Here is a 72089-nt window from a genome sequence, read left to right as displayed (position 1 = left end):
ATTTATCTCATTGGATTATGAGTTAAGTTAATTTGTCTTTGCTATCTCGATTTTGGCATATCGAGTGGTGATCTTAGACACGGTTTCTTAGCCGAAGTGGTGAATATGTATCTGCGGTTGGTTATCGTAGCCCTTCAGTTTGGTTCGGTGGTGTATTTATATCTGAAAACGAGCCGTTGATCTATCCGTTTTATATTCGAATCAAATTTCATATCCGGTACCGGTGATATTGCTATCAAAAATAGTATTGAATTCGACTTGACTATAGTATTTCTTTTTAAATGGTTACCAACCGTTGTATTATATTTTCATGGTCATTGTTACATCAAAAACCGACCCGAGAGTGTATTATGATTGCATAGGATATGTTGGATTAAGCGCTTGATCTGACATAACTTATTGATCGCTTGATAATTACAGGTTTGTTACTGTGAGTTCCTTCAATTCGCACGCTTAGCACCAATTGTTATTTATTAGTATTTGATCCCAACTCGTTTGTGTATATAATAATTTGTTATATCATTTCTAACTATATAGAATAGATTTTATTACGCAGTTGTATATTATAATTATAATGTATTAAGTGAAATTTATATTGATGGAAAATATATGGACCATATGGTGTCTGGTAAGAATAGATATTACTACGCAGTTGTATATTACAATGTATTAAGTGAAATTTATATCAATGGAAAAGATATAGACCATATATATGGTTTCTGGTAAGTGGTAGTGTAGCTGAACTTGGTCCATGGGCCTATTTAGGGATTACAGTAAACCTGAATCGGATTGAACAACGAATTCGAAACATTTGAATACTCATCCCTTTACTCTATAGTACTGGTTTGAGATTACTTTCAAAAATCTTTCATCGGGATTGGAAAATCCAATTATTCGATAGCCTAGCCCATTTACCAGATTATGTATCAGAGTAACCCGACATAATTTTTATTTATTTAAAATATAAAGTGCCCAATTATCTGTATATATGTGTACACTGTGATCTTTATAATAAGAGGAAATTATTAAAATATATCTTTTGAAGAGAGAAAGTCTCAATATGTTTTTACTTTTTTTAATATTCCCAAAAGATTCATTTAAAACCATTCACGAACACAAGTTTTGAACCAAATCCGTCTTTACAGATGAGCTTTGTTTGGACCAATATAAATGTGTTCCAAATTTGTATTCGCCGATAAAATTTGATCGAAATCTGTCTTGAACGACCAAACTTAGTTATTCTTTTTTCTTTAACATATAACTATTATAATTAATTTTATTTATATTTCGTTTTTTATAACCTTTAAAATATAAGGTTTTACAAAATTTCAAATATACTGTTGAGACATGCTTATTTTTATTTGTGTGCCAATATAAATTTTACTTAAACCGAGTCAGGTCAAAACTTGATCTCTCTCAACATCTTATAATTCAATATAAATTTGACATGACTCGATTTTAAGTAAAAAGTTTTATGCCGGTACTTTGATAAAAATAAGCATGTTTCAACGGTATACTCAAAATTTTGTAAAACCATATAATTTAAAAGTTATTAAAGAAAAACTAAATATAAGTGAAACTAAATATAATAATTGAATATTAAAGGAAAAACTCAAAAAGAATAACTAAGTTTGGTTGTCCAAGATAGATTAGGAACACTTTTGATTGTCTTAGAGCATTCTCATCTCATCCCCTGTAATTATGCGTGGGGAGTTTGCAAATAATAGGATGGGGTTGTGAGTGATTGTGAGTGTAAATTATAGGGTGGAGAGAGAAATGTAGTGATTTTTTGTAAATTTTGGGAAACATTTGGAAAACATTGTTTGCCCTTATTTATTTTTTAATATTTGTTGGATTGGTTGTGAGCAGAGGAGGGAGAAAACTGTAATGATAAAGGTATAAAAAATATTATTTAATTGAACAGGAGAGAGAAATATAGTGGTTTTTAGTGTAATTATAGAGATATGGATGAAAAATGAAATGAGAATGCTCTAAAAAATGTATAAAATGGACATTTTAAGATTTTAATTAAAAATTAGACATTTTTAAAATTTTCCATCATAATAAATTATATATTTTTAATGAACATGTAATTTATAATTCACACTTAAGGTAATTTAAATGTTTTAAGTTGACACTATGAATATCTATACTATATATAATATATCAAACAATGACAAATTAAGACACTTAATTTTAATAGTTTTACAAATGCTAATGCATAATGTACATGCAGTAGTAGGGGTAAACTTGTCTTTTAAACACAATTTATTCAACTTGCAAGTTTTGTTCCTTATTTTTAACCATAGTATGTTTTTAATTTAACTTTTAAACTAAGTAACTAACTTATCATCCATAATATTTAAACGACTATAACATTTTCATACGTTAATATTTTTATAAAACAATTATACCATAAAAACGAACATTTTATTCTCTTTAATTTGAATATGATATTGTTATAATTTTTTTCAAATTAAATAAATTAATATGTCAGGTAAGGTTGTTCAGTGTCGGTTTTGATGGTTTTTTAGTTAAGCTTGTGAGACCAACCGTTAATACTGATTTTTTGTTGCCCAAAACCAAAATGAACCATTGAAAGTTGAAACCGAATCGTTACCAACGACCTGATTCCAGTTTTGTTTCACATTTTAAACTTTAATAATAAATTAAGTTTAAAATAGTTATTAATTAAACTGTACCATCAATTTTAACTAAACACCAACATATTATGATATTTGAGAGGATCATAATAAAGAATTATAGTTTTAGCAACATAAATGGTAAACATTAATGGAAGACCTATGACGCGAAATAATAACAACAAGAATTACAAAAAGAATTATACTATAATTAAGTTAATTTAGAGTTGTAATAGCCAAGTTATGTGTATTAAAAAAATTGTGTTTACAGTTTGGTATGGTTTCATATGACCGGTTTCCAGTATAAACCGTGAACCAATCGTACACTATGTTTTGAAAATTATGAAACCGACCAACTAACCGAAAGTAAAAAACGAAATAGAAAAAAGAAGTCAAACCAATGTCTGATTTAAACGATTTCAAGATTTTAACCAAACCATAAACACTCATATTTATTACGTGATTAACAGTGTCTGTGTTTAACACACCCTCACTCAAATCAAACAAGTTCGCCGCTTAGTTTTGACTTTTCTCAGAATAATATTTATTACTACCGGTAAATCGGAATCCGCCTCCATTCCATCTCCTTATTTTCCGATTCCTGATTAATCCTTTGACTTGTAATTCGATTCAACAACTTACACATACATGACGACGACAATCCACCTACAACAACCACTATTACCATCAGGTAGGTTTTACCTTTCTAATTTCAACTCTACCATGTTCATGCTAATTTTCTCATATCATTCATTACAGAGTATGAACTATTTGCAGCTTACCTAAAATTAACCTTTGTTTATTTGCATATAACTTGTGTGATCATGTGCTTGTTTGTTAGAAAGAAATATAAATTAGTCATTAATAAATGAGTAAAAGAGAGTTTGATATTTTTATGTCACCGTGTTATAACCGCTTCATCATTTGTATACTATTAATTAATAAAGTTTCAGATCTGTTTTCATTCTATTTGTCAACTATCATATCATGCTTTGTGCCGGATTCTTCAAGGCACAATTTGTAGTATCACCACGTCTCTTTCTGTATCAGTCATCCTATTTCACACACAACATCTTCTTTACAAGTTTATATTATACATCTAATCTATCCAAGTAACTACTAATCCATGGGTTCTTTTTTCTGATCATTCTTCATGACAGAGGCTCCTTCGTTACCCGAAAACGAAAGCATCCGCCAACAAGATGCCGGTGCAGCTTTCGTCCTTGAATCCAAAGGTGAAATCTTTATGCTGAATTCAGTTATTGTAGTCTGTTAAATCACTGTTTCAAATTTCATATTTTGTTTTTATTTGTTGGTTGTTAGGGGAATGGTATCATGCTGGTTTTCATCTTACTACCGCTATAGTGGGCCCCACTATACTGACCCTACCGTATGCGTTTAGGGGGCTCGGGTGGGGCCTCGGTTTCTTTTCGCTTACGGTTATGGGGGTGGTTACGTTTTACTCTTATTATCTCATGTCGCTTGTTCTTGAACATTGTGAGAAAGCGGGTAGGCGCCATATCAGATTCAGAGAACTCGCCTCCGATGTATTGGGTATGTTTTATGCTTTGTGTCTGTGAACGAACAAACTGTTTGGTAGGAAGTTCGTTTATTTATTAACGAATGATTGTGAACACAAAATTTCGTGCATTTAGTTAAACGAACGAGCATGAACACAAACACGTGTCTTGTTCGTTTATTTATGTTGCTAACGTTTGTTTATTTAAACTCATTTATATTCGTGAACGAGTTTTGTAGGGTCTGGTTGGATGTACTATTTTGTAATATTTGTTCAAACCGCCATTAACACTGGCATAAGCATAGGAGCAATCTTGCTTGCTGGTGAATGCCTTCAGGTATGATCGATGTTACATCACATATGCATGTGCATTCAATATTACTTAAAAAACATTTTTATATTGGTTTGTTAAGATAAATTTCCTTTGAATTTAGATAATGTATTCGAGTATTTCTCCCGACGGGCCCCTTCATCTATGGGAATTCATAGCAATGGTGACAGTGGTGATGATGGTTCTATCTCAGTTACCAACTTTTCATTCTCTTCGACATGTTAACTTAGCTTCACTGTTCTTGAGTTTGGCCTACACATTTATTGTGGTTGGCGCGTGTCTCCATGCGGGTACCGTTATCACTTCTGTCTAAATTAGGCCTGTAAACGAATTGGATGAACAGGAACGAGGCATGTTTGTTTTCGTTTGTTAAAAAATGAATGTGCTCATGTTCATATTCGTTTGTTAAATGTGTAAACGAACGGTTCACGAATGCAGACTAATATAAACGAACACATTTTATGAACAAAGATGAATGAATGTAAATGAGCTTAGCTGAGCAAAATATCAGTTAAAAGTAAACGTGAAGATTAATCTGTTGGGCTAGTAAATTTAGTAACACTGGACTAATTGCTAACGGGGCTAAAGAACATTATAATGAACAAACGTAAACTAAAGAACATAAACGAACGTTCACGATCATTTACGAACGAGACATGTGTTCATATTCGTTTGTATTACTAAATGAACATTAAGATTTGTTCATGTTCGTTTGTTTATTAAATAAACGAACATAAGTGAACTTCCCACCAAACAGTTCACTAAACATTTGGTTCTTTTACAAGCCTTTTCTAAATGAGCGGGTTGGGTTGAGTTGACCAGGGTTGACCAGAACCATGTATTGTTTAAATCGCAGGGCTATCGAAGAACGCACCACCAAGAGATTACTCATTAGAATCTTCAAAGTTTTCAATGGTTATGAGCGCCTTCACTTCCATCTCTATAATTGCTGCAATATTTGGAAACGGGATTCTTCCTGAAATACAAGTAAGTTCATTAAACTCTGTAATTTCATCATTACTAAAAATTATATTTGTGTTTTAAAAAAAGGAATTATGCAGGCTACACTGAGCCCACCAGTAACCGGGAAGATGTTTAAAGGGCTTATTATGTGTTACTCTGTGATTTTTGCTACATTCTACTCGGCTGCAGTCTCTGGTTATTATGTGTTTGGCAATAAAGCTAGCTCAAACATTCTTAAAAGTCTCTTGCCAGATGAGGGGCCCGCCTTAGCCCCGACCTGGCTTCTCGGGCTAGGTGTTGTATTTGTTCTTCTTCAACTCTTTGCTATTGGCCTGGTATGATCTCAACTTTGTCACCATTATGAGAAATTTTAAAATATAAATAATTATTTAATAATTTGGCGGTGTTTGGAAGCATCTTTTGAAAGCGATTAACGCTAGATAGCGTCTTTGACAGTGTAGTTATTAATCTACTTTAAAACATAAATTCTTGGGTGTGCATAAAACCGAGAAAACCGATCCGTCAGGGAAAACCGAACCAAAATAACCAAACCCAAACAAACACCGACGGCTTGGTTTTATGTTTATGTAAAATCTGAACTTACGGTTTGGCTACGGTTCTACTTGTAACCAAAACCAAAAAAACCAAACCGAACCATGCCGGATATATGGATTTCATTTTTTACTTTGAATTTTAAGTAATTTATAAGAATTTAATAAATAGTGTTACCCATATATATTAGCCCAAATGTATAATAATATATTTATTTATTATTAATTAACAAAGTGATTTAGGCCCGAATTCATTATTTTGGAACAACTTTTTTTCAGCCCAAAAATTTCAATCCCAAATGGTAAGACCTAAACTGAATCGAAAAAACAGAAACTGAAAGGTTTTTAAAAACTCAAAAACTGAATTTTCGGTTTTTGGTTTGGTTTGGTTTATAGCTCTCCTTTTATACAGGAGGATTAAACCAAAGTACCAAACCTTTATGGGCCAAACATGAATGGGCTGAGCCAACTGGACCGGGCTCAAATAAGGGTAGTGTCTACAACCCGAGTTTCATTTTCATGACTGAATATTGGTTTAGCTCCCTTGTAAGATTGAACCATACTTTGATGGGCTGATTAGGAATGGGCCTGAGCCCACTGGACCGGGCTCAAATAGAGTCTACAATCCGAGGTCGCAAATCGCAATCATACTAGATAGCTAATAGTATTCGATTTGAAACAGGTTTATTCTCAAGTAGCTTATGAGATAATGGAAACGAAATCTGCGGATGTGAATCAAGGGATGTTCTCGAGACGCAATCTAATCCCGAGAATAATTTTGCGGTCACTTTACATGATATTTTGTGGGTTTTTCGCAGCAATGCTGCCATTTTTTGGGGATATCAATGGTGTGGTTGGAGCTTTGGGTTTTATTCCTCTGGATTTCATCCTTCCGATGCTTCTATACAACATGACTTACAAACCGTCGAGATCTTCGTTCACTTACTGGATCAATGTGATTATAATGGTGGTGTTTACGGGCGTTGGGTTGTTGGGTTCGTTTTCTTCGATAAGAAAGTTGGTTCTTGACGCAAGTAAGTTCAAACTGTTTAGTGATGACGTGGTTGATTGACGAGAAAATAGACTTGCAAGTACAAAGGTAGATGCACGTTGTACAACACTTGCTGCAGGAAGTCATTCAATGGTTACCTTGTTTCATTGTAACTGTTAAAATATACACATTGAAAACAAGGCATAAGGTAACAAACACCTCTTGCAACTCATTACACACCATGACCATCACTATCACCATAAATATATACATTTTAATGGACCTTGTTCCAATCTCGTGACCTCTAATTAATGTCCTTTCTTGTATTCAATCTACACTTCTAATTCTTCTCTATAATCAAACTCATACTAGTTTAAAAAAATTCAACTTTTGGATAATGATAATGTTGTTAGTGAAATATTAAACACTATATTGGTAAATACACAACATGCAATGCTATTTAAACAACCAGTAGATAATACCCGCCTTTCGCGCAAGGGCCTAAACTCTACACAATTGTATCAATGAAGAAAACCAGTAGGATCGACTAAAAGAAAGTAAAAATGGATTGGTCAAACTGTGCGAATTAAAAAATCGGTTTGTTAAGGGAGGGCGGATTGGTTCGGTTTTAACCGGTTTCAATCAATGACTTATCAAACCGGCGGATCATATTGGGTTGAGACCGGTTTTATCATCGGGGTTGGATCGGATACCTGTTTGGGATCCCAAACTGGTTTGAATGCGCCCTCTACTTATAAAAACTACTAGAAAACCGATGTTTCAGAACCAGACTGAACAATGAACTTGTCAGTTTATGAGTATAACAATCAGTGTCAGATTTAAAAACCGTCATGTCTTATCATAATATGTCATAGTAGGTATTGGTGCACAAAAGACCTGTTTCGTAAACATATTAGCGCCCTATCCAAATTCGATAACAGGTTAAACGTATTGGTTTCTACCCTACTGTTGGTTCTGCATACACGTCATAGGTGGCAAGACTTAATAAATTGTGTTAGGTCATAAATGGTCATATTGGGTTGTAGCGAGTCATACTTGGTTGTAATGAGCAATGTTGTAAAAGTAGGATTACAAGGCCGAGTATTCTTCGAGTACTCGCTACAAGGTATGTCGCCGATGCGAGTTTCTGTAAATACGTCTAGTTACTAAAATCGGTCAAATGTGGTCAATCTCAGCCAGAACCATATCTTATCGGTGAACTTGGAACGATTTTGACTCAAAAAAATAAAACATAATTCGTATTTTGATAATATTAAAGAACAAATATATAATTTTTTTAATTAATGATAGTAGTTTTTGAATATTTTATTATTTAAAAATGTATTTCTTTTATTTATATTGATATTCACCTATTTTGTTATAAACATTAGTAAACTTATAATATTTGACATATATATAATATCCAAAAAATAATTTTTTTTATAATTACCATGTCCGAGTACTCCCCGAATACACATAACTCCCTAGTCGACCGTCTAGAATCCGCCTAACGACTTTTGCAACCTTGGTAATGACTTATAATGGCTCATACACATACTAATGAGGCGCCTTTTGTCTTCAGGTTCCTTATTACTCCTTGATGGAGCATGATGGACCATACTTGACCAATGATGCCTATGTGTCGATCAATTAAACATGAATTAACAATAAACGGCTCTAATTGTTTGTCATAAACCAACATTGTCCCTCACTATTCACGCATTACCAACATTAGTCCTTATTGAACAATATTTAACCCTAGTGTGACATGATGGGACTTAATAGATAATTTACACTCAATTGTAACGGGTGTAATAAGTAATAATTCTTAACACAATACCCTGACCCGTATCAACTAAATATGTTTATTTTGTACCGACTATGGACATGTCCGTCGATGTGTTTGACTAACTATGACATGATTAATCGACGCCAATTAAAAAAAGTAGATATTTTTCCTTTTAGGATTTTGTGGGATCATCTAAGATTTTTACAGTTAATTTTCTCTTTTTCCTTTCAGGATTTGGTAGGATCACCACGATTTTTCTAAACTTGTATGGTAAAACCGTAACTGTTCTCTATGTTTTTCTAGAAAGAAATTTATTATATACAACAAAACCAGCTATTATATGTACACATGTAATCATATCAATATCATTATTAATGATCATTATGCCTAAATATTATTACACTAATATATATAATAAAACCGGCGTTATAAGTTTGAATAATTTCCACTTCCCCTCTATATATATATCATAACGTTACGAAGTTTCAAAGAAAACAAATGGAAAACCAAACACAAAAACACCAAAAAACAAAACACAAACATGAACAAGTATGGGATTGTGAAAGCTCTCTCTACGACTCCTACGAACTCAAATCTTTCCTAAAACAACTAGATTCCGCCCTAACCGTCCGAACAATGTCAATGCCCCGCCTCTCCTCTGCCTCCCTCCGTCATGTACCACCGCCTTTGGATAACACTCCCAACTCCAAAAAACACTCCAAACTCACCCGCTCTTTTAGCAAGCTCCTTCGGTCAGTTTTCCGGCTTAAACATAATAGCTCAACAAAAGTTGAAGCTTTTTATCCCTATGACACTTCTGGCCCTCTTTCCACTATACCGGAGATGCCGGAATTCGAGTTGATTTCGCCCGAGATGAAGCAGATGGTGACAAGAACACGGTCTCTTCGGTTTATGCCAACTTCTCTTGGTATATCATGTACTTGAAACTTTAGTTATGGACATGGTATCATTACTATTTTTTTTTGGTTGTTACATACTTTATGGATATAGGACCATGTGTTATAATTAAAATTTAAGTTTATTCTAATGTGTGTGATTAACCAAACTCTTGGTGAATACTATGGATGTTATTTACCATTGTTTTATTATTTATGTTGGACTGTTGGTATACAAGTGAAATGTGTAAATATGCATCAAAAGTTAGACTATATAATATAGGGGAAAGTTAACGTATAAATGAAATTAACGTGCTAAACGTGAGAATGTGATGTAATTACATAATAATTCTCCTTGTATATATAACTACTCTATTTAATTCTCACGTTTAGCATATTAATTTTATTTGTATTTGATCCAAACCCTACATATAGCATATACATTCAATGGAGATGTGCTATATCAAGTTATCAACCGCGTTGATATGGGCTATGTAGTAGAAGGATACTTGATCTTTTGGCATCAAATATGGCTAGCGTCAAGAATAAAGGTTGTTACTTAAGTGAAAGAAATACTAAGGAAATTAATTTTGAAGTACCAAATGAGCTCATTCATTTATATAAAGTTATTTATTACGAGCACCACAACACTTGATGATCAGTAGAGATGTTCATGAATTGAACTTTGAATATTTGTGTTATTTGAATCAAATTCTTAAAATTTTGATACTTCAGGTTGTATTCCATTTGGTTATGAATTCAGTAGATTAGAAAAATTCAATTCAAGTTTAAAGTGGATTCGGAAAAATCGATCCTAATTTAAAATTTCAATTCACAGCCAATTTAAAAGTTGAATTCAGTTAAAAAGAACTTATTTTGATTATAAGTTAAAAGTTACTAGAAAATTTTTAACAACAAAAAGTAAATGTATGGGCAGCATCCAATTAAAATTCATTGCAATCGACAACGTGTTATTGCTGCAAGTATGAAAGAGAGGTTCTTATCAAAATTTACTTTGAATTTGTGGGGACCTATAATGAGATTTATACTGTCTAGATTATTTTGAATTAACTAGTGACCAAATTTAAAGCTTCTCGACTATCAAATAGACGAGAAGAGTGTTAACTATTTGGGCTTAAGTGGATTAGTTATTTGGTTAGACTAGATTTATTGGTTATGACACTATTCAAAGAATAAACAAAAAGATTAAATTATTTTTACCTCATGACCTAGGTCACAACCCCAACCTAGGTCACAACCATTTTCAAATTAAATATTCTTTTCTTTCAAACAATTTGTTTTTATATAATTTGATTTTTATTTAATAATTTATATTATTTAACTTATTTTAAATATATAAAAACATAGTCTTGTTTAGTTTGTTTTTATGAACATTTTCATATAAATTTTATTAAAAGTAGTGCAATTTTAAAAATAGACAAAATGACAAAACTAGTCTTTTATGTTTACACGTTTTTCAATAGTTATCCTTTAGTAAACATAACGACAAAGAACATCTTTAAGTTTCAAATCTCTATCACGTTACGTCCTTTGTCACTAACAGAGTTAATTTTTCTTGTTAAATCTGGTCATACACCTTACACATGAGGATAATTAATAATTTAGTCATTTTATTCTATTTATTAAAAAACATTTTTATCTCTCACCCACCATCATCCTTCTCTCTCTCTTTTAACATTCACCATCTTCAACACCCCTCCCTCACTCTCTCTCTCTCTCTAACATTCAGAACTACCACCGTTACCACCATCAGCAACCAGCCACCACATGCCACCGCCACCGCCACCGCCACCACCATCATTTCCTGCCGCCATCACCACCCATCACATGTTGTTGCCACCACCAATTTCCACAGGGCAGTCGAAATATACAAATCATCCATCCTACAATACATAAATTATAATCAATTTCACAAACAAATCCAAATTAATCTCCAACTAGTATTACGACCCCCGCAACGGGGGAGGCGCCATAAAACCGTTAAAAGAGGCCAGATTTAAATACGAATGTTAAACCGAACATCTACTTGTCTCACTCTTAACACATCGTACACACACAAAGCCAAAATGATAATAAGTTTTTAATCACAAATAATATGTACAAAATAATAAACTGAATGGTTAAAAAGAAAACAGCTCACAAAGAACAGAAGCACGGTGCAAATACACCCCCAGACAATGATGAACCAGCCTCTAGAGCTGATTGCATGGGAGTTACTTGGTAACTTGATATTCTACTCTGCACCAAAACACAAAAGTAAATGGTCAAATATCTAAGCTATAATTTAAAAAAGACTCTCTATATATGTCAAGCAATGCACTTTTCTAAGAAATGTAGTGGACATTAGTTAGTCAAAATTGGAATTAAGTTTGCTATCAGTTACTTCACAACCCACAGATGTGTAAAAATTAAAGAAAAAACGCTCAAAATAAAACGGGTCGTCGGGTCATAGAAATCATCATCATCATCATCATCATCGTACTCAGTATATCCCACCAATAGCAAAGCTATAGTAGGGTCTGAGGAGGGTAAGATGTAGACAGCCTTACCTCTACCCCATAAGGATAGAGAGGCTGCTTCCGGTGAGACCCTCGGCTCGATAGTAGTTTTGCATCAAGCCTTGGACATAAGGCACATAGCACTCAATCATCGGGACACCGGCTGATCGGTGCATGTACCCTTGTCTTTCGGCTATCAACGCCACTACATGATGCCTGATTAACCGTCGGGTCATAGAAATAACTATCCAAAACATAACTATTTAAAAGTCAACCCGAGACAGTTTTATAAGTAGTAAATGTAAAATGACACAAAACACGTTTGGCCCGTTATCCACATGCTCAACTGCCAAATTTTGCTTTACTGATCACTCAAAAAATGAAAACAAAAAAACATGGGAAAAGTAAAGAAAAGAATATACCATTATTTGATCTTTTGTAAGTCTTCAAGGACGGGCTTTTGAGCCATGTTCTTTAGTTTCTGAAAAAAAGAAAGCTAAAAAGTCAATAATATGGAATATAATTTATGTAGTAACAACTTAATAAAAAGCTTAAAGTTAGTTAACATTTGACGGTATGTCCATCCATTCAACCACACTTCTCTTTGTAGAAAGTCACAATAGACCAGCACTAAAAGTGCAACCCATTTTTATGGTATCGTTTCGGCTTAAGGTGTAGAATCGGTAAACTACCTATATCGTACCAATCAGAAGCCTTAAAAAGTGGGTACCGACTTGGCACCGAAAGAAACCGGTACCACTTGCTTATCCCAAATTAAAATCGTCATAAATTCATCAATTTAATGAAAGCAAGCATCAAACAATATCCCACCAAAACATCATGGCAAAAGGAGTGATCTGAATCAGCCAACATCAATGTTCTGGTTCTAGGATGAATGAGAAAATCAATAGGCTATGAATATAATCCCCAAAATCAAATAGTGAAGCAATTTGGAGGAAATCACACAATATCAAACCAATACGCAAATGCAAGAAGTCACAATTATAAGACGAAGATTTGTAAATTCAAGTTACCAGAAACACGAATGTGAAACCAAAATCAAGAAACCTACAACAGACAGACAGTACAATCAACGAAACGAAACACGAAAACCCTATGTTATAAATTACCATCGCAATCGTCTAGCGACGTCGCCTAGGGTTCGTAGATGAACCCGGCAACAACACGATCGACAATCGTGAAACAATGATATATAGAGTGAGAGCTAATACAAAATCATTGTGTTGAGTTTTTGTTGTGATGATGTAAACTTTGGTTTTTGCTATTTTTGGTTTCTAAATTCAAATATTTGGTACTTTTGGAATCTGACTACACTTTATAATTTTATAAACTCTAAATCTCTAATTGTTGGCTGTAACTTGAAATGCAAAATGAGATGTTAAATAAACACGCCCAAATCAAAGAGCCTACCAAAAACAACTTGTAAAATCTTAATTCGAGTTATGTTATATGAAATTCAAATATGCAATCATAAAAGATTCTTTTACGTCATAGACATTCTTTTTTCTAAATTAGTATGTGCGATGATTCAAGTTCTTTTACGTTATACACATTATTATATTAATAGCATAACTTTATTTAATTTTAATTTCAATTTACCACTGTGATAGTCTTATGACAGAGGGTGTTTAATTTTGTTTCACTAAAAGGTTAAAGAAACAGTAAAGTTCTGATAAACTTACATGAACTTTGGTGTGTTCTTGTCATGGTCTTTAGACGCGAACTTCATGTGAGCACTCTTTTGGAAGTACAATTTCTTGGGGCAGCTTGAGCAAGCGGTCCTGCATTAGCATTGGATTTGTTAATGCGAGTTATCATGAGCATTTGTAGCAAGCAGTTAGTTCATTGCAATTCAAATGTTGCAGAATTAAACAAAATGTCAGCTTATTTTGTTTAAGGATTATGTTCTTTTGTTAAATTACACACCTACCCCTATTTTACCTTCTAAGAAACATTGTCTTAACGCTTCAGAGAGTTGCAATGACAATTCTACACCAACTCTCTCATGCATAATCAATTTTAAACTTTTATAAAAATTCTCCATAATCAATAGATGAAAATTATCACACAATGTGACAGTTATGAAAATCTCAAACATTTGAAATAGCAAATGATGAATATAAATAGGCAAACTACATAAACAAAAGAGTGATTACCTAGCTGCAAATGACTCCACCACCACCTCCTAAAAGTCGCCGGTGTCCGCCACCGCCGTTGCCAAAATGAGACCCGACAGCCTAGCTGTTACCCAGCAACAGAAGAATCAGAGCCATAACAACTTCTACAGCAACATGTACAACCCATGATGCATAAGAAAGTTCTTATTTAGTAATTTGTCACACATCAAAGTCAAACGACCCTAAAAACCCAAAAGTCAACCAACATAATACCAAAAATCAACCCATCAAAACCCAGATCTGAAAAAATCAAACAGTTCGTAAGACGACTAAACGATCTTCTTCAACCTCCAATAAACGTCCTGCTGAGTCATCGCCGATATTGAAGCCGGAATCATCATCGATTTTAGATTTCAACAATAAGAATAATAATAATAATCACAGTAGAACAAGATTGAAAAAGATGGATTGAAGATATCATTCGTGGTGACAGATGGTGAATCGAGCGGTGCCGGAGGAAATGAGTGGCCTCATCTGTCAATTTCACCTCTGGTTCCACTTTTCAGTAGTGGTGGTGGTGACGACGACCGGTGAAAAAACGGAGTTGCGGTGGGGTAGGGGTGTGTTGTCAGAGGTTAATAGAGAAAGGGATATGAATATGGCGGACGTTGGTCGTCTGTGATGGAAGTCGATGGTGAGAGAGAAGAAGAAGAAGAAAAAAGACGTGGAGAGAGAGAGAGAGAGAGAGAGAGAGGGAGGAGAGAGTGATATTTTAATACGTTTCTATTATTATACAAAAATGTAAAGTTACAAAACTGCTTTGGACATGACCAGATTTAACAAACAAAATTAACCGGGTTAGTGCCAAAGAACGTAATGTGATAGTGTTTTGAAACATAAAGTGCGATTTCTGGCATTTAGTTCGCAAAATGACAACCATTGAAAAAGCACGAAAACATAAATGACATGTTTTGTCATTTTGTCTTAAAAATATGTACAATTTTGTTTTGTTAATACTTGTAAAAATTCAAAGTCTTATTTATGGAATTATGGAATTATCTTTTTTTAATAATTTGTTATACTTAAAATAATAGTTTAAAAAAATAAACATTTTTTTAGTTTTAATAAATTTTATAGAATAAATTAAAACCTAATACGATATATATATATATATATATATATATATATATATTAAATTGATTTGGTTGAGTTGTGAATAAAAATGAAAAGTTGGGTTAAGTTGGGTTGTGTATGTGAAAGAAAGAAAAATTATTTTTTTATTAAACAGTTGGATTGGATATATTATGACACGCCCAAAAACATAATTAGTTTGTCTTTCGAAGTCTCACACACGTATATAAGTGAGTTAACGTATAAATCATTTTATTCTACTAAGTCTGCAAATTGATGAATATAGAAGAAAAGGGCGTAGTGTCATAACTGTAATACTAATGACCTCTTGGTTTTTTTTCCGAACTATGAAAATTTTAAAAACACATCGCCCAGTAACACGAACACAACCCCTCTCCCAACCAGAGAGTAGTCACCTAACCAAAATTATATCAAGTCAGACGACCACCATTTAGACTCACAAAATATTTCTATATTTAGACCTATGTTTATACCATAAAAATCCCAAACCTTAAATGCTACCAATGATGCCTTCAATCTTCACCTCTATATCTTTGAAAATCTTCTCGTTTCTTGCTTTTAACATACGCCAACAATCAATAATCACGATGCATTTTCTCTTTCTCCCCAGCTAACTTTGTCATGAAAGTTTAAAAGATATCTCATCAAAGAAACATCAAACCATGGCTCCTTATACCATTGACTCACCCCATTCCAAACCACCAAAGCCACTAAACGATTAATAAGAATGTGTTCTGTAGTTTTGAGAGCCGAGTTACACAAAACACACCTATTAGCATGGGTTTGTATATTCCTCCTCTTCAACGCTTCTATTCTAGGAATTTTGTTCATATCTGCTCGTCATACGTGAATATTGTATTTGGAAGGTATCCACTTACACCAATTAAAGCAAAATCATTATTACCAACATGGTTGGTCAGTTTTTTAACCGATTTCACCGAAAAATCTCCCTAATTAGTAAAGTGATTTATTAGAAATAGAGTAATTATTAATTGTAGTGCATTACTTGATCAGTAGAATGATTTCATGCATAACTAGACTATTTATTGTTTAAAGTGTATAATTACTTGAGCATTAAATTAATTTCATATTTAAGTAATTACACTAGTTATAAAAATTATTACGCTAGTTAGAAAAATAATTACACAAGTTATAAAATGTCATTACTGTATAATTACTTGACCAGTAAAGTAATTTTATGTTTAAGTAGAGTGATTATTGCTTGTAGTGTAATTACTCTTCAACCATTGATAACATCGACCGCTAAAATTGTGCACTACGTACGCTATATATATATCGATGGCAATTAGTTTGCTTCGCACGTATGTCGACTTTGTTTACACATCTATCAACCCTACATCAAAGCATCAAGAAACCATGGTACATTAATCCTTTCCATCCTATATGAAAATCTAACTTAGAGCACTAAAGCAAAGGCTTTCGGTGAGTGTGTGAAGTCAGTTAACAATAAGGGGGTGTTTGGGATTGCTTATTTTCACCAACTTATAACTTATAAACTTTTTGAAAAGTGATAAGGTGTTTGGGATTGCTTATATTGTGAGAGGAAAAGTTTCATAAGTTACAATGTTGTAACTTATTAACTTAATGAAAAGTTATAAGGATATAAAATAAGGAATCCCAAACACCCCTAACTATAAGTGAATGGTAAGTTAATCAGATTCATCTAATCATAAACCGAACGGATTTATTGGCCATGGTTAGTTTCCGTTTAACGAATAACGATTCAGTTTTCGGTCATTATTTGGTTTCCACTCACCCTATTTTATATTTCATATCACATAAATATTATTATTTTCTTCTTAAACCAATCAAACATCTTTCTATTTTCCTAATGTTATAAAAAACAGCATTTTACTTGTATCGGATTGAACTAAAAAATGGTACAACCGGTTGAACTGGGTTATACCGGAAGGTTCAACCAGTTGAATAGTTTATCTTATAATTTCTTATATATGTAACTTCAATCCAAAAATAACCCAAAAGTAAATGATTTCATAACAAAAAAGAATCCTAAAGTTAATCCATATTAAGAAAATAATACAAAAACACTCATTTTTTAAAAAAATAGTCCCAAATTTACACGTTTGAATGTTGATTGTTGGGTTAAAAATAATTTTGAAAAAAATATGGGCCGCAAATAGCAAAAATTTCTCGGTCATAAAACCGGTTTGCCATTAAAAACCGGTATTTTAGACAAAAACCGCCAGTACGATATTCTAGCAAACCGACCAAAGGTACCGGACTCAAAATATCGACCTGCTGTGTGAAATCCGGTTCATCCGACCTATTTGATCAGGTTTTTAAAACACTGTATTTTCCTTAAATCAACCACAGGTGTAAAAGATCACACGACAAAGAACCAAACACGATAAGGAACTGAAGTGGATGTTGTTCATATATCATAAATCTCGTTAAACTCACAATGATACTACTGTCTTCTTGTTCTTCTTCTTCGTGTTCGTTATTTCATACCCGTGTCACAATCGATACTCGTTACTCCAATCGAACCAACCAATTCAACTTGAAAACCCCCAAACTTGACACTCGAAATGGACTTAATTTGATAGCAAACGCATTACCATTTCCAGTAGACCCATGGTCACCCACCATTGATTCACAGAGCATTGCTTCACAACTCTTTGCTGTCTCTTTGTTCCCATACATTGGCTTCTTGTACTTCCTCACCAGATCCAATTCTGCTCCCCAGCTTACCCTTTTTGGCTTCTACTTCTTGCTTGCTTTTGTCGGTGCCACCAGTTAAGTTTTCTTCTTTATTATTTGTTTTATGCCCGCCAAGTGTTTGTTAAAATGCCTAACTGAATTATGATAGTTTTTTTTTCTTACTAATCATGATTAAACTGTGGCTTGTTATAATGATTACCTAATTGTGAACCCCATGTTATTTTATTTTCACGATAGATATTAGAAACATGTAATTTGCTTGTGTTATGGTTTAAATCATCTTTCTTTACCCTCATTGGAGAGTAGGGGTGCAAATTAGCCGAGCTCGAGCCTCAAATAAAGCTCATTTTGTTATTCAGCCCGAGCTCGAGCCTTGTATGGGAAGAGTGTTTAGGATCGTGTATTTTTAAGTTTCAGTTCTTTTGTAGTTCTATGTATTAATTTTACACCGCAAAGCTGAGCTCGAGCTCGAGCTGAGCTTTGGATCGTTTAATGTTCAACACACGAGCTCGAGTCGAGCTTAGGCTTATTCGACTTTTTTTCTCAAAGTATATAAAAATAATTAAAATGTAAATAAATTAATTAATAAGTTATAAACAATCTGAGCCTTAGCTAAGCTCGGAATTTAGAAAAGAGCTTGAAACAAGCTGAGATTGAGCCTAGTTGGGTTCGGCTTGGCCTGACTTGTTTGCACCCCTATTGAAGAGTTTTTTCAAATGTCATTTGACATATTAAATTTGAAGTACATTTATTGATGGATCAAAGACATTATTCTTATTATGTTTCTTGTGGTTGTGTTTTTTGGTTTTTTTTCATCACATCCAGTCCCACCAGGAATATACGGTAATCCACTCTTTCCAAACTTCAATTACATTTACAAAATGAAAATTGTTTCAGTTGTGAATATGTAAAATCAAATATTTATGTGTATTTTGGAGCAGCTAAGGTGCATTATGGAACTTCATTATCAAATGTGGATTGGTTGCATGGTGGTGCGGAATCACTTCTCACATTGACCAATTTGTTATTGTTATCGGGCTAAGACAAGCTCTTAGGAAAGTCAACCGTGCAAAGGAAGCGGATGATAACAGTCCATCTGCTTAACTCCCAAGCTATCAATTTCTCATGGAATTTGTTTTCTGAATTAGGTGATACAGATATTAATGTATAATGTGTAATTTGTATCATGTTATATTATGTTTGACATGAGTTTCTGTTTCGGTATATACTTTGTAAAATGTAATTTGTATGAGGAATGACACAACTATATCTTGCAAACGTGCATTGAGTTAACGATTTGGCAACTTCTCTTATTATTACATCCGCAATGAATTCAGCCTTGCGAGATTTGCTGAGGTGCATATTTGATTTTTGCATCAACTTTTTTAAACCATTTTTTTTTTTGCTTATCAACTAATGGCATGTTCGGGCTGGCATTAATCGCTACATATGGATTATAGGAATGTTGTATGCTTACTGCCATCCAATAGTAATTGTGTGTTTGGGTCATTGAGTGTATGATGCTGCTAAACTGCTACATTTGGATAATGCATATAGTTGTTTTTTTCTTTTAAGATTAATAACCCATCTTCTAAATGTTGTGAGTCAATCCAGACTTGCAACTGTCGAGTACCGATAGTACCCATGCTAGCAGTACCAACAACGCAGAGTTTAAATTGTGTTGCACTTTTTCGCCAATGAAATCGCATCACATAGAAACCCCTTGAAAAAGATACTTAGAGAAGTGATGTTGTCTTGATACACTATTGATGCCATCTAAGAGCATATCTCACTTGAAGCTTTCTTGAGTTTCATTGATGCGAAAGAAGTGCTCGCATCGCTAAATCCATTTGTCTTTCTTCTTAGGCCCACATCGTAGGCCAATTGATTCTAGTAGTGTGCCGTGTCAGGTATTAGTGAAGTTAAGGTGCTGAATATATTACATGATACGAAAACACGACAACGGCCTTACATGAAATACATGGTTCAGGCTTAGTCTAAATGGGCCTAGCTTAGTTTATGGTCAAACCCATGACGCGTTTAGCTAAGCAAGTTGGGTTTGGGTTGACGTCCCATCTAACTCGTTTATTTTTTAAATATACTTTAAAAATGTGTTTCAAAATTTTAAAAGGGAATAGTAGAAGTTAAAATTAAAAGAGAAATCTACGTACACATCTATACTTTAAAAGTAATCGTTTTATGTACCTTTTGTCGTTTTTTGTTGTAATTTTAAAGTATCAATAAATAAATAAAAATGGGTTAGACGACTCATGCTCTTTTCCACCTGCAAATATCAATGCTATGTCGGGGTACGATTGACACACTATTTTTGGGTTCGTGTCGGGGTCAATCTATCAACTCACAAACAAAACACAATCATTCATTGGATATAGAAAATTTATAATCAACCATAAGTTTTATTTTTACATCAAAAGATAGAAGAGAATAACTATAAGGGCGCGTTCGTTTCACGGAATTTTTTAAAAGGAATTGGAATTGGAATTGGAATGGAATGGAATGGAATGGAATGTTTGAAAATCTCTATCATGTGTTTGGTTGGTTAATATGTTATTGGAATTGGAATCTTCTCCATTCTATTCATCTTCCTTCAATCTACTAACATATAAATAATAAAATAACAAAAAAATGATCATTTAAAAAAATCTAAATATATAAATATCAGAAAATTAACTAAAAAAATCAAAAAAACAGTTGTAATAAGTTGGTTCCACCATGCCAAAATCAATGTCGTGTTCCTTTGGTTACGTTTGCGAGTTTGTAAACTAAGTCGAGCCATTTCCTATTTACATGTTACCAACACACAACGAGTTAAAATTTGTTGAAACAACTATATTATGATAATTTATATTTAACAAATTATATCAACGTATATAATCAAGCACAAATCTGGTTGAAGCATTTCATCAAACAGTTGGTGTGCAATGGACATTTGTTAAAAATAGTTTAAAATTTAAAAACTTTTGATAACCCTTTGACAAATATCCAAGATTAAACAAGAACTCAAACAAAAATAATAATCAAAGTATAATAATAATAACAGCAATAATAATATAATAACAACAATGGAACAAATGTTAATGACAAACACAAACAAGTAATAATAATACGTATTAATAATAAATAATATGTAATAATAGTATTAACCTTTCAATAAGTTGACAGCAAAAAAGGAATAATTTTTACAATAATTATTCACTGTAACTAAAACACACACAAAAGCCTAACCTGTTAAGAGGAGAACGATGATGGAGAAGATCGATGGTGGAGGTAGACGAGCAAGACGGTGGTTCACGGTGGTAGAGAACGGCGGTGGAGGATGGTGGTGGAGAGAGGCGGTGGAGCAGGAGCAAAGTCTGAAGATGATAATATGAAGGAGCAGGGTTGGGTTTATAAAAATTTCTTGACATTCCTTACAGTTTTGCTGAGATTTTAAAATCCCATGAAAATGAGAATTGATGGGATTCTTTTTCCATTTCGGATTCAGTTAATAGTGAAACGAACATAGGAATCTATGAGATTTAAAATCTCATTCCGCCTAATTCCATTGAATTCCGTGAAACGAACACGCCCTAAATCCTATTTACATAGGATTATTGAAAAAAGTAACTATAAATGCTATTTAGTATTTACTACAAAATTCAGAAGAAAATAACCATAAATCTATCTAAGAACATTCTCAGGTCTCAGCAGCTTCTTTAAATTATTTGTGAGAGAGATCTTTAAAAAAAATTAGAGGATTATAAGTGGATGTGAGTGGATGAGATATAATCTTTAAAGAGAATAGTAAATTTTGTGTAAATTTGGAGAAACACTATTCATGCTCTATTTATTTTTTAATATATTTGAAAGTAGTTGTGAGTGGATGAGAGAAAAAAATTAATGATAAAGTGATAAAAATATTATTTAATTGTATATGAGAGAGAAAATGTAGTGTTTTTATTGTAATTATAGAAATAGAGATAGATTAGCTGTTGGGAATGCTCTAATACCAAAGAAATAGGAGAAAACTACAAAAAAATTCTATTTATCAAACTCAAGTATTCAACATCCATAAAATTGAAATTCTATATACAAAAAACTATTTAGAAAAAAGATGGTGGATAATTGAGATATGAAGGAATGTCAATATGCAAGATGGTAAGATATGGTCGCCACTCAAAACTAGCATCAAGGAAGATAATGGATTCTACGAATGTCAAATATGCACCAGTCCTTAAATATGGTAATTTATATTCTAGTAATCATGTCAAATACAGTGGTGATCACTTGATTGTGTCGGAATTGGCGAATTAGAACGTTTTATACATCTTCTGCTACGTCATGACACAATTTATTCACATAAACGTCAATACAAGAAAACGCATATGTTTGATATCCTTATCAGTGTAACGCTTTTATTGGTCGAACGATTTATGGACCTGATCGAACCTGCTTCTGGTTTCTCCCATGGTTCATGATCAAAAGTTCTGGTGACTTGTCATGTATCCCAAGGGTCGTGCACTTATTGGTAGTGGAGCATCTACAAGTTTCCAATTTTTCCCTTTAATTTGCTTTTCATTTTTCTTTCTGTTATTTAAAAGAAATGATACGTGGTCCATGGAAAGAGTATGGAAAAATGACATGTCTTGAAAGAGACTAGGGGGGTGTTTGGTACAGAGAAAAAGAATGAGAAGAAATGGAAATAGAAATAGGAGAGAAATGGAATTGGAGAGAAATAGAAATGGGTGGAGAATTGACAATCATTTCCTTTGTTTGGTACAATAGAGAAATGGGTGGAGAAACGGGAGCAGAGACGTGATTAGGGTTCCGCCTCGGCATCATCATGGTGGAGAAATGGTGGCTCAGAGACGCAACACCGCCTCGCGATTTAGGGTTCCGCCTCGCAACACCGCCTCGCGATTTAGGGTTTCGTTTTGGCTCAGAGACGCGAACGGACGTGGCTGCGGCGTCGGCCGCCGTGCCGGACGTCGGCATCATCATCACCATCGCCGGTCGAAGCATCATCATCATCATACGCGAACGGAGTAGAGCAGAGACGCGATTTAGAAGCAGAGAGAATTCCATTTCTCTTCCAAATGGAGAGAATTGGATTTCTCCACTTTTTGCCTGCACCCAATTCTCAGAGAAAACCAATTCTCCGCCCAATTCTCCGCCTAATTCTCCCAAACAAGAGAAACCTAATTCTCCACCCTCAAATCTCTCTACCAAACACCCCCTAGTTGTTTTTAGTACCATCTAGGAAATAACAAGACAGATTAGACTTTTGAGTACATTAAGCAATCGCCACGATCACGAAAGCCGGCCATGTGTCCCTCTTAACTTTGGTCGTGTTATGATCGTTCGTGATCAGGTCGATCATATCTTTAATCACAACATCAATGCTATCTTTAAACTTGGTGTACACCTAGTTTAAAGGTTAAGTTTATGTAAATAAAACATGGATATATAACTATATATTCTCATAATTTTTTTCTTTATCCTTACTTTTGATAAGACGTACTCTTCATGAATCATGCAATGTATGTTGTTCATATGAAACATAAATAATTGATTAAAGTATGCTACTCATGCTTATTTGTGGATTGATGATTTGTAGATAGATATGCTTTCACTTGAATAATTCTTCTTTTTGAGAGTTCCAATCCTACCAAAGATTCATTGGTTCCACTAGATGACAAATCCCAAAGATATGTATGACCCCACCAAAATATACTATTTATTTTTTCTTGGCAATAAATCCATATTTTGTTGGCTTATAAAAGGGGTACTCGACCAATAAGGCTTATCAAGCTCGAGGAAAAAAAATAAAAAGACTTCTCTCGAGGCCTTGATTGCTCGTTCTCCCTCAAGGGCTTCTGGCTGCTCTTAATAATAAGAGAGTGTAGCTTAAAGCCCTTCAGGTAGAATGAAAATTCAATGTCATGTCTTGATATTACACAATCTTGGCAAATCAAAATCGATAAGTCAGTCTTCAAGATATTGAAATGGTGTCATCTCTTTCTTCTCTCAAAGACTTCCAGCAGCTTTTATGTAAGTTGAAAGTAGATTATTTGTCATTCTCTTATTTCCAAAAGGTTTTTTTAACACTATAAAATGAAATGGTAAATATACTAGAAGATGTTTTGAACTGAATTCGTCTACAAACACAAACATGCAAGATCTTACTCACCTACAATGGAGATTATTTATAAACATCGAAAACACATTAATAATTATACAATACTTGTTATTACTTTATAAAATGGCTTATATCAACATACCTTTTAGCAAACAATATATTTAGTATATGGTCCTATATAACTTTTATTTCTGTCACTTTTATTATATAAATTTACATTGAAAATGATGTATGTGCCGTCTTGATAATAATCGCTTATACCTATCGATATCTATGTAATGTGTAAAGTGTAAATGGTTTTTAATGACCTTTTTTCTCTCTCCCTACATGATATCTTTTATGCGTTATGTACAATTGTTTATGCGGTTTTCAATATTTAAACATGGTAAAAGACTAAAAGGAAACATTTTTACTCCTATGTAATAACATTTGTGGTAGCATAAACTTCGGACAATAATCAAGAAACAATTGTCCTAGCACATGTATGATAATCCATACAACCCGCTGCCCGTACTGACCCTTAGACCTGCCCGTAATGACCAACTTGTATTTTAACCACACCCATGCACACCTAAACAACAACACCATCCATATTAACCATGGAAACCAAAACCACCACCTTCACCTTCACCTTCTTTGCCTTATTGTTATTATACACCGTCTCCGCCGCCCGCCCCACCGTCAAAACCAACCCAACCACCGTCAGGACCGATGATGCCTCCAAACTACCCAAATACACCGGCCGTTTCAAGATTCTTCTCCCCGGTGAGAAGATTCTTCACCCTGAACCCGAAAAACCAACAAACGATCTAGCACCACGTACGAACTTCTCGAGATTCCATCCGATCAACCGTCACTTCCACGTCAGACCTAACCGGGGTCCACAACAAACTGGGACACACCGAAGGCCTTGCATGAAGCACAAGCAATATACAATCCCATACCCGCAACCCCATGCCTCAGGCAGGAAAGATGAGGTGTCAGCTGAAAATGCTGACACCTCGAAAACAAAACCTTTTCGTGGGGAAGTACCCGCGAATTGGTTAAAGGCAAAACACCTTTATGGTACCCCATGGCAACAAAACAATAATAATAAATATAACAACCAGAATGATAATTATAAGAAGGAAAATATTCATGTAACGTCGAAGGCAAAGAATGTGTTTGATAGAGAGAAGTTGACGAGTTTGAATCATCAGCTTAAACAGAAGAAGATTGAGAATCATAAGGCTGGAGTGATGAAGAACATTCGCAAGTTTCTCAAACATACTTTTGATTGAGGATCAATCAAGTTAATGGTATTCTTAATTAATTCCACCTTAATTAATTAATTAATTAATTTCATGCATGTGTTAAATAAAGATGTGTATATATATGATTAGTATGTTTATGATTTATATTAATTTATTTCATTTTTTATTTGTATTTGTATTTGTAATATCTGTACATAAGTAATTGCATCCATTGGAGATGTATGTAGAAGCATATTTAGCTGAATAATTTTAAAAATTTTCTTGTGTTTAGTAGATTGAATGATGATATATATGCCCTTGAAGGTTCATCTCTCTTTTTCTAACAAGCGTACTAACTTTTTATTCATCGACACAACATTAGCTAAATGGTAGCTTGTACCGACTCCTATACCGGCAAATGATCATTTGTTGTAATTTTATTTATAATTAATAACACGGGAACCATGATAAATTTATTTTTTAAGATGTAATTTCCAAAAGCGCTAGCAATTTCACTTTTATTAAGCGTGGACGGAGTGGGTTCGGGTTGGGAAAGGAGCGAGTTCGCTACGACGGGAAACACCACTCTGCCAGTCTCTGGACCGAGAAAATTCCATCCCGGTTCGCATGGCCATGCTGAACATCCCAAACATTTTATATGTAGGTTGAGTTACTCTTTTCGGCCAACCCCAATATAAAACTCTCTTTTTTTTTTTTCACAAACCCTTTCATTATTTATATGGGCTAGTCTAGTTTTTGAGGCCCAGAAAATAAATGGGGCCTGCATTTTCTATGTATCAATATGATTTTTTGTTATGTTTATGTTATTATTGTTTGAAAATCATTTATTTAAGAAAACTAAAAATATAAAACGGGTGAAAGAAGAACGGGGATGAGATGGTGAAAATATGACGTGACCCCAATACATTAATTTAAATAATTATTTCAAAATTAAATTGAGGGGGGGGGGGGGGGTAAGTAGGGTTAAATTATTTCCTTTAGATGTGATAGAGTAAAAAAAAATAAGTGGGTGATGTGACGCATATGTATAATTAAGGGGATATAAATGTATACCACATGACCTAATATAAACATAAACATTGACAAAATACTTTTAAACAAACATGACTTAACATTTATTTTCAAAACCATTATTTTAGAGCAAAGTTTAGCTCTCTTAGAGACCATTCACATCATAGCATGTGGTCAAACTCTCCAATATACCCAACAGGCATATGTATTTAGGAGTGTTCATTTATCGGTTTTGAATTTCAACCGAACCAAAGATTGAAATTACGGTTTTGTAAGTTTCTAAAAAGAGAGTTTTTTTTTTCGATTTTCACAATACTCTTTGGTTTAGGACATTTAGGTCTTGTCATGTGAGCTTAAAATTGGACCCAGATTTGTCATCTAAACCAAGTTTCAAGCTTATAATGTGAATTAGGTGTTTTCCTTTTATGGAAGGAAAATCATTTGGCTTTTCTTTCAAACTTCATTGTGGGATCAACACAAAACTAGCCTTTCTTTTATAGGGTCTTTCTATATTTTCCATCAGGGTTTTACTATTAAGAGTGTAATGGCATAGAGAAAACTTCTGAATTATAGATGTGTTTTCATTTTTTAAAGTTGTATTGTGATCATTTGATGAAGAACTTGGTTCAAGATTATCCAAGCACGATTGCCAGCTAAGCATAGTCAGTGACCACATTAACACCATTGGATGCACATGCATCATGACAACTTGATAGTGCAACTGGCTCCACATAAATGCATAATCCAACCATGAAGAAAATTAAAATGAATCCACTGTAGGATTGCTATTACTATTCAACAATGTTTGGCTCCATATGATTCACTATGTTCTCTAAATATGGTTCATATGCTATTCAAGTATGCTCGCATTCTAAATAACAAACACAGCCAGAAGTTTCTCCCCTAAACATGGTACCTAGAAATGTAGGACTATGTTTTGGAATACAATCTTGTAGACCACATTTTTGAAACACATTGACTGATTAGTTTAAACAAATATCATAATACACAGACTAACTAATCTCCCATGGTTTGATACAAGGATTAAAAAAGAATCGATTCAGGTTTGGTTTGGTTATATCAAGTTTGCGAATATTTATAACCGAAACCGAAGCAAAACTTGGTTACTCTTTATCTTTGGATTTTTTCCGGTTCTAGTTCAATTATCGGTTTTCAGTTTTCACGCTCATACTATCTTTCTCCATTATGTACTATTTCAGCATCACATCACAACCCTCGTCCATCTTTCAAACTATGTTATACTCAGTTACTCACTTTTCATCTTTCACCATTTTGAAAAACTTTTAATACAAAAAATAGTTATTAAAAAATTAAAATGTTTTCTGCCGTTTCGTACTTTTGTTGGCTTGTAACTCAAGGGTTCTTTTTCAAGTTAGTTAGCTTGGTGCTTGGCCATTAAAACTTCAATCCAAAACACCAAATTATCAGAAACTGTGAGTTCAGATTTATTTAGACATTCAGACCATATCACAAACCTATTTGTGTGTTAATATTTGGGGTCAAGCTCGAATCAAACTTGTTATATTTTCAAGTTATTCAAGATAATTAATTGAACTTGAATCTTCCTTCAAGGGTTCAACTCTAGCCTATATAAGTAAAACTGTTGAGCTAATTATAGTTTAGCTTAACTTAACACCCAATGGCAGAACCAGAACTTTTCATATAAAACTATAAAAGTCACAAAACTTAACTACTTTACCCAACAGCAATACATAGTCAAACTGCAAAAAAACTCTTCCGTTAAATACTCTTATTAATACAAAACTTGGTCAGACAGAGGGTAAACAGACACCCAGACCCTCTATGTCAGCACCAAAAAGATCTATCAGAAACGCGAATTACATATATGAAGTCTATCAAATTAAATATATATTATACAACATTAAGGTAAAACATAGGAAACATTTGCAAATAAATATTGCTGTTTTGGACTTGACTAAAGCACAAAATCAAGACAAGGTAGCAAACAGACGTGATGGAGATGCGGACAATATGCTTCACACATGAAGTGGTTATAGACAAATGAAATCTAAGAAGTTGTCACTAATGTTATTATATATACAATGAATCATGCAAAAAAGGAATTACAGTATCACACCTGGACAATGGAATCAGTACGGTCTTGCACAGTCAAACGCTCTGACACATCAGCAAGTGACTTAAGGTTGCATTTTATAAGTGCCTCAACAAAGTAACATGTTTCTTCTATAGTGTTGCCATCTGGCACATCCACTATGAATGATTCAATCACCAAAGTTCCTGGTCTTCCTTCAATAACCTCTGGATGCAGTGTTATCACAGATGAGTAATTCTGCATAAAACGCCAATTATGTAAGTATTGACATGATTAAGATGAAGGAGGATTTAAAAGGGTACTTACCTGGAGTCTGTGATCACCACCAACGATCCGCATGCCTAATATGTGTTCTTCTTCATTTAAAAGTTCCAATCTTTCTATACTTGTGGTAGCGGGAAGTCCAGAACAAACATTTACTCGTCTAACACTTCCAATTTCAAGATTACCTTGTGCATTGCATTCACTCACAAAGGGTTTGTACTTTTGTGGTTCATCAAACCTTCTAACAAGAGACCATACCTGAAACAAACACGCATAAACCCTCAATATATGATCTTGTATTGGTGCTTGAAGTTCATGTATTCAATATTAACTCCTTTTATAATAAGATATTTTCGACATTGCATCACACTTATTTATCATGTTCTGTTTCTGCTTCTTTCTAGAACTAAAATTTAACACTTATTGGGCTCCCTATAACATTTAATAGGGCTGTAACCAAACCGAACAAGGCCTTGTTCATGTTCGTCCGTTAAGCTTTTATAGGACAAACGTATAATTAACGTTCAGCTAACCGGACGGAATTTCTTGTTTATGCTCGTTCATAAAGAAAATGAGCTTGTTCATGAACGGTTCACAAACACAAATGAACACCAACACTGTTTTATTTGATTTGGCTATCCAAAAATGGTCAGTGACAATGCTTTGTTACGGCTACCAAGTTTGTGTTGGTGCTTTTTTTAACATTCGTATTCATACGTTAACTTTACATATAAATTAATCACATAACACTCATATTTTTGTTTTATAGTTAATAAGTTTGCTTAATCTATATGATAAGTTTTAAAAACTCATCAAAAAGTATTAAAAAACCTTAAAAGAAAAGATTAAAAAAGTCATCACAAAGTATTAAAAACCTTTAACGAACAAACATTAACGGACATAAGCGAACACTTATCCAATATTCACAGACACAAATGAAGAACATAGCATCTGTTAATGTTCATTCATTTAGTTAATCGACGAAATTCCTTGCACAGAATGAACATAAACGAGCTTCTCACCAAACAGTTCACGGATCGTTCGGTTCATTTACAGCCCTAACTAAAGGCTACATTTGCTTCTAGCTGACATATATCAAATTCACTTTCATTTTAGGTCAAATTAGCTTCAATCAATTAAGTTATATAACAAGCTAACATCTACGGATCTGATATTAAAATACACGCCCATATCATACGTTTAACCACAGATCCACTGTTAATTACGATTGCGCAATTAATCAATCATAGATTTAATTAATTACCAGATGAACAGGCGCCTTGATGCGTTTAACAACAGCCGATGTACACTGGCAAGCTCTAACCTCATGCTTATGATGCCTCTTGATGTAATCACTCTCCGTTAAATTGGTACCGTCACCGGTGATAGCCATCTAACGGAAACTGTTAAGTGTTGCCGGTAAAGTAACAGAAATCGGTTGGATCGTTCGTTGACGTTTTTTTTAGAGGAAGATAAAGACGACGCACGCCAATTGGTTATTTGTGTATTTCTCTCATTCTTTTCATGTGATATTATTATTATTTACAACGACATCATTTCACTTTTAAATTTGGAGAGTCTTTACTCTAGACATCATGCCGTTGGCTAACACTTAACAATCGTTGTGCCCCTACAGTAGCAGAACACTCAGCATAACATACAATGAGACGAAATCTCGAGTGGGCTCGGGATCCGACATGACAATCTCACAAGACCTATTTCAAATCATTTAATGTCAATATTAACCCAATGTGACACAATGAGAATCAAACTTGAATCTCTATTAGAAAACCCAAGCCTCTTACCATTAGGCTACAAGTAAGTGGGTGGGTGGGTGGGTGTGTGGGGTGGGGGGGGGGGGGTTATGTGATATTATTATTATTTAAAAGTAATGACAAATAAATAAATATTATTGGGCCTTGGAAAACTATTTTGTGGTCCTCGGTTTTAAATTATTTGACTCTTTAGGCCGACATATGATTTGTCAACAAGATGTGCCAAAGATTATGTTTAGGAGATGGTGTGTTGTCTATTCAAACAAGGTTTATTAAAAGATGCTCACTTTAGAGAGTAAGAATCTTCACCTTTCTTAATAAAACTTTGAGGTAAAGGAAGATGGTTCATAGTGGTGTTTATTGGATTCATGTTTCATTGTTGGAGATAAGACTTGGGTAGAATATACAGGTTCTTATTTAGAGAGAGAAGAATCAATCATGAAGAGAGTTTCAACAAGGTTTTCAAAGTCGTGAGGCTATCCGAGATAAGAGATTTGTATATTTTATAACTTGTAGAGTCTGGATATCTTTTTAAATCGTGTACGACAGTTTGAAACATAATATATTTGATGATATTTCATAAGTTCAATCGAAGAAACACACAAAGATATGCAAAAGTTGTTTTGGAAATCGTGTGAACCATAATCAGACCAAAGACGTTCCTTATCTAAGGGATATACCATGACAACATTTTCCTGTAACGGATATATTTGTCACAAGTTGGACATGTATATCAATGAGAAATCATCAATTGTAACTCAATACTGATAAATAGTTCCCACATAAGGTTGTTTATGTACAACTTTTCAGTAAATCCCGATTAAAGACGACTTGATAACACTGCAAATACAGTTACCAACAAAGTCACATTTCTTGAATTTGTTTATATTCATTTTTAATAAATTGAAGTGATCCAAAGGCTTAGTTTGTATCAAAAAGAACATTTTCTCATAAACATGTTTGCAAGTAATATCGGTAAAGGTTAGCAGTAAGTTAGGTCAGCAACTTTATAAACCGATATTTGAGTCTATAGATTTACATATGTTTGACTTTTGATTCTATAGGACTAAACAAATTACTATTCTTGTATATTTCTTTTATCTTAATAATTGATGAAATGTTTAAAGGGTTTCATTAAAAAATTATAAGATTCGTTTCATGAAATGACACTCTAGTCTCTACCCTCCTCTCTTCTCAAAATAGATGTCACATCATTCACATACGGTTAACAACGGCTCATTACAATCCAATAGGAAATGGGTAACGAAATTCGTACAACCTTTATGCTCATATGACCCAAGAAATAAAAGTCATGACAGTAATGTTGCATCATATACAAATACATAGACATTCATCCATGAAACGATTGATGAGCGTATGTGAACTTCTTTTTACGTAAGTCATGATTATATGTGAAATTGTTGTGATGCGATCGTAATTGTATAACACATTCAGAAAATGATTTTCTCACAAAATAAACTTATATATGTCTCTAATTATAATATAAATTAAATAGTTAAAAAAGAATAAAAGTAGCACATACAAATTCTCGTGAACTTTTGTTTTGTTTGTTAAATTATATGTATTGTGAAAATGCTAACTCAATGGCCTCGTGCATTACAAGCCCATCACACACTTGGATCATGTTTTGAAAACTGGAACGGTAAACCTCCGAACTGGTCCCTTCACTGGGCTTGGTGTGTCAATTGAACAGGATGATGATATTATTGGCGTTACATTATAATACTATAATTGTAAATTTTTATTATGCGTGTTTTTTTAATTTTTAATACTATTTGATTTCAGATATTTTATTTATACTTGTTTATGAATTCCTCCTGAACTGGAGTTTGCACATAAAAATCGGTTTGAGAAACCAAAACCAGAAACTGACCCGACCGAAACAAGTTTGGAATTGAGAGTGAGGAGAATCAGTCTGGAACCAGTTTGGAACCAGTTTTGAGATTTGAATGCAGGAAACGGTTTGTGTGGAACTGATCTTAGTTGAAGTCGGTTTTTACCGTTTAAACATTCTAGAAGACAGAAAACTGCTGTATGACTATTTTATGACTGTTTAATGTCGTCTTTGGAACATTTTGTCCACATATGTTTGTATAAATAGGTATTGGATTGTTGATTTAATCACAACACTCTAAACCGCTAAAAACGCTCTCATTTATATACGCTCTCAACCTCTCTATAGTCAAAGGCTATAGCATCAGTCCATCCAAAGTAACTTGCAGAATATCATATTTACCCCAAATATATATATATATATATATTATATATATATATATATATATATATATATATATAGCAAATGCACTCATCCAAAGCATTTAAAATTTCACTAAGGTTGTGTTTGTTTTTGCTTATATGGTCTGCAAGAAGCCTATGTCTGCGGGCGCGTAGACATAAGCTCTTGAAGACTGTTTGTTTAAAAAAAAAAAAGATCTGAAAATTGCTTTTATTGTCTTAAAAAATAAGCTTTTTTCACCATCTTCACACATCTTCACACTTCTTAACATCATACCAAGTACCAACACCCAATGTCCAACACCACCACCACTCACCATCCGCCACCACCACCCACCACCACCGTCTACCACCACCACCATCCACCGTCCGCCGCCACCACCACCCACCATTAGCCACCACCACCGTCAACCACCCACCACCACCACCGTCCATCACCACCACCACCCCCGTCGGCCACAACCACCACCACCACCCACCGTCCGTCGCCGCCAACACCATCCACCACCACCCGCCACCGCCACCACCCACCGTCCGCCGCCATCACCATCCACCACCACCAACCCGCCACCACCACCACCATCCGCCACCACCATCCCCCACCACCACCACCTGCCACAAGCATCCACCACCCACCGTTCATCACCACCACCACGGCACCACCCATTGTCGGCCACCATCACGGTCCACCACCCACCACCACCACGACCACCCACCATTCACCGCCTACCACAATCGTCTACCACCACTCACTTCCATAGTTCATACACCACTACCAATTATTTTAGCAGTCTACAAACGTTAAATGACTTTTGTTTATATTAATATATATGATAGGTAACTAATTTTCAGCTTATGCAGACGATATCCAGTTTATAAAACAAACAGTATTATATTTTTAGATTGCAGACATTCAGACCACATCTTCAGTTACAGACATTAAATCAGATGAAATCAAATTACAGACAATTTTTATATTCAAAAACAAACAGCAACTAACTCTCATAACCCAAATACTTGCATAAAGGAACGGTATAGGGGTCATAAAGAAAGAGTATTTTGCCTTTATTTTATTTTAACTTTTTTTATAAATATATTTTTATTGTGGATAGGTGCCAGTATGGATACCTCAATGGGAAAGCCCATTAAATATCAAATGTCTGTGTGCTTTTCATGTACTACGTTGCTCAAAATCACCATGACAACTGTCTAATTCCACTTCGGTGCTTGGTACACGTGGCAAAATGATGGGTTGGATTTACCCAAAGACAGGTCGAAATTTTCGGATTTGAAAATTTTAGAACCCCATTCAAAGTATGATGGAATCCAAATTAGTGATGTTCCTTTCCAATATGAATCTTTTCAAAATCAAAACATAATAAACAATTTGTGTCTTGCTTGTTAATTTGTTATTAGGCAAAATGGGTAGTCAAAATTGGGTTTGGCCCGAAATATTTTTTTTCTTTTTCAAAATCAAAACTGGCTGTTTGTGCCTTGCTTTGCATTATGAAAATATGTTATTGCTATAAAAGAACTAGTTTGCGTGCATCATAGGTACCCGTTAATCTCATCCAGCTAGATTTATATTTTTATTATTATTATTTTTCAATAATACTACTTACTAGTTCCAAGTGTAATAATCCACTGAATCACTGTTCTTAAACTCCTTGGGCTGGCAACGCTACAATTTATAATGTCTCCTTTGAATTATTTTGAGTGAACACATTTGGATTGGCATACTACATATAAACATTTGTTTCTCACTCATTTATCTTGAATCTTGAATTTAAAATAAAGTGATCAAATGATTTTGATTGTGACTTATGTATATTACTCACACATGTCTAGAAACTAGTAATTTAATGCATTTAAATAATTTAATTTCCCTACTTTCTTTCATCACTATTCCTTGTAACAACTAGAAGTTTGGTGTTCGTGCCTAGATAAGAGAATTATAGTCCGTCTACACGTTAGTATGTTTATAATATGTAAATACGCATAGATATGTCTATTTTATTAATAACGTTTGAAACTACCTCTAATGTCTGAGTAAGCATTTTTGAAATGAGATGTCAATCGTCTATACGAATTTTGACGCTTCAGGTTTGACACACCCAACAACCAGTGACGGACCTAAACATCAATCTTATGGAGGAGCTTCAAATATTTTTTTTATCATATTTCATAAAATGTAAACGAAACAAAAAATAAAAAATAAAAACACCATAATAAATAATTTTAAACACATTTTTTTGAAAGGCTAAATTTATATATAAATAAAAGGAGACAACTTATAAAGACGCAAGTGGCCTACAAAAGGAAAAATAAGGAACAAATAAGTTACAACCCAAACATACACCAACCTAAATAAAAAAATTGACGAAATTGAACAAGGGCCATTTCTCCCACTCCAAACTCGATCTTTTGCTTTACTCATAAGTTTGAGACTAATTTGATGCCGTTCACCATTTTGGACATCACGAAGGGGACTTTATTAAAAACTATGTTATTTCTAGCTAACCAAATCACCCAACGCGTAGCCGCCGAGATAGATTGAATCGCATGACATTTGTGGTTGCACTAAATAATTTTACATGGATAATCTAAAATTTCCTGCACCGAATCTAAAATTTTAACACGTGAGGTGTAGATTTCCCCTCTTTGGTTTTTGAAAGGTTGAAATCAAGTCATTACATCTTCTTTTACTTCATCAAATATTTATCTTCTTTTCATTTTCGTTTAAAAAGATTGTTAATAAGACCTTGTTTTTCATCTTCAAAGCTACGTAATTTTAGATGAAACGAATTAAACCATAAATTCATAATCAATTCCAATTTACACATAAACCCTAAATCGCTAATCAATTCCAATTTACATTATCCAAATATCCAATAAACCATAATAGATCTTTCAATTGCCCATAAACAATTCCAAATTAACAATCTATATAAGAAATAAACAATTACTTTTTAAATAATAGTAGAATAATACCTAAATTTAACAAGTATAAGTCGAACTGTGGAAGAGGAAGCACCGACTGGAATCCGAAGTTGCGGCTAAAGGGGGTGTAGGTTGCAGTGTGGAGGTCGTCGGTGATCGAAGGAGGGCGGCATGGGGGGTCAGGGGTATTGGTGGTGTAGCGTGGAAACAACCGCAATGGCTATTTGTTGTCTGTTGAGGTCCGACCTAAACCAAACAAGAGGTTACGAGTTTTAATTTGTTTAGGTTTTAAACTTTGGTTGGGATTTAACTGGTTTGAACTTTTAATTTGGTTTGACTTTAAACAAATAAGAGTAACATCATATTCAGGGGTAGCGAAATTCGAAAACCGACCAAAAGATAAATTTTGCACTACCGACGAAAAGTTGTGGGTGGCGGAGGCTACCCCTGGTTCTACTCTAGGTCCGTACCTGCCAAGAACACCATCGACGAGGAAACTTATTGCAATAGGAAAACCCCATTGGGTCAAGTTTCGAACCTGAAACCATAAGAGCATAAACTTCTAAGCCTTAATTATCACCCTCATGTCATGAAACCAGAATGTCAATTGAACACTATGCATGCGTATATCAATTCAAGTACGTCATATAACCACAATATATTTTAATAGTCGTGTTAGAATTTTAAATTCATGCACAAATTAATAAATCAATGTTTTTAGATTGGTTCAAGTAGTTGTCATATAATTTAGGTTTCTGATCGAGCTCTCCTATGCATACGTATATGCAGTGTGTATATAGATTGATTGTTTTCTTATAACAGTTGCAAGAAGAAGCCGACATTTAACTTATAATGTTACGAAGATTATGAAGTGTGAAACAGCTTAAATGATTGACGAAGTCAAAAACAGAATTTAATTAGGAGGTGTGGTTTATGGTTGAAGTTTTGCTTTTTATATCAGTACTAATAATAATAATAATAATTTTTATAATACTAATAATAGTAAACACTAGTATAAACAGGACACCCGTCCTTGAGCATTTATTGTTAACTCTATCTATAGGATATAGAACTTTACAAAATAGTTGAACCGTTTACGAGCCGAGACAAGTCAGAGTCAACTCATACAGGGCCGGCTACAAGGGAGGGCCGGGTGGTCGACGGACTCCGGCCCGACACCCCGATAGACCCGGATTTAAAAAAAAAATTATATATATATATTTTTATGAAAAACAATATGTATATATAGGGTTGAGTTATAATAAGAAGATTAGTTTTCCTAGGAATGATATAAAATAATATTGTCCATTCATTTGAGAATTGAATGGTTGAGATTAGATTAGAGAGATAATCAAGTGTAAAACAAGGGTAAGAGCATAATAGGGATAACACATTTGTTGACTTCCTCTCTCCACATGCAAGGCACATGTCAAATTCCCCCATCATTTTAAAACGTCCATAACTTTTATATACGACTTTTTTTTCAAAACAAGTTCACCATAAAAATGAGTGTTTTTTTTATCTTTTATATGAGTACCACATTGCTTTATAAAAATAAAAAAAAATTCATGGGTTTTTACAAGGTGTGGTTTACAAAATTGTGTTATACAATTGTGTTTTATTTTTTCATAGTGTTTTTTGTATTGTGTTTTTTACATTATGTTATTTAATTGTGTTTTCATTGTGTTTTTGTCATTGTGTTTTTATTTTCATAGTGTTTTTTCCATTGTGTTTTTTACATTATGTCTTTTTCATTGTGTTTTTCATAGTGTTTTATTTTCCGGCGAAATTTCCGAAGACTTTTCCGGCAAGGTGGTGGCGGTGGGCGGTGGTAGTTGTAGGAGATGAGTGAAAATTTAAGTGGGTTTTAATTAAGTAGGTTTTTGAAATTAAATTAAGTGGGTTTCAATATTAAGGTAGTAGACTAAAATACCCTCCTTCCTAGCCTTCTTAGGAAAACCAAACTTCTTATTTGATCATTTCTCTGTATATATATAATGTTTAAACTTAATTATACAACTAGTAGCTTTGTTTAGTGGCAAAGGTATTTGACTTTCAACCATGAGGTTGTGAGTTCTAACCTCACTTGAGGCATTTTAATTATATTTTTATATAAACATTTTTTTTACACAACCAAATCATAAGGCCCAAAAATATTAAGGCTTATTTAAAAATTAAATTGATTACAACCAACAAAATTAAATTAAAAATTAATTTTTTTTATTAAAGCCCAAAAAAAATTTCGCCTTCGGCCGAAAAAGTTTTAACCGTTCTCGGAGCCGGGCCAGAGCTCATACTCGAATTAGTTTGTAAAAGAGCTAAGCCAGGCTCAATTTGGGTTATAAAAGGTCCGGGATAAGCTGGCTAAAATAAAGGAGTTGACTTCAGACGAAAGATTATATTGAACCATAAGCTGTCTATACGTCAAGTCGTGTACACCTCATTTGACTCGTTTACTTTTTTTTACAACCAACACTTCCTATAATCCTACTTATAAGACTAACCATCAACTTCATGAGTGAGACGTCAGTTTTAAACATAGATCTCTCTAGATGATAGGACATTAGTTTGACTCTTTGTTATATTGATAAACGGCTTGTGATACTATATAATTTGAAGTGTGTGATTAATGTTTTTAAAAATATAAATGTGTTAATTTTAATATATATACATACAGATAGGGTTGTAAAAAAGCCGAGTCGGGTCGAGCCAGAGTGTGCTCGAGCTCGAACTTAACCGAGCTGGCTCGAGCTCGGCTCGTTTTTCTTATCGAGCTCGAGCTCGGATCATTTAAAGCTCGAGCTCGTCGAGCCGGATTCCTTTAATTTTTTTAAAATTTTATACATTTTATTATTATTATTTTATATTTTATATTTTATATTTTAGTGTTGATATTTAAAAGACAAAAACTAATTTTAACATATTTATTATATAAAAATTGATAAACTACATAATTTATAACTTTCTATGTTTTATTGATTTTAACATACTTATTTTTTTATAAGGTTTTAGGTATCGAGTGACATAATATATGTATAATTTTTATTTATTTATTTCTTGGTAAGATATTGTTATATATTGATATTAAAATTTGGGTTTAATATAAACGAGCCGAGCTAACGAGTCGAGCCACGAGCCGAGCTGACCCTGGCTCGAGCTCGACACGTTTAGAAACCGAGCCGAGATGAGCCGAGCTCATTTAGAATCGAGCTTTTTCGAGTCGGGTTTTCTTTAACTATTTTCGAACAAATTTCGAGCAAGCCGTTAGCCACAACCTTTGGATATCACATGCGTATTTTGGTGTCACTTGTTCAAAAAACGACTTAAACGTTCTCGAACAATCACCAATATTCAACGACATTGAAGGAGTAACATATAAAAATGTTTATTATCTTGTTGATGGTATTTTACCATGATTGTGTTGTGTTTATAAACTCATAATCAACTCCAATCGGTGAAAAACGTATAATATTTGCAAAAGCTTATGAGGCAACCAGGAAGAATATCGAACAAGCATTTGATGTGCTTAAAAAACGGCATATAGTAATTAATCCGACACATGTTTGGGAACCAAAAAGTTTAAAAAAAAGGTTATGTATGCTTGTTTCATATTGCACAATATGATAATTGAGGATAAAGGTAGAACAATTTGTACATGTGTTGAAACCAATGTTCAACAACAAGAAGTTAGCGATGAACAAAGTGCAATAAACTATCAACGAATTCGTTACGCGCAATTCGTAAACACGTCATAATCTTAAGTCGGATTTCTAGATCATAATAGTTATGGTTTTTTATTTGGTAATTTAAATGTAATGTTTTTATATATATATATATATATCAAATATTAAGTTTTTTTTTTAAGTTTACGTATATTAAAAACTTTAATATATTAAAATAATTATTATTTGAAAACTATCGAAAACAATTTCGGGAGTATTTCTTTAATATTGTGAAAAAGAAAGTAGAGTGAGGTAATGAATTGATGACCGAATGCACCCTGTAGTCTAATTGATTAGTTGGTTTACATGTATATGTTTTGATAAATTTAGCATTTTACTACTACAACTAGAAACTACAAGCTTATCACATGTATCAACACACATTGATTATATTACTCGAAAACACAAGTTTCTCAACAAACTAATCATCGTTGACTACCCAAAAGTCAAAATTAAACCTCCCTAATTAGCAAGTATCTCCCAAATTAAATCCAAATCATACGACGGCATCCCCTCTAGCGACCACCCATCCGCCTCCGTCTCAACCATCAACTCCTCGGAAACCGAACAACCCGAAGAAGAACCACCATTCTCACTCCCGCTGTAACTCTCTCCATTACCCGTTAACTTTTCTTTCTCTCTCTTCGACCGCTTTTTCGCTTTCTCTCTCTTCACTTTTTGACAAATTGTCTCGATTTTATTATCCACCGCCGCCCTCAAAGCACCCAACTTCCGGTCCTCTCCGATCACCGCAGCCGCCGTGACATCGTTCAAATTTGGGAAATTCAAACGCGCGTACTCGCCGCGTAGCTTATACGCAGCTCGATCGTAAGCATACGCCGCCATCTCCGGCGACTCGTAGGTGCCTAACCACACGCGCATCCTGTTCTGCGGTAGTCTAATCTCAGCCACCCATTTACCCCATTGCCGTTGCCTCACGCCTCTAAACGATTTCTTTTTGAACACGTTGTTATCAGGGTTTGTAAACTGGTCTGAAACCCTGATTGGATTTGGGTCAAAATTGGATGCGAAATTGAGAATTAGGTCTCGTTGTTTTAAATAAACGGAAGACCCAGTTGCTAATTGGTCTTCTGATGATGAAGATGATGGTGAACAGTGAGAGAAAATTGAATCCAGAGTGCTTCGATTTGAACCGGTTAAGATTAAATTGGATAACGAAGATCGAATTGAGTGGCTGATTGAGCTTGAGGTTGAATTAAACGGATTAATTGTGTTATGTTGCATGATTGATTTGTGAATTTGATTGTGAAGTTTGGAGGAGAAGAAGATGATGATGAAGCTGGTTATTAATGGAGGAAGAAGAAGGAGAGTGAGTTTGTTTAATAATATTATTATTATCATTTCATTTGGAGTGGTATTTATAGGCAAGTTTGTTTTGGTGGGGAAGTATATTATTATTTATTATTATTTGGAATTTGTTGAAAATGGCTTCAAATGAAAATTGACTTTTTTTAACCCTTAAAAGGGTATGAGATTTTATAAAAACTTATGGTGGATCTATGTTGTGAAACTAAATATTAATAAATGATCATAATTGTTAATTAAACTTGCCTATCGACTATATTAAGCAAAATCAACATAAAATGAGTTTAAAATGTAAATGTAAGTTGTATTTTGTTTATTGATGGTCGCACAACTTGAGATCAACATAAAATGAGTTTAGCATGTAGAATGTATTTTCTTTATTGATGGTCGTACAACTTGAGATGTTTTCAAATCGTATTGAGCTATACTAAAAGGTTGTTTGGTAATTTTGTGCTGAGGTCTGACCGATTAAAAGGTAGGTGGTGTTTGTTTTCTAGAAAAAGCTATGTGGGAGCTACTCTGTCTGCGTTGTACAGACCACACGCATGCACGAGTTTCTGCAAAGTGTTTGTTTCATTGTAGACGTTTCATTAAAAAAAACATTTGTGCATTCTCCTCTTGTTTGTAGTATTGGCACAACCTCCTTTTCACTTCTAATCTATTTTCAACCTCATAAACCATCGTTCTTCTTAACAGACTCTCAAACCTAGCCACCACCCCGCGCTCATGCGCTAGTTGTCGCCCCTCCACAGCCCCTACTCCGCTTATCGAAATCCAACACTCGATGGATAAACCTATTGTCCCATGCTTCGCTACCTCTCTTCCCCACTGCTCTCCGCCACCGCATGCCGTCTGACGTTGACTGCCATAGAAATTAACAGCCTTCAAATTTTTTATCTGCTAAAATTTTCTCGTGGTAAGATTAAAATTAGTCATTAGGTTTTCATTTTTTTTAAAATTTCATTGTTGTATATTATTTAAATTTCCTAAGTTTAAAAAATCGGTTTATTTAAATTTTAGTTTATTTTAGCAGTGTGCAAATTTCAAAAAAACAAACGACATTCTTGTTACAAACTGCAGACCTTTAGATTTTGATATATCTCTTCTTCTACAGAGGTTACAGATGTTCTCAGAATGCAAACATTTACCTTCGTAGTCTCTGAATGAGTCAGCATTCTTTCTAAAATTTAACTATTAAGATACTTCATCAACTATTTTAGAGATTTTTTTAAGTGACCAAACATATTTTGCCCCTGACCAATTCGAATGTAGTCTCTTAATAATTAAAAGGTTACCAAACAACACTTAAATTATCACAATCAATTAAGTTTACACGGCCTAGTACGAATAAATCAAAAATTGTCACCGTTCCTTTAGTTTTTTTTATCTCTACCAGGCCAACAAGTTATCATTTGTCTAACCTAATCAACTTGTGTGTTTGAGAAATCAAAAACATAAGTTCGGATGGCTAATACATACAACAACAATAACTAAAGTCAGATACATTTAAATACACTAAATAAAAATGCTAAAAGGATGGTTTTTTCCAATATGAATCTTCTTAAATCTTTCTTTCAAAAGGTAATATGTATGAATATCACCAGAGGTTATAAGAAGTTTTAAACGTGTCACCATATTACCATAACACAAGGGTAGATATCTAAAAGTTTTTTTTGTGGTTAAATTTGGAAAAAAAGGTGAACTTTGATGGTCAAACCCATATCCTGCTTTTGGGAAAATATCATCGACTTTTCAGACCGTCACATGTATTTTAAAAATGCCAAGTATTATTATTTTTTTTTTTCATTTCACTTAAAAAGGCACGCATAAAGAGTTGTATAGTTGTAAAGAGTTGTGTAATTGGTGAAAGTCAAGAAAGTTGCATTTTTAAACACGTAGCATTAATGATTGATAAAAGTTGCATTAGAAAGGTAACTTTATGATAGGAGTATTAAGTCAAAGCTAAAGTTAATATTATAAATCTTAGCTTTAAAATTTCAAATATTTAGAAGCTTTTAGATCGGCATTTGTTCAGACTGTTCCCAAAGATTTGATTATAGATTAGCTTGATATTTCTTTCCCGATATTATATAAAACACAAATTTATCACACGCATTGCATCAATTTTAATCCATGATCCCTTCCTCTAGTGGTATAGTGTTTCCCTTACAAATATGAGGTTATGGGTTCAAATCCTTATAAGTGTAAGGTAAAAATGAAATTTTGTTGTTAAAAAAAGTGCATCGCTTTTAAGTTTTGTTATATTATAGCAACACAAAGTACAGGTAAAAATTTTAACTGTTTCTAGTTCACGATTGAAGTTTAGGAATTTATCATGTTCTGTATATTTATTCATGTGAAAATATTTGTTCTAACACATTTAGATGATACAACATGAATATTATCTATTTAACTTGATTATCAAAATGATTCAAGTAGATTTACAGGTTATAAATGAGTTATGTAATTAACTTATTCACATACTTTGTTAGGAGAAAAGAAAAGAAAAACAGAAATTTGTTTGTTTGAAAGTTTCTAAAGCAATGTGAGAAACACTAGATTCTAAGTCTCCGTGTGGTCCCCGTATGTTGATCCATAATACACCTTTGGTCATTTCTTTGGGGGTTGAAATGTCACATTTCTTCATATACAAAAGTCAAAGCTGAAAAAACGGAACACTGATTACACACTTAAACGGTTTAACACACAAAACACTTCAACATAACACTGATTACACACTTAGAAAGATTTAAGTGTTTAACACACGAAATACTTCAAAATAATTTTTGAAAAACTTTGGAAGTTTGGATAAAAAAAACTAGGATGGAGTATTGGAATTGATAGGTGAATTAAATTTGCATAAAAAATCTAGGATGGAGTATTGGAATTGATAGGTGAATAAAATGCATGAGGTAATAGAATAAATAAAAAAATAAAATTAATTATTATTACTTTATTGACATGTTTAATTATCATGTAAGAATAAATTGAATCATTATCTTTTATACTTCGCAGAGAGGAAATGATGATTCAATAAAATAAAATTGGAAGTGAGTTGCGGTGTCAGTGGTGGGTGATTGTGGTGCACTGGTGCTGCTGGGGGAGGGCAGTAGCAGTGGTAAGCGGTAGGTGGTGGTAATGACCAGGGGCGATGGGTAGGTGGTGGTGTTGTTAGGGGTGGGTAGTAGTTGTGGTAAGGCGGTGGGTAGGTGGTGGTGATGTCCTGGGGGATGGGTGGATTGTGGTGGTGGTAGCAATGGTGGGTTGTGGTGGAGATGGTGGGGTCGATTGTTCGGAGGGCGATGGCAGTGGGTAATGGCGATAATGGTGGCAGGGGAAGGTGATGTAGGATGAAAGAGAGAATGCAATAAAAAAAACAAAGGCGGTAGATGGAATAAATTTTGAGTGTTTTACGAGGAATGAAATGAACGAGATAATATATGATTTCATTCCATTAAATAACCAAACACTATTTTTCTCTCTCACAATAGTTCGTTCCATCGGAATCCATCCCGACTCACAACCATGCATACCTAGAACTACCTATGCTATTACCCTCATTGGTGTAAAAAAACTATTACCGTCTTTTAATATATTACTAGTTTTAGAGCCCGTGTAACACACAAGATTATCCAAATTATAAAATTACAAGTAAAGAAAATAATTACATAACGTATATGAAAAAATATATTACATTTATGCTTGTATCTATACTATGTGTATATAAATTGATTTTATTTATAATACAAAATGATTTTTTTAAATGAACTTAATAAAAAATGCACGTGCAAAACGTACCCGAGAATGCTCATTTTATTGAATCTTTCATTGTCCGTATCATATATGTATACTTGAAAGAATTCAGGAAAAAACTTCTCATACAATAGTAGTTCGGACCACTCAGCCTAAATACTGAAGTGGCGTCATCTTTATAGATGAATTTATCAATTTACAACCCATAGAAGGAAATGAGAACGTTAAATTATAACGACAGATGTTCTTCAAGAACTATGTTTTTCTGAGCTAAACCATGAAAAAGATTTTGATAAGTTTGACGACATAAAAAATAGCATGTTAACCTATTATATTTTGTGAATATTTTGCTTCATTTGAGCATAGTTTTGCATGACATGCTTCCCATATAACGTTCTAATCACCATTGAAGAAAAAGTTAATGCTGACACAAATGTTTCAAATTTGATACAAGTTAGAGCATTCACAACAAGCATCGGTTCCCGAAGTTTGAATCTACATGGCAAGTTACAAACCCAATACAAACATTAGTTTACCATTGTTGGGTAAAGTTCTTGAGTTAGATGTCCTTTCCTGCAAACATGAAATGGACTTTAAGATGACACATTTCTATTTCCCTATCTCACATCCACACATATATATACATTATATATGTAGTTTTAATAATTTTTTAATGAGGTTTGTAAAGGTTTGTTGTTGTGAAAAAAAGTGTGGTTTTTTAGAAAAGTTTGGAATATGATGTGGCGATGATGTGACGGTTTGTGAGGGTTTTTTGTTGTGGATGCTCTTAGAAGCATTGATATGCCTGAGGGTGGCATGTCGTCAGTGTTCACTATCTATTCTTCAATTTTAACAATGATGGAAAAATAGCCAATTTACCAAATCCCGCACCTTTTTGATTTTTTCCAAAAATGTCCTTGATGTTGAAACCCGAATCATGTTTAAAATTTTTACTTTTATCTGTTTGACATTTCAAGTCAACACTCTAAACCCGTAACAAATTTGACGATAAATCTATTTGCATTCTTAAACTTTTAAAAAATACTTAAATTCCTCATTTTGACCCATAACAAATTTTGACCCAAATGTAATTAATTTGTACCAAACAATCTATTTTCCAATTTTTTATAGTAAAAACCAAATTTAAGTTCCACAAAATCCGAAACAATCCTTGATAAAAAAACCAAGAAATTAAATGTAATAAACTTTGTTGTATATAAAAGTGATTGGTATATATTTACTAAATTAACTAAAAAATAATTTGATAGAATTAATGCATATATTTATAATTTATAAATTTATATGACAATTTACAATAATAATTATAGATAAATGGATTGATTTATAAAAAAATGGATTAACTTTTAAGCATAGATTTATGATTTAATAATTTTAAAAATTACTTTGTAAAATGAAAGCATGTTCGAGTTTTGTTTTTCTTTATAATCTTTAACAGTATACATAGTAAAATATGTTAATGATAACATTTGAAATTATATATTCTTTTCAATCTTTAACAAACATGAATTATTGTTAATTTTTGGATTTCACCAAGTATTTTGTTAATATTTTTTTTATAAAATTATAAATATATATATATATAATATAAATAAAATGTAAAAAAGAAAGTAAATATGGACATGTATTAGAGTTAATTAAGATTTTTGTTTTGGAGGGAAAAAAGTTGTGAGATTTAACCATAAACTGACATGTGTCACAATTATTTTACTTTATTAAAATATGTAGATGTAGATTTTTATTATTATTACATATAATATCATTTTTATTTTGTTAATTAAATAATTACTATAGGATGTGTTTATTTTTTAACGAAAAAATCACACACTAATTAACAAACTAATATAGTAATTGCTTTTTAACACTCGAATAATATTTTAATCATCTACAATTTTTATTAATATTCAGTCACTTTTGCGGTCTGAACAATATCAAATGTTTTTAATATCTTCGGCACTTACAATTGCTGGTAGTGGTAGTGACTAAAGCGTGTGCCCCACACCGAGGAGGTATTGGGTTCAAGCCTCATTTGAAGCGTGGAGTAAATTTAGATATGAGTGAAATAGGATTAGATTATGGATGTTCAAAAGAAGTATCTTTAAGACTTGCTTATGAACTACTACCCCAACGACGACCACCATCAGTTATCACCCCTACCACAAATTTGTTCATGTATACATCAGACCAAAATTGGTTCCGCCTCTATCTCTTGAAGATCTTTAATTTCGAGAGTGTGGAATAATAATTTCAAAATTGATGACGTCTTAGTAAAGAAAAGTGTCCATCTTCTTCAAACTTTGATTAAAAGTGTAACAAGCAATGAAAATGGACACTCACACTCTATTTTGGTTAGATTGTTGGCTTGCGGATTCATCTCTATTTTTTAAGTTGAAATACCATAAACTTCGCTTGGTCATTGCAATGTTCAGGATCAGTTGATTGAAGACAAACGGAACTGGCTTGCAGATCATAATGCCTTTATTCTCTATCAAATCCTGTAGAGCTCTATGCAACAAACTGAGTGCAAGTATTTCAAACTTTTATTTTACAAAGGAGTAGGTGGGTACATTATAAAATCTAACATTTTTGTGTGAAGGGCGGAAATACGTCATCCCAATCATGGATGCCCTTTCTAAAAGGATCGTCACAATAAGCCAAGGGCGGCGGTGCCCCTTTTGTAATGACATTCACAAGTCGGAGGAACACATACCAACCTATTTTAGTAAGGTCAAGGCCGGCTCTGAAAATTCACGTGCCTCGGCCGAGCCGAAAAAAATATGCCCCTTAAACCTTAACATACTAAATAATGTAAACACATTTTTATACGCCGATTAAAATTATAGCGATAAACATAAAAATTAGAAAATCATGATATTATAATGAGTTTATGACACACTTAATATATTAATAGCTAATTGAGGATTTGTGAAGCTCTCATAACATTTTATAGCAAATTGGTGAATTAACTCTTTGCAGTTTATGCTCTCTAATGTTCCGTTCTTGATAACTTTCATCGCCAACCCGCTAAGCCTTTCTTGAGGCATTTTTAGTCGAAAATAAGATTATAATAACTATAATTTTGAAAAACTCATATTTTCAGATGCTACCGTGACTGCTGGTGTTCGAAGTCGACGTGGTTGCTGATCTTCGAAGTTGATTTTGTTATTATCGCGCCTATTCGTTTCTTCTATTTATTTAACTTATATTGATTAATTAAAAGTACTTAGCCTTTTTCAAATTTTAGTGGGCCTATAAGTCTTTGTTAATCCAAAAAAATGGGGTCTAAAAGGTGTTTGAGTAATATAAAAATACTAATTATAAACATTCGGGTGTTTTACATATATAAAATCGGGAATTTTTAGAAATTTTGTGCCCTCAAAGAAAACGTGCCCCGGTCGGTCGCCCGCTTTGCACACCCCAAGAGCCAGCCATGAGTAAGGTGTCCATAATCTTACAGTTTGTGAGTCAATGGTGCAATATGCCACCACTTTATGTGTTTTATTCATACCTTCTTTACCTGCATAAAAGCCTGCATGTTAATTTGGTGAGAAGGAAAGTGGTTCATGCAACGATCCTAAAATCTTGTTGGTGTATATTCAATTATACCCAGTGAAGTCATACCAATAACAAAGCTATAAGTAGGGTCTGGGAAGATGGGATGTAGACACATCGTACCTCTATCTAACAGAATAGAGAGGTGGCTTACAGAGAGACCATCAGCTCTAAAACAACATATGCATGAGGGAATAAAAGAGGAGAGTCAAAGTTCAAAAGTAATATAATTAATAACAGCACTTAGTAGGATACATATCTATATATCTATATATATGTGTGTGTGTGTGTATATATATATATGTATGTATAAGTATATGTATATATATATATAAAAGAAAATATCATAATGGTGTGTGACCAAAATAAGGTTAAAAGAAGCCCATAAGGCATTCATTTCTCCCTAAAAATCCTTAACTTTAATTCTACGTCTCCAAGAATTCATATCCTCAATCATGTCCTCTGAGAGAGGTTTAGGTCTATCAAATCATACTTAATCCTCTCATCCCAAGTCAATTTAGGTCTTCCTTTACCCCTCATCCCTTCTATAGTAATGTTTTCTACGGATCTAACATGATTCGTCGTCTGTCTTCTCTTCACACATCCAAACTATCTCAATCTTCACTCTCTTATCTTGTCTGATATGTTAGCTACCCCTAATCTCTCCCGAAATACAACGTTTTTTATTCGGTCTAACCTTGTGTGCCCACACATCCAGCGTAGCATTCTCATCTTTGCTACCTCCATCTCCGAACTTGTGCATTCTTGATGGCCCATCAATCTGTTCCATATAGCATTGCAGCAATCTGTTCCATATAACATTGCAATCTGTTCCATCTTCCGCACTTTCCCTTTAGTTTAGTTGGGAATCTCTTGTCAAACAATATACATGTGGCTGCTTTCCATCTACACCATCCTACTTGAACTCGATGGCTCGCATCACTATCTAATTCCCCATCGCTCTGAACGAATGATCCTAGATATTTGAACTTCGATACCTGCGAAACCACTTGCCCTTCAATGGTGCCTCGGCGTCCTCATTGTCATTTACCCCACCAAAAACACAGTGGAGATACTCCGTCTTAGAGCGAGGAAATCAAGAATATTACTTGAGAGCGTATGAACTCTTGTCGGAGGTAAGCTCTCCTAAGGTGTCTATCATTGTTTGGTGTATATGGTGTGCTCAAAATGATGTCATATTATTTAACCAGAAAAGATCATTCATCAAGAGATCAAGGAAATCAAGAATATTAGTTTTATGTAGATAAAGTATAGGCTAAATTTATAATCTTTAGAGTGTACGGATTGACGTAGTTTATAAAACTTGAGTTGCCTTTGTAATTTTTGTTGGTGGACCGCCTGTTGACTGTTTCTAGCTTTTTGCTATATCTGTTTTAAAATGAAATTGATTCAGCCGTTAAAAATGATTTTGATAAACAAACGATTTTATAAAAATAGTTTAAAAATTTTTGCTTGTACTTATACACACAATTGAATTTATGTCTCGGTGTATATGATTAGAGGATTGCATGTTCATCAGATGCATCTCCGATGTTGCACTTTGTGTCTTGACTGAAATATAACACAAAAAAACAAGTAGCAGTTGCATGATATCCGTGTTCATACCAATTTAGATAAACATTTAGATATGCATAGAAACGTGTAAAATTTGTGTTAGTAGTCATCAAAATAGAATTTTAGACTAGGGGAGAACTAAATGATTGACCTAGAAATGGAAATACTAAATCAAAAATGATTAACCTAGAAATAGAAATAAATTATATGGTGTAAGAGCGTGAAACTTGTGCCATTATGCTTCTCATTCTGATAATTCAAACAAAATTTATATAAAACGAGTTATGTAAAGTATATTTTGGTGCTTGATGTTTTGATACTTATTATTGTTTTCCTAATCTTTGGTTGATTTATATATAATACCCTTATTCTTGTCTTCTTAGTCTTTGGTTGATTTATATATATACCTTAGCTAGTGATTCTTCCGCCCCAATATGACGGGAATTCGGTTTATACAAAAGCTAAAAAGTAATGTTTATAACAGTATCATATATAATCAGATAAAAGTTATAAATATAAAGTTGTCAATTACAAAGTTACATTGACGAACACTAAACGATACGGATGGGTAGTGAAAATATATCAAACCTTGTATATTACAAAATATAAAAGGTTTATTTACAATTGTTTAATCACAAAAAAGTTGTCTCATGTAACCCAAAAAGTAAGTCATAATATTCGGAAAAGGATATCGACACTTGTTTTACATAGACTGAAAACTACAAAAACGAATAACGATACGAATTCCGATACTAAAGCCATGACACTGATGTTGTTTGATCGGTATCGATACATTTTGTTACAAATTTTGCAAATATTGATGAAATAATATACAAATATGATTGATAACCATTATCAACAATGAGTCTTGTAAAGCTTACACACATCCCTAAATCCTACTTCTATAATTGTTTATCATGAGACTCAATTTTCAACCTGAATTGAAGAGAGATTATTTTAACTAAACCAAAGACCATTTGATTTGGGTTTACTTCAAAATAAAATCGTAAAATATTTGTAATAAAAATTTGAAATATGTTAAATTTACAATGGTTGATAATAATGTTTTGTAAGTAACAAAAAATAAGAATATTGTCTATTTTCACATTGATGGATAATGCTGAGGATATTGAAGAGCTAGGTCCCAGCAGAGGTGGTTAGGACCCGCAAGACTCCCTTAAAAGGAGACGTCTGCGCAGTTGAACACGCAAGACTCCTTAAACGGACGTCTGCGCAGTTGAACCCGCAGACTTCACCATAGGGACGTCTGCGCCGCGACCTACCAACCCGCAGGACCCACCACGCTCAGAGTTGTGACGACCTCACATGCGGTACGCAAGCTGGTCCCGCAGGAAATGCCTCCCTATGGTTTCCAAGTAACCCGCCTGTTCCCGCAGGCGCGGGTACCCGCCATTAGGGACTGGCCACCCGCGCAGCATGGCTACACGCTTAAGGCTTAACACTCATAATAATTCAGTAGTCACCTGAAGAAGGAATGAGCAAAGTCGGGAACATTCCCGCATAAAGGCGGGAGGGGGAAAACTCCCGCCTAAATGAGCCAGTCCGTATAATAATGGAGGATCTTTTGTGTGATACCTGACGAGGTATGGACAAAAGATCTGACCAACGATACGACAGCTCACTGACAGCAGCATGGCAGACAACACGCCACAGCACTGTGACCAATAGCCGCCGCCTGCTCACCAACTTCTGCCATACCACGTGCCTAGCCTGTAGTTGGTGGAAAAGGAAAAGTGAACAGCACGCCTGGTCACTGTCAGCCGCTGCCTATCCACCAATTACCAGCAGAGCACGTGTGTAGGCCACAGTTGGCAGAGTAGTAGGCCGGCTAAACCTCCTTGGAAACCCACCTTCGGCTATAAAAGACATCAAATGGTATCATCTTATATCATCTAATATCTTGTATAATTTACCTGATAACTGCTCTAGTATTAATAATATACTTTTATAATCAAAGAGTAATATAGACTGATTCTCACGCCGGAGGGTGGTCACAAGGAGGAACCCCCCCTTTCTTAGTGACGAGCTCACGGTGTCTGTTTTGCAGGTTATCGGAAGAACCATCTTGCCGGAATTAACCCCTCGTGGGAAACGTCTATCTAACCCTCAAGTTACTTGTAATCTGACCGGATTCGACTGGTGTTTCTTCATTGGCGCCATCCGTGCATAAAGCTAGAACTTTATTTTTCTCCAGTTTTTTCAAAATTTCTGGAAAGATGGTTAAGGATACTCCAGCCCCGAAACCGAGTAACCAAGAGACTCCGGTTATCACAACCCCAGCTACTGGGGGAGATACCGAGTACACAAACTTTACGAACACTACCCCAGTTACCCAAGCCGGGGCAAGTGGAGTAAATAATCGTTCACCGGGATTCACTGATACCCAGATAGAGAAACAACGAACGAGGCTCCCCTGCCAAACTCTTGATGAAGTTAAGGCGTGGGCGGAGGCACGTCAGAAAAAGTTCCAAGCCGAGCTGGACGAACGCAACAGGCTTACGAATTTGGAGGCACACACCAGCTCAACATGAGCAGTGAATGCGAATCCTCGGATGAAGATTGGGAGGAATCTGATTCCGACGCGAACCCTCGCCTTAGGGTGAAAGGGAAGCGTAAGAGAACAGACTTCCAAACAAGAAATTTAGGAGAGCCTTTCGAACAAAGGAACGCGGAGGCAAAGTCTCGTGACTTTTCCAAAACCTTTAGACCTACGGTTGCAAACGCAGGAACTTCCAAGTTTGCAAGGGACATTGAGGAAGCAATCGCCCCAAAAGGCGCTAAACAGATGCCCAACATTGGCACCTACGACGGCATATCCGACCCGGATGATCATCTGAACAGATTCATAGCGGGGGCAACCGTCAGTAACTGGACGGAGCCCACGTGGTGTTACATGTTCCAGATGACACTGGTTGGAGCAGCAAGAGCGTGGTTTGACCGTCTACCGGTCCACCACATCTTTGATTGGGCGGACTTTCAACACAAGTTCAGCCAACACTTCAGTCAACAGAGGAAATATACTGAAGAACAATGGACAATACTCAACTGCGTTAGAGATAAAAACGAGCCTTTGCTAGATTTTATTACTCGCTTTAACTCAAAGAAGCTGAGTCTGGGTGTTATAAGCGAAGACCTTGTTCGCGCAGCTTTCATTCAAGGCGCGGATTACCCAGAGCTTATCCGCACGTTGACGGGTAAAGATGGCATGCCATCCACATGGGATGCCATCATGACGGCAGCCAAGCGCTTTGCCGAAACAGAGAAGCAACTGGGTAGAGATCTGCCCAAGACTACAGACTTCTATACGCAAAGAACTAGAGAAAATGTCCAAACCGCCCAGCGGAACAAAAGGAGGAAGCTACACATGTGGCAGTCAAGGGTAAACTTTGACACCTCATCTAGCTCTCGCTCCTTCGCAGGCGAAAGAGGTAATACACAGCTGTTGGATCAGCACCCCAGGTGGACGCCGCTCACTAAAAGTGTCACGGAGGTATTCACCACGGAGAAGCTCCCATGGCCAAGAGCTCCGAAGATCCGACAACATCCGGATGCAGATCAAAGCAAGTATTGTGACTTCCACGGCATAAAAGGCCACAATACTGAAACGTGTTCCTCCTTGAAAGATGTTATCGAAACATTTGTCAAGAATGGCAGACTCCGACACCTGGTGGCATCAATCAAGAACGGAGGGAAGAATGACAACCGATATAGAAACAACGGGCGAAAGCCAGTTGACATCAGTATCCACATGGTCCAGGGTAACATCATGGGTAGGAAGAGACGAGCGACAGAACCGTGTGCATGGAAAGAGGCCGAGGTACGTTTCCCACGAGTGCCAGGAGGACCCAGCAAAGAGGGCCCTATCATCATCAAAACCCAGCTGGGGCATTACATCACTTCCCGCACTCTCGTTGACAACGGCGCTTCATCAACGGTTATGTACAGACAGTTCTTTGACAAGCTAGACGAGGAAGACAAGGGGGGTTAGAAACGGTCTACGCCTCGATGGAAGGATTCGATGGCACCACGAACACCCCCCTGGGTATCTTATCTTTCCCCGTCACTCTTACGGATGGGAACCGCTCATGCACAGAAGATGTGGATTTCGTTGTCATGAGAAAGCCACATCACACATATGACATCCTCTTCGGAAGAGATGGGATGACAAGGTTCAATGCCGTTGTATCTTCGGTCCATGGCATGATGGGATGGCCAACGGCGGCAGGTGTAGCAATGATCACCGGCGTTCCCCAGGTATGATTGGGCGGACTTTCAACACAAGTTCAGCCAACACTTCAGTCAACAGAGGAAATATACTGAAGAACAATGGACAATACTCAACTGCGTTAGAGATAAAAACGAGCCTTTGCTAGATTTTATTACTCGCTTTAACTCAAAGAAGCTGAGTCTGGGTGTTATAAGCGAAGACCTTGTTCGCGCAGCTTTCATTCAAGGCGCGGATTACCCAGAGCTTATCCGCACGTTGACGGGTAAAGATGGCATGCCATCCACATGGGATGCCATCATGACGGCAGCCAAGCGCTTTGCCGAAACAGAGAAGCAACTGGGTAGAGATCTGCCCAAGACTACAGACTTCTATACGCAAAGAACTAGAGAAAATGTCCAAACCGCCCAGCGGAACAAAAGGAGGAAGCTACACATGTGGCAGTCAAGGGTAAACTTTGACACCTCATCTAGCTCTCGCTCCTTCGCAGGCGAAAGAGGTAATACACAGCTGTTGGATCAGCACCATAGGTGGACGCCGCTCACTAAAAGTGTCACGGAGGTATTCACCACGGAGAAGCTCCCATGGCCAAGAGCTCCGAAGATCCGACAACATCCGGATGCAGATCAAAGCAAGTATTGTGACTTCCACGGCATAAAAGGCCACAATACTGAAACGTGTTCCTCCTTGAAAGATGTTATCGAAACATTTGTCAAGAATGGCAGACTCCGACACCTGGTGGCATCAATCAAGAACGGAGGGAAGAATGACAACCGATATAGAAACAACGGGCGAAAGCCAGTTGACATCAGTATCCACATGGTCCAGGGTAACATCATGGGTAGGAAGAGACGAGCGACAGAACCGTGTGCATGGAAAGAGGCCGAGGTACGTTTCCCACGAGTGCCAGGAGGACCCAGCAAAGAGGGCCCTATCATCATCAAAACCCAGCTGGGGCATTACATCACTTCCCGCACTCTCGTTGACAACGGCGCTTCATCAACGGTTATGTACAGACAGTTCTTTGACAAGCTAGACGAGGAAGACAAGGGGGGTTAGAAACGGTCTACGCCTCGATGGAAGGATTCGATGGCACCACGAACACCCCCCTGGGTATCTTATCTTTCCCCGTCACTCTTACGGATGGGAACCGCTCACGCACAGAAGATGTGGATTTCGTTGTCATGAGAAAGCCACATCACACATATGACATCCTCTTCGGAAGAGATGGGATGACAAGGTTCAATGCCGTTGTATCTTCGGTCCATGGCATGATGGGATGGCCAACGGCGGCAGGTGTAGCAATGATCACCGGCGTTCCCCAGGTATGTATCGCATCTGTCTCTTCCAACCCCAAACCAAAAATGGCCAAACGCACATTCACCGAACCAGAAGAATGGGCTTTCAATGGCAAATACCCCGATCAGGCGGTCACCATCGGCCCAACAATCACTGACCCCGCACGCACCTTACTCAAGCGCTTACTACAGAAGAACGCTGATATCTTCGCATGGAAACCAGCAGACATGACTGGTGTACCTCGAGATAAAGCGGAGCATAAGCTCAAATGTGACCCGGCTTTTACGCCGGTCATACAAAAGCGTAGAGTAATGGGGGCAGAGCAAGCTAACGCGTGTAGAACCCAAGTCAAGGAACTCCTTGACGCGGGCATCGTGCGCGTTAGCAGATATCAAACTTGGGTTGCAAATCCCGTTATGGTACCGAAGGCTAACAAACAATGGCGCATGTGTATAGATTTCAAAGATCTGAACAAAGCATGCCCCAAAGATTGTTACCCGTTACCCGAAATTGATCTCAAGGTAGATTCGTTAGCACCGTTTCGCCTTAAATGATTCCTCGATGCGTATAAAGGATACCATCAAATCCACATGGCCGTTGACGATCAAGATAAGACCGCATTTCGGACGCCCGATGGCACATTCTGTTATCAAATGATGCCATTCGGACTTAAGAATGCCGGGTCCACATATCAACGCCTAATGGACAAAGAGTTTCACGCCCAAATCGGAAGGAACCTGGAAGTATACATGGATGATCTGGTCATCAAAAGTCTTGACCCGGAAGCGATGTTGAAAGACATCGAAGAAACATTCAACACTCTCAGGAGGATAAACATGAAGCTTAACCCGAGCAAATGTTCTTTCGGGATGGAAGAAGGGAAGTTCTTAGGAGTCATCGTTACAAAAGATGGCTTCAGAGCGAACCCTGAAAAGGTCGAGGCCATTGTCAAAATGGAATCACCTACTACCGTCAAGCAAGCTCAGACACTGAACGGACGCCTAGTTGCGCTTAACCGCTTCTTGGCAAATCATGCGGAAAGGGCGTTCCCGTTCGTGTCGACCCTAAGAAACTGTTTAAAGAAAACGCACTTCCGCTGGACACCAGAAGCGGAAGCAGCTTTTCAGGAAATTCGGTCACGTTTGATCGAACTTCCAACGCTCACAGCACCGGAAGCGGGAGAGGAGTTAATCCTATACCTCTCCGCAACAGACAGAGCGTCCGGTGCCGTCCTGTTAGTCGAGCGAAAAGGCATCCAGATGCCAATCTACTATGTTAGCCGCCTCCTAACGGACGCTGAAACTCGGTATTCTACCCTGGAGAAATTAGTCTTAGCGCTGGTGCAGGCTTCACGCAGGCTAAGACGATATTTCCAGGGTCACCCAATTACTATTCTCACCAACTATAAACTTGCAAACGTTTTGGGCAAACCCGAACTGTCGGGACGCCTAGCCAAGTGGGCAATAGAATTGGGGGAATATGCAATAAAATACAAGCCACGACCAGCCATAAAAGGCCAGGTCTTGGCAGACTTTATTGCCGAGGTCCCCGCATCGCGAGAGAAGGAGTGCCAGGACGAGGCTCAGCCCTCTCCAGCACAAGACATCGACGAGGTCTGGCGATTTTACACTGATGGAGCGTCCAGCAGCGAGGGCTCAGGCGCAGGGTTAAAGCTGACCAACTCAACAGGCCAAGAGTACACTTATGCTATTCGGCTAGACTTCCCCAGCACGAATAACGAAGCTGAATATGAAGCATTTTTGGCCGGGTTAAGGATTGCGCGTAAGATGGGAGTGAAAAACTTGGAAGCCCATGTAGATTCCATGCTAGTCGCCAATCAGATTAACGGGACGTACACGGCAGCGAACGACACAATGGCCCTGTACCTCGTTCAAGCAAAAACCCTCATGGGCGATTTTAACAGTTGTAAAGTCATACACGTCAAGCATAGCGAAAACAAGTCTGCGGACGCGTTAAGTAAGCTCGCGTCACTGGCTTTCACCCATCTGGGAAAAGATATCCGCATCGAACTCCTCGGCGCACCATCAGTCCCGCACAAAGAGGTATGTGTCATCCAAACCGGCAAAGAAACATGGATGACACCAATAATAAATTACCTTGCGGCGGGTATACTGCCAGAGTCAAAAGCACAGGCGAGAAAACTACGCTGTAAAGCACTGAATTATCAACTCATCGATGACATACTTTACAGACGTAACTTTCTTGGCCCCCTCCTAAGATGCGTCGACGACCAAGATGCTAACTACCTCCTAAGGGAGGTACACGAAGACATCTGCGGGATACATGCAGGTCCACGCGCAGTTGTAACCAAACTGAACAACGCGGGATACTTTTGGCCGGGGATGCATACGGATGCGCTGGCATACATCAGAAGGTGCAGATCTTGTCAGCTCTACGCACCTAACACGCATCGCCCGAAGAATGATCTTGTTCCAGTCACCTCTTCATGGCCATTTCAGAAGTGGGCCATCGATGTGACAGGCCCATTCCCTACAGCAGCAGGAAACGTTCAATTCCTAGTGGTGGCCATCGATTACTTCACCAAGTGGATAGAGGCAAAACCCTTAGCCCAAACGACGGCGAAACATATCAAAAAATTTATTTGGGAGTTTATCATCTGTCGTTTCGGGCTTCCACAAAACTTGGTGAGCGATAACGGTACCAACTTTACTGACAAGAACCTACAACGGTGGCTTAAAGAACTTCAAATCACCCATACCTTTACCTCAGTGGCACACCCGCAGGGTAATGGTGAGGTGGAAAGAGCAAATAGGAGCATCGTTGATGGCATAAAGAGAAGGTTGCTGGAACACAGATCTGGCTGGGTGGACGAAGTTCCACATGTACTGTGGGCTCATAGAACAATGAAAAAGACAAGTACAGGAGAAACACCGTTCAGCCTCACTTATGGCACCGAAGCCATGGTCCCGGTCGAAATTGGTCTACCTTCACCAAGGGTCATGGTGAAACCAGAGCACAACGACGCGGAGAGACGGTTAGACCTTATGCTGATCGAGGAGCGCAGAGACTTAGCTGCAGCGCGTGAAGAGAACTACAAACGACAAATGCAAAAGTACTACAACACGCGGGTGAAGCTATGCAACTTCAATGTAGGAGACTACATATTGCGTAACAACGAGGCTTCAAACCAAGAACGCCCAGGAAAACTGGCACCGGTCTGGGAAGGGCCGTACATTATCAAAGAAGTTCTGGGAAAGGGCGCATACCGGCTTGAAAGGCTCGATGGCACTCCCGTCCCACGAACATGGAACGGAGCTCAATTACGCAAATGTTACATGTAGATCAATTCCAAGTTTGTACCGGCCAAAAGCCGCTTTTAATGGAAATGATTCTCCTTAAAACATCGACGTTAATGGTTTTGCATTCATATATAAACTGTTCACACGGATATGTCGGTCTTCACCGCGTACATAAGTGCGAAAGTCGTTGCATGGGGTAGGCGGTAAAACCCGCATAAACCCAACAATTGGTAAACCTTCACGCAGACTCGCTGTATGGGGAAAGCGGCAAAACCCGCATTAACCCAAAGAATAGAACCTTCACGCAGGTCAGTCATAGTTATATGTCGGTCACCCTACTGAATGAAAATGCAGGTTTTAACCGCATAAATCATGAAAGGTACCTAGATCTATTGACAACCACGCGATGAACGGTTAACCTATCTAGAATATGGGGAAAAGCGCTAGAATAAATTTAAATATGCATGCGCAAATCCCAAAGATTCGAAAAGTAAGCGGGAAAAACCCCTTACCCTGGCTATCCAGTTGACCGTAAGTCGGGTACGGGTACAGTGTTAAGGCAAAACCCTTCACATACCTAGCACCCGCAGGGAACAGAAGCCAAGAAAACCCAATTATGAAGCCGGGTGCGGGTACAGTGTTAAGGCAAAACCCTTCACATACCTAGCACCCGCAGGGAACAGAAGCCAAGAAAACCCAATTATGAAGCCGGGTGCGGGTACAGTGTTAAGGCAAAACCCTTCACATACCTAGCACCCGCAGGGAACGGAAACCGGAAAAACCCAACTATGAAGTCGGGTGCGGGTACAGTGTTAAGGCAAAACCCTTCACATACCTAGCACCCGCAGGGCACGGAAACCGGAAAAACCCAATTATGAAGTCGGGTGCGGGTACAGTGTTAAGGCAAAACCCTTCACATACCTAGCACCCGTAGGGAACGGAAACCGGAAAAAACCCGACTATAAAGCCGGGTGCGGGTACAGTGTTAAGGCAAAACCTTTCACATACCTAGCACCCACAGGGAAGTGAAGCCGAGAATATCTTGGCATTCCACCCAACTACAAAACGGGCACAGGTACAGTGTTAAGGCAAAACCCTTCGCATACCTAACACCCGTAAAAAGTCATACCTCGGCACCCAATTGTAAGTCGGGCGCGGGTACAGTGTTAAGGCAAAACCCTTCACATACCTAGCGCCCGCAGGGGATTAAACGCCAGGAACACCTCGGCAACCATAAGTCAGGCGCGGGTACAGTGTCAAGGCAAAACCCTTCACGCACCTAGCCCTGCAGGGATTTAACGCCAGGGATACCTTGGGAGTAAAGTAACTAATAAGACGAAGTGCGGGTACAGCGTCAAGGCAAAACCCTTCGCATACCGAGCACTCCATGGGAATTGAAACCAAGAAGGATCTTCTGGGCCATGCTTGCAGAAACGGGATTAACATCCCCGCATAGCGGGAACGTCAAGAACTAGATTGTTTGAAACTTCAGGATGGAATTGGTGGTTATAACATGATTGATCACTATGTTCAAAACCACCAAGACCTCATGAAGAATCTACACAAAAGGTTCTAAACGCTCCTGACTTGCGGGGAGGTTACAGACCTATCCGCATCATCCCAGAGATCAAGCAGAACATTGGGAAATTCTGCGTGACATTGGGAAACCCGTGGGTAAGACTTCCCGCGGAAAACCCATAAAACTAAACCCTTTTCAAAAACCCCTTGCTTAAGTCCAAAAGTTCACCTCACTTTATTAAACATTCATGAGAAGAACATTGGACTGGGGGGACTTGAAGAGGTAGGTCCCAGCAGAGGTGGTTAGGACCCGCAAGACTCCCTTAAAAGGAGACGTCTGCGCAGTTGAACACGCAAGACTCCTTAAACGGACGTCTGTGCAGTTGAACCCGCAGACTTCACCATAGGGACGTCTGCGCCGCGACCTACCAAACCCGCAGGACCCACCACGCTCAGAGTTGTGACGACCTCACATGCGGTACGCAAGCTGGTCCCGCAGGAAATGCCTCCCTATGGTTTCCAAGTAACCCGCCTGTTCCCGCAGGCGCGGGTACCCGCCATTAGGGACTGGCCACCCGCGCAGCATGGCTACACGCATAAGGCTTAACACTCATAATAATTCAGTAGTCACCTGAAGAAGGAATGAGCAAAGTCGGGAACATTCCCGCATAAAGGCGGGAGGGGGAAAACTCCCGCCTAAATGAGCCAGTCCGTATAATAATGGAGGATCTTTTGTGTGATACCTGACGAGGTATGGACAAAAGATCTGACCAACGATACGACAGCTCACTGACAGCAGCATGGCAGACAACACGCCACAGCACTGTGACCAATAGCCGCCGCCTGCTCACCAACTTCTGCCATACCACGTGCCTAGCCTGTAGTTGGTGGAAAAGGAAAAGTGAACAGCACGCCTGGTCACTGTCAGCCGCTGCCTATCCACCAATTACCAGCAGAGCACGTGTGTAGGCCACAGTTGGCAGAGTAGTAGGCCGGCTAAACCTCCTTGGAAACCCACCTTCGGCTATAAAAGACATCAAATGGTATCATCTTATATCATCTAATATCTTGTATAATTTACCTGATAACTGCTCTAGTATTAATAATATACTTTTATAATCAAAGAGTAATATAGACTGATTCTCACGCCGGAGGGTGGTCACAAGGAGGAACCCCCCCCCTTTCTTAGTGACGAGCTCACGGTGTCTGTTTTGCAGGTTATCGGAAGAACCATCTTGCCGGAATTAACCCCTCGTGGGAAACGTCTATCTAACCCTCAGGTTACTTGTAATCTGACCGGGTTCGACTGGTGTTTCTTCAGATATGAATAAGCATTAAATACAAAAAGGCAAATTCATGAGTTGTCGCTAAAAAGGTCATATTTCCATGTGACTTCACCAAACAATTGTCCACCACAAGTCAATAAGCCATGATTCCTCAAACTTTCAATTTTATTTTTTTTAAACAAATATATTAAAACCAATACGAAAACCTCCAAACTAATAGCTAGGAGACCAAGAAACTTACAAACGAAAAATCATCAAAAAGAATTGAACGAAACCCAAACAAAAATACGCGCCTACATTTACAATCAAAAGTTCATAAAGTTAAAGTTACATCAACTATCCCAATCCAAAGTTAATCTCTTACTCCGACTTTCTCTAAATCTACACAAATGTTGGTTAAAGAACACAAACTTTCTTTTTTCAGTAGACATAACCAGTTAATATGGAGTTTTCATATATTAAAAGGATTTATAACTTGAATAAATTATGTAACTAGTTTATATGAAATTTCCATAATTTCATTCAAATAAATATTTTGTATAATCTTCGCTTCCGATTTCTTTCAACAGGTTTCTTAGCTAAGGTTTTTTGTTATCAACCATCAAATACAAATCCACAATCCTCTTCACTATTTATGTACACATGATGTGTGCCCATGTTTGTCTTTATAGTTTATATATATTTTGGGGTGAAAAGATCCAATACGAAAATGCTTAACGTACAAATACGTACGCGAATCCCGTTTTTCGCGAATCGATCCATGAAATCATATCCAAACATCTCGGAATCGTCAATACATATCCAATCAATCATTGCTTCACAAAAAAAAAACAGTTTTGGATGGTTAATCGATCAATTTTCACTTTTTTTCACAAAGACGGTTTTTGAACGTTTAACGAGTATTTAATGAGCGTTTAAGGTTTTGTGAGCGTTTTCTGAGCGTTTTAGGGTTTTGCCTTTGTTTTCTGCCTTTGAGCGTTTCGCTTACATTAATGTACGTTAAACATTTTCGTACAGTAACTGCACCCATATTTTGGGTGTATGTTAATAAAAAAAGCAGATAAACAAACCAAGAAATACCTAAAATGTTTACAATATAGTACATTTTATATTTAAATATATTGTAATATTCACATGTGTATGTACTTCTATATGATGTCTGAAGTGATATTATATCAAACCCGACAATTCGGGTCGGTTTAGGCGACGGTAACCTGACTCGTTGGGTTAGAATTATGTCAAGTCAAGTCCATCCACAGTTCTTTGCATATGCTATAAACTTTTAGTGAAAATGCACATGAAATTATGTATGATATTTCCAATTTTCTCTATGTCGTAAAATCTTTACTTAAATTCATATACCAACACCCGTATTTAAACCGTAGTAGTTGGCAGCAGTTGGCAGTCGGGACAAAGACTGGGTCATGATATGATGACAGTGTAATTTCATTACCATATGAGGGCAAAATCGTAATTTCGTCTCAAAAAGTAGTATTTTGGCAGTATTAGGACGTGGGGACACCGACAATGCAGCAATGGGGTCACACGTAACAGACCATCGTGAAGAGTGGGCCATATCTCGTGACCTTAAATTTGTGTGGTCCTTACTACACAGGTGTCCTCCTACAACTAGTCTTTGACTCCGTCTACATTATTTGAAGATGTACAAAATTAATATTTTCACTAATGTGTACATATGATTGGTAAAAATACAAATAGCAAGAGGATCATAAATACATTTTATGATTAAGGCGTGAACAAGAATTGTTGTCATGAGTTGCTCGATATCGTCTCATCAAATGCTTGAGGCAATTCGAGAATGAACGGGCTTCAGTTTAAGTAGAGATTCATCTCTTGTTAGTAAAGTTGAGTAAAAATCAATTGTTAATTTATGATGAGTATGTTAGTGCAATTGGAACAAAATTGAAAGTTAGGACATAGTAGTGCTACTAATTAAATTGTTGGTAATCGTTATTGTCGGTTAATTAGTCGTAGTTTAGATGATCAAGATTGAATTTACGTGAACGAAGCTCAAACTTGAAAATTATTAATGTAACGCCTGGACTCTCTTATATAAACAAGCTGTGTTCAAACTTATGTGAACTCAAACTTGGGTCTACACACCCTTTATTTATGATTAAGGAGTTTTAGTTACACTTTATTAATCTAATGATTGAATTGAGATAAGTTACGTCAAACATCAACTATAATCATACAAGCAAGAAAACACTAAATTTTCTTTTGTCATGTATTGTTTTGGTTTTTAATGTTGTTGATTGCTTTATCTTTTAAACTCACAAGTGTCGTGATGTACTTTTCTTGAAGTTTGTCCATAGCATCTACTTGCATGATAAAAATCGCATCTTATAGGTGCTGTTTGTTTTTGCAGACATAAACTGTCTGTAAGCTGATTTCATCTGTTTTTATGTCTGCAGCTGAAGATGTGGTCTGAAGCTCTGTAAGCTGAAAAAATAAGACTGTTTGTTTTTATAAGTTAACACTGTCTGCATAAACTGAAAATACAAACACATTAATTAATAAATTATTTATTAATTCATTAATATCACCAAGAAAGGGAAGTACAAGGAGTTCCAGAAGACGATGTAGAAGAAACTCCATTGTTACTATTCGAATCACCACCGCCACAAACGTCTTCGTCGTCGCCAGAAGACGTCTTCTCCGTCTCCAACCGTGACGGCGACGTGTCCGGCGTCTCAAACGGCGTATTTCCGGCGACCCTACTCTTTCTCCCGTTTTCCTTACCGTTGTACACCGGATTCGAAATGGATGGGTGGCATGGGCGATTAATCCCATCGGGACCGGAATGGCGGGGGCTCAATCGTTTATCGCGTTCAAGGGTTCCAACGGATCGATGACGGTGAAGACGTATAATATTAGCTCCTACTCGTCAATTGTTGAAGGGAAGATTGCGTTTGAAGTGCCGGAGGCTAGTGCTGAGTTTTCCGGTGGGGTGATGAGGATTTTTGCGACGATGAAGTTGCCGGAGGCGATGACGGAGGTGAATCATATCTGGCCGGAGTTTATGGGATGCTTATTGTTGTTTTTGGATAGTTGGAGAGGAGGCAGCAGGAGAGCAGGTATGGTGAAGATGTGTGAAGCAATAATTTTTAGCTTCTTTTTTAAGATAAAAGAAGCTGATTTCAGATCTTATCTTAAAAAAAAAACAAACAGTCTTCATGGGTGATGTCTGCGCGCCTGCAGACATCACCCCTCCTGCAGATGTTTTAATAAAAAACAAACACAACCATAGTGTCATGATGACTTCATGATTATGAAACAAGGTGGTTCTAAAAAGAAAAGAATTAGACTAGTATTTTCATTTCGGTTTATTGTCCAAAATAAATCATTGTTTTAGATAGGTCTTGCGCGATAAGTGGTCACATATCACCTTATGTCACATCGGCTTAAGGGGTTTAGACTTTAAACATATGACTACTAGTTGTTAGTAAAAAATACATTTGTTTATTTAAATCAATAATATATTGACTTAAATATTATTTTATAACAAAGGGAATTAAGCATCCTAGTTATTTACAAAGCATTGTTTAAACTTGCATTAGAACCTGTTACAAGGATTAATTATCGCAGACATCATATTTGTGTATCGCCTAAGGAGTCATCAACTCTTTCGACAATCTAGCCTTGCTATCATCGTACTCGATGACCGTCGTTCGAGTGCAAAAACCTAATTAACCTAAGTGGTTAGGGTAAGCCAGGTATCGTATCCACAAGTAGTATGTGGTCAGTGTAGCATGTAATCGATTTCTAAAGTTATGAAGTAACTATCAAGAGAGCTGATCACACTAGGAAAGAATTGGTTTTGAATTCAAACAAGCAAATTATGTGAATTTTGGCAATTAACAGAGACAAATCACACCCGACGTTCAAGCATGCAACAAAATAGTTATCTCATGTTCACTTAACAAATTAATTGCCAATGATCAAATCAGTATTAACAATCGTAGGGCTGGCATATCGTGTATACCCGTACACGACAAGACACGAACACGATAAGACACGGACACGAAATATGTATACCTGTACATGACACGAAAACTTATCGTGTACCTGTATCCCGAACACGAACCAACTAATACCTGGTATACACGTTAAAACACGATAAGAGCTATTTAGAAACACATATTTGACAACCTGTTTAGTGAAACAAAAGCCGGAGAGGGAATGTTCGTGAGTGATGATGGCTGATAAATAGAGACTGATAATGTTTTAGTAATTTAGGATTTAGGATAACTTATATATATATATATATATATATATATATATATATATATATTTAATTATAAAAATCTAACTAGGTACTTAACACGTATTTAACAGGTAAACATGTACTTACCTGTTTAGCCACGAATATTAACAGGTAAAGTCGTGTCTACCTATTTAGTACACGAAACCTGTTAAGGTCTTACCTGTTACCTATTAAATTCGTGCAGGTACGTATCGTGTATCCGTGTCTCGTGTATAGAGTTACAATCGCTAACACATGACACTGGTTATCAAATGGTCTCTACCCGTGTGACTCAACTAAGGACAATTGTATGTTTCATCATATTCAAACAAATCAAAACAACCCTATATACAAGTATCACAACAACTGGCAAACTAATCACTCTGATCGAAATAAACCTAATCCGACTAAATGCACAATAATGCCAAACATCAATACTCATATATTAATCATAAACAGTTACTAATAGTTCGTTTTTAACACATGAGAGAACTGTAAAATACAATACTCAGCATCTCTGTTATGGTTCAAGGAGATTAATTGTGCCTAGACATCGAAAGGTCTTCAATTATGATGATATAAGCCATACGGATGATCTCTCAATGATTTGGAAAATGGTCTCTCAGGCTCTGGAAACTGCTCTGGAACGTCAAGAATGAGTCTAGGGTCGTCAATATATCATATTATAACAAAACCCAAATTTTCCCATTTTTGGCACACGTATCGCGATGGGGTCTTCATAGGTCCATCGGGTAGCGCGGTGGACCAAAAGGTCAACATTCTTTAATTTAAAGTCCATCGCGTATCGCGATGGACTGTCTTCCATCCCGTCGTGTAGCGCTACAGGTCCTCTCACCAACCTGTTTAGTTTTCTTCCTCGTTTCACGTGCAGGTCATTTTGGGTCTTCATCTCATGCTCACACAGGTCCAAAATAGTTGCATTAATCACATGTGACCTGAAATATAACAAACACTTAACGAGTACCGAAGTTCATTGAATATACAATTAAAGCTAAACAATTAACTAGCTACATTATGTACAAAATAACCGACCATCAATACTTTTAATTATCTAAAAACACTTTTAAAAAACACGTCGGCATATAGCTTATCAATAAACTAGCAGACTTAAAACGAATTTTCATAAATAGTTTGACACATAACACAAATAGTTTTCAACAACTTAGTACGTTTCAATCCTCTATCATATCAACTAAGCATACACACAATCTTTATGAGCAGTTGTCTGCCCTTATTGTCGACAAGGTTTGCATGGTTGCAGTAGGCCTGTTCCAAAATATATGTGAAGAGATCGAGACATACATGTATTTTAGCTTAAGTGTGTGGTTACTATGTTAAAACATTATAAGAATCATACCAATCCTTTTAAGCTCTTCAAACTTGTGGATAGAAAACCCACTAATTAATATGAGTTTTAAAGAAAAACTTATGTTATAAATCTTATCTAGTTTGAATACAGTATTTCCTAGTACTGTTTATGTTCTCGGACCTATAGTTACATCATAGTTTTGTTTCAAATACCTTGATCATCGTAGGACAACATTTACGTTAATCATGTTGTTAAGTGTTCATGCATTCTTGTCTTTTAATTGGGGTATTCATGAACCTTGAACTTAATCAAAAGTTGAAGCAAGTTAGGTGGTTAGGCTAGTATGAGATCCACACAGTTCAGATTTGGAAATTTAACCTTTTGGGTCCGGTTTTGAACGTGGAGAGGCCACATGAATGTAATCAGTCGTTTAATGTTAATTAATTATACAATTTTTGAAAAAAAGTCATTTTGTTAACTTTTTAATTGGATTTGATTGTAGGCAATTCGGTCTACCATAAATCAAATATGAAATATAGCTTATATAACTCATTATCGAAAATAAATGAAGCATTACTATACTTTCATTGTTCCTCATCTTATGCCACCTCCATAGTTTAAATTGAAATAAACTAGAGTTTGCCGTCGGCACGTTGCGCTGATTAAAAGGTTCAAACAAACATAAAACATAATACACTATAATAACTCCACCACACCATCTTATTTTTTCATTGCTTGATAGTATGAAATCTATAAATAAATAAATAAAAAGACTATTTCAATTTAAAAAAAACATATAAAACACTAAAAACCAGTAAATGAGGATTCAAACTCGGGTCCTTCACCTTACACCAACACAACAATACCATCGAAGTATCTTCAATTTATGTTACTATAGTTAGTTTCAAATCTATAAAAACATAAAGTAATTTTGAAATACTAAGAAAAAGATAATTTAGTGGCCACCGATTAGACCTTCCAAAAATTGCTGTAACATTATGTTTCCAAAAATTCTGTGATAAGGAATTATTATATAATCAGGCGTTGGATGTGATCATCTGATGTTGGATATTGTTAGTGTATTTTTTATTCGGTGTGTTTTATTTTGTTAGTTCGGTGTGTTTTTTGTTCTGTTTGTTTTATTTTTTTAAGGGTAAAAAACACTTCTTACACTTCTTAGGATAGTTTTACTTCTTATTTTAACCTTGCTCTATATATATATATATATACTAGTTTTTATCCTCCGTATTACGGGGGCTGTGTTTATTTTTCGTGTCTAATATTCATATTTTTTTTGCATTTTAATTTTATATATTATAAAAAAGTTAATAATATACTTAGGGTTTGATAATGAAAAAGTTTCACAAATAAATGACATGTTATAACCCGTTTAAAAGCTATGAGTTTGGTGAGACTCATGACCCGCTTATTTTTTTTACTATAAAATTGTTTCTTATTATAAATAATATATTTTTCTTAAAAATTGGATATTAATATTTAGTATATCCCTACTTTATAAGATTTGCATATCAAATACTTGGTGATTTATTTTCAAAACAGTGAGATGTTATAACTCGTTTAAAGTTATCAAGTTATGGTGAGACCAATACCGTGAATTCGGGTCAAATGCACTTGAAGTCTTCATTTACAAATAAAACAATATGATGGCTTGAGTAAATGTAAGACACAATCATAAAGCTTTTAAATGTTTCGTTTATTTACGGGGGTTGTTTTATATTATTTGTTTCTAATATTTATTTATGTTTTGAATTTTTATTTTTTTTATTGTATGAAAGTTAATAATATACTTATAGTTTGATGATAAATTGTTTCAAAATAAATGAAATGTTATAACTCGGTTTAAAAGCTATATGGTTTGATAAGACCCAAGACCCGTTTATTTTTTTACTATAAAATTATTTTTTTAATTATAAATAATATATATCTGTTTTAAATAAATAATATATTAACTTTTAGTATATCCTTACTTTATAGGATTTTTATATCAAATATTTGGTGGGATTAGTTTTTAATTTAATGAGATGTTATAACCCGTTTAAGAAATATATGGGTTTGATTAGACTCATACCCATTAATTCGGGTCAAATGCATGAGAAACCTCCATTTAAAAATCAAGGAAATCTGATGACTCCAAATAAAGAGGGAGCGACCACATCACGATATGTATGATTTTATTGTTTTCATTTATATATATTATAGATTTATTATTACATAACTGCGATAGACAAATAATTTATTAAAAAAATGGGTATTTTGGGATGTAAAGGGCACGTAGAGATATTGTGGGCCAAAATGAGACCGTCCTTGTATGGGTCAAAACTTTTAAAATTAATTATTCTAAAGAATTTAGAAGAGGTCCACTGATGGGAGATGAGTCGGTTTGACTTTTAGGGTTACAAAATTATTGGTTTCATTCATAATATATTTCACTTTCAGACTTTCAGTTTAAGGGCCTCATTTGTGTATTTAAAAGATATTTTGTAGCGTAATAAAATAAATAGTCATAATTCTACGTCTCTTAGAAAACATGACATACTATTTACCAGTAATTTATAGTGGAGTAAATAGAGGTGTACATTAAAAAGGGAAGAAAAACGTTTTACGGAACTAAAACCGACTTTGTAATCTGGAACCTGATTTGATTAAGAACATGGCACGGTGGTCATTGGCCCTCGGTCTAATACACTGCTAGGCCCGATTTCTTTTTACCTTTTTTTGTAATTTTAAATTATATATATATATATATATATATATATATATATTTTTTATGAAATAAAATATGTATATTTAATGTTTAAACTCAATTATATAACCACTAGCTTGTGGCAAAGGGGTATGACTCCCAGCTAAAAGGTTGTGGGTTACTTGAGACGTGTTTAAGTCTATGTATATACAAAAAAGTTTTTACACAAACTAAATCATAACAAAGTAAGCCCATTTAAAATTAAATTTTATAAACCTCACAAAAAACCAATTTTACTTAAGACCCTCTTTTTTCCGTCTTCGATACAAATTTTTTTAACAATTCTCGGAGACGGCCCTAATTAAAAACATGTTCGAAGAAAACTGGAATTGGTTCCACCTGAACCATAGGGTTTGAAAACGGGGGGACTATTGAAACCAATTTAGAATCGGTGAAAGCCGAACCAAAGCTAGTTAAAGAGTATGTTTGGCCGGAAACTTTTAAGAGCCTTTAGGAGCTTCAAACTTTTAAGAAAAAACTCATACTCATTTAAACGCCTTGGTTCAAGTAGCTTGAAGCTTTTAGATTAGGAGAAAAAAACTTAAAGCTTAAAGTGTCTACTAGTAGCGTTTCATTGGAACTACAAACTTTTAGAGTTTTAATTTACTTCAATAACCTTCCAAAATAAAAACATTTACTATTATTATTTTTAGTTATGCCAATTTTAATAATTCTATACATTTTATTAAAAGTTTCAGCTACTCTGTCAAACATTTAAATATATTTAATAAGTTACATCTACCAGTTCCAGCCACCAGCTTCCAACTAGTTTTGCCAAACATACCCAAAACCAAACTAGATATGGTTAACAAAAGACATTAAAATAATATATTTAGTTTTGATATTAATGCACTTATTATGTAATTAACATAAAAAAGGTTTGCATAAATAAACCAATGAATGTCGATTGGAAAGCAACAAAGACACAAAGGATATCACAACACAATCAAATAGTTTAGACTTTGGAGTTGGTGGTGGTACTTTGATAATTCTGCTCAGTATGTAAGGGCATTCACAAGAAATGTCTTTAAACGACGGTGTTACTCAAACTCTAACTTTCAAGGAATGAATTACGACGAAAATCTCAGACTTCTGATTAAGGTGAGGGAGATTATATAGACCGCCAGACTTGGCTGATGCATCGAAAGTACCACAGAGTAGCATCCGCATGTTATGCTACAGACTTTCTTGACAGGCTGACCCTAAAGATTATATTTTCTTAAGCATAAGGATGTTTTTGTACCTTGTCCAGCCAGAGACAAATAAGTTGACACATTGAGCACATTTTTTGGTTGTGAAGGGATCTCAATTGTTAAAGGCATTTGAATAGGGGTTCGCATTATCACTTGGCCTAAGGGTGGCATCTGTTTAGTATGCTTAGGGGTACACTTGTTCGAAGTACTTACAATATGAGTCAAAAGAAAGACGTGTAGGATTAATAAGATGGAGAAAACAATTATCTATTATTTATTATATATATATATATAAGTGACAAGTTTGGTGCCGTTAAGTCGTTATTAGGTCAATTGGCGGCACCTTAGAACATTCTCACCAAACCCTCTATCATTAAATCCAAAATTACGCTAAAACAAACTACATTTTTTATCTCCTTTTCAATTGAATAATACTTATTATATATTTATCATTGTTAAGTCGCTTTCTTTCACTCACAATCACTTTCTAAATATATTAAAAAATTATAAGGGGTGAACAGTAACTTTTCAAATATACAGAAAAATCACGTTTTCTAAAATATAAAAACTATTCACTCACAATACCCTAAATCACTCATTAATCTATACAAACACCCCTCACATAATATAGGGGCTTGGATGAGAATGCTATTACTTGTCCATAACATTTTTTTTCTGTTTTGGTGCCGACGTGCCGTAATGAACATAACGGAAAGCCGATTGACAATTTTGTTTTTTTCTTTTGTTTTAATTCTGAAAATCATAACGAGCGTGATGAAAACTGACCGAATTCGCATAGACTCAACGGCAGGGACCGACAACGCTCAATTTTACTAATGCCCGAGTTTACCGACCGACACCACCCCATTGGTCCACTTAATTTTTATATGTTTTATATGTTAATTTGACGAATATATATATATTTTGAACGCTAAGGCCTTACCAATGATGTCTATACCGTAAAGAACGTAAACAATACTAAGTTAAGTTCACGTCAACTAACCGGCGTAACGCTCGGACTTTTCTTGGGTG

General features: G+C 35.7%; 2 protein-coding genes, 1 long non-coding RNA gene and 1 pseudogene across 3 annotated transcripts; 1 reads left to right on the top strand and 3 right to left on the bottom strand.

Moving 5' to 3' along the window:
* The first annotated feature begins 3244 nt into the window (after positions 1–3244).
* LOC143619354 (putative GABA transporter 2) lies at positions 3245–7497 on the top strand. Its single transcript, XM_077091303.1, has 8 exons — positions 3245–3333; positions 3803–3877; positions 3966–4196; positions 4401–4498; positions 4596–4782; positions 5349–5479; positions 5554–5790; positions 6689–7497. Exons 1-8 carry the CDS (start codon positions 3291–3293, stop codon positions 7076–7078), a joined length of 1392 nt encoding a protein of 463 aa, XP_076947418.1. The 5' UTR covers positions 3245–3290; the 3' UTR covers positions 7079–7497.
* A 4220-nt stretch (positions 7498–11717) lies between these two features.
* LOC143619282 (uncharacterized) lies at positions 11718–14441 on the bottom strand. Its single transcript, XR_013151160.1, has 3 exons — positions 14379–14441; positions 12624–12682; positions 11718–11941 (listed from the first exon to the last, which is right to left on the bottom strand). It is a non-coding gene; the product is annotated as an uncharacterized LOC143619282 (long non-coding RNA).
* Positions 14442–28320: 13879 nt separating this feature from the next.
* LOC143619281 (abscisic acid receptor PYL8-like) lies at positions 28321–30444 on the bottom strand. Its single transcript, XM_077091247.1, has 3 exons — positions 30221–30444; positions 28999–29214; positions 28321–28929 (listed from the first exon to the last, which is right to left on the bottom strand). Exons 1-3 carry the CDS (start codon positions 30347–30349, stop codon positions 28711–28713), a joined length of 564 nt encoding a protein of 187 aa, XP_076947362.1. The 5' UTR covers positions 30350–30444; the 3' UTR covers positions 28321–28710.
* Positions 30445–39962: 9518 nt separating this feature from the next.
* LOC143619280 (ethylene-responsive transcription factor ERF061 pseudogene) lies at positions 39963–41066 on the bottom strand (annotated as a pseudogene).
* Between the last annotated feature and the right edge of the window lie 31023 nt (positions 41067–72089).

Source organism: Bidens hawaiensis, unplaced genomic scaffold (genome assembly GCF_021521415.1).
Source record: "Bidens hawaiensis isolate Kalapana, Puna unplaced genomic scaffold, B.hawaiensis_p1.1 tig00002423_1, whole genome shotgun sequence".
NCBI lineage: Eukaryota > Viridiplantae > Streptophyta > Magnoliopsida > Asterales > Asteraceae > Bidens > Bidens hawaiensis.
This window is presented reverse-complemented; position numbering and strand designations above follow the sequence as displayed.

Bases quoted from the DNA above. Each gene is read 5' to 3' on its own strand.
- LOC143619354 (XM_077091303.1), top strand. From the start codon at position 3,291: ATGACGACGACAATCCACCTACAACAACCACTATTACCATCAG. The intron at 3,878-3,965 runs GTGAAATCTTTA...GTTGGTTGTTAG, and splicing joins TTTCGTCCTTGAATCCAAAG to GGGAATGGTATCATGCTGGT. The intron at 5,480-5,553 runs GTAAGTTCATTA...GGAATTATGCAG, and splicing joins GGATTCTTCCTGAAATACAA to GCTACACTGAGCCCACCAGT.
- LOC143619281 (XM_077091247.1), bottom strand. From the start codon at position 30,349: ATGGCTATCACCGGTGACGGTACCAATTTAACGGAGAGTGATTACATC. The intron at 29,215-30,220 runs GTAATTAATTAA...TGTTTGTTTCAG, and splicing joins TCAAGGCGCCTGTTCATCTG to GTATGGTCTCTTGTTAGAAG. The intron at 28,930-28,998 runs GTAAGTACCCTT...CGTTTTATGCAG, and splicing joins GTGGTGATCACAGACTCCAG to AATTACTCATCTGTGATAAC.